The sequence below is a fragment of the Ranitomeya variabilis genome, chromosome 1, assembly GCF_051348905.1.
Source record: "Ranitomeya variabilis isolate aRanVar5 chromosome 1, aRanVar5.hap1, whole genome shotgun sequence".
Taxonomy (NCBI): domain Eukaryota; kingdom Metazoa; phylum Chordata; class Amphibia; order Anura; family Dendrobatidae; genus Ranitomeya; species Ranitomeya variabilis.
This window is the reverse complement of record NC_135232.1, coordinates 60378025-60450113: the sequence shown is the minus strand read 5'-3', so window position 1 is coordinate 60450113 and position 72089 is coordinate 60378025. Positions and strand designations below refer to the sequence as shown.

The 72089-nt window shown below is 41.5% G+C and overlaps 1 long non-coding RNA gene across 1 annotated transcript; it reads left to right on the top strand.

Moving 5' to 3' along the window:
* The first annotated feature begins 19415 nt into the window (after positions 1–19415).
* Positions 19416–52366, top strand: LOC143793709 (uncharacterized). Its single transcript, XR_013220212.1, has 3 exons — positions 19416–19543; positions 24366–24522; positions 52235–52366. It is a non-coding gene; the product is annotated as an uncharacterized LOC143793709 (long non-coding RNA).
* Positions 52367–72089: the final 19723 nt, after the last annotated feature.

Sequence of the window (72089 nt, the reverse complement as noted above, 5' to 3'; positions counted from 1 at the left end):
AAAAGATCATTTTTTGTGAAAATTAATATTATTTTTTTTTTTACGGCTCTACATTATAAACTTCTGTGAAGCACTTGGAGGTTCAAAGTGCTCACCACACATCTAGATTAGTTCCCTAGAGTGTCTACTTTCCAAAATGGTGTCACTTTTGGGGGTTTCCACTGTTTAGGCACGTCAGGGGCTCTCCAAACACGACATGGGTTCCTATCTCAATTCCAGCCAATTTTGCATTGAAAAGTCAAATGGCGCTCCTTCCCTTCCGAGCTCTTCCATGTGCCCAATCAATGGTTTACCCCAACATGTGGGGTATCGGCGTACTCAGGACAAATTGTATAACGACTTTTGTGGTCCAGTTTCTCCTGTTACCCTTGGTAAAATAAAACAAATTGGATCTGAATTAAAAATTTTGTGAAAAAAAAGTTAAATGTTAAATTTTTTTTAAACATTCCAAAAATTCCTGTGAAGCACCTGAAGGGTTAATAAACTTTTTGAATGTGGTTTTGAGTACCTTGAGGGGTGCAGTTTTTAGAATGGTGTCACTTTTGGGCATTTTCTGTCATATAGACCCCTCAAAGTCACTTCAAGTGTGAGGTGGTCCATAAAAAAAATGGTTTTGCAAATTTTGTTGCAAAAATGAGAAATCGCTTTTCAAATTTTAACCCTTATAACTCCCTAACAAAAAAAAGTATGTTTCCAAAATTGTGCTGATGTAAAGCAGACATGTGGGAAATGTTGTTTATTAACTATATTATGTGATATAACTCTCTAATTTAAGGGCATAAAAACGAAAAATTTGAAAATTGCGAAATTTTCATAATTTTCGACAAATTTCTGTTTTTTTCACAAATAAATGCAAGTCATATCGAAGAAGTTTTACCACTATCATAAAGTACAATATGTCACGAGAAACTAATCTCAGAATCACCAGGATCCGTTGAAGCGTTTCAGAGTTATGACCTCATAAAGTGAATTGTAAAAATTGGCCGTGTCAGTTAGGTGAAAACAGGCTTCGGGGTGAAGGGGTTAAAGGGAAAAATTCTGAGAAACATTTTTCTTTCATAATTACATGTATATAACGCTAAATAAAAATAATCATAGAAAAAAATTATACCTCCTCTTTAGCATATGTTCACACGGAGCTTTTTGGCTTTACATTTTCCTTTAACATTTGTGAGGACTGTCATTCCTACATTTCAGAGGTCCCTCTCTCATGCCAAATAGCAAGATAGTGGAATACATATTCCCCATCCCTTTACAATGCCATTTCAAACATGTCCATTTGAATTTTGGGATTGGCCCACCACCTCCTCCATGTCCACCGCCATGTTATTATGTGGCCCTCGCTTTTAATTCTCAAACTGCCACTAGGTGCTGTGAAACATGCGTTTTCTAAGGTCCAGTTCATTCATGCCACAAGATTCCAATGGAACCACTGTCATAGCGGGTGAAGCCGCTGTAAGGTGAATATAATACAAGCATTGGGTAAGCTGTATGGTCCATGTCAGTAAATTGGATTCTACCAGACACCAAAAGCATTAGAATTAAATTCAGAATACAGTGTATGCAAGTAAGGGCCTGAGTGGTAAGTCTGTCAGGCCTTAAACCCATGTCAGGAACATGTACACGCCTCATTTGACTCATTTGGAAGCAGCCTCCACAAGAGAAAGAGACAGGAGTGCCATTGACCAATCTGCACAAGCCTACACACTTTTTCTGGCAATTACATAACCAGACAATGTATTTTTTGCATGGTATAGAGCAACAATGGAATAATTATAGTCCCAGAGAGTGTCAAGGTCTCTGGAGTGTATTTCTCAGGTGACAGGCAGTGCTACTGAGCTCAGGTAAAGGCCTTAGCATGGCAATGACCATGTTCAATATGTGTAAGGCTGCAGTCTGAATAGATTTGTGGAGCGTATTAACCCAATGTCTTAGACGTGCTAAAAATATACAGAAACTGGCCAATACTCCACCACCATTTTTTCTAAGGACTCAAATTTAAAAAATGTAAGGGAAGCAACAGTTTAATAAAGACACACAAGTCTCATTTAGGAGTCTGGAAAAGTAAGCAATGATCTTTGTCCAGCGCCGGACAATGTAAATTGCTAATGAATATGTATGCCCTATCTAACTAACAATTTGTGAACAGACATATATGCTGACAAGGAACAACTGAATGCTGTGCTGTGACAATGAAGTGGACATGGTTGCTGACTGTTGTGTGTGCAACTGCAGGTTGTGGACAGGAGGCCTCAATGCCTCCTTCCTGGATAGCAGAGTGGGAATGACGTAACACAGGGGAAGGGTCAGTGGCTTCACTGTCAGACACATATTTTGTACCTAGGCGTTCCGCCCACCTACTGGGGTGCTGCGTACATGAGCAGTATATGGCGTATGCTAACAGAGGTACTATGTCGAATTTCCCTTTATAAAGGGATGTGTGGGTAAGATTGTGGAACTAGCAGCATGTATATAGAACATGTTTCATTACTCATATTATTATTCTGTGTAAGAAACCAGAAGAATTGTGTATGGAGCATATTAATGCATTTATGTTCCAAAATGTCCAAGTGCAAATTGAGATTCTGGTTTGGCTTTTATCTTAAGTCATGTGGCAAGGCTCGTTAAAGGGTCAACATTGACTGTTAAGATTGCTACTTCCAATAGGTGGCACTAGCATTCTAGTCCTCTTTCTCTCTGAAGAGACAATTTGCATATTTCCCAGAGGAGCATTGTGGCCTCACCTCAACATCTTACCATGTCACTCTCCGCAAGGAGAAACAATACTTCTTGGATCCTGGTGTTATCATTCATATTCTCTGAAAAAAGACCAAGAAAGCAAAAATTCTGCCGGGATATGTTAACTTTTGAGCACAACTGTATATGTGTCCCATCTCCCCTCCTATATTGTCCTGTAATAACTTTGTTCATGCATACAATTTTCTATATTTTTTATTACCTTTGGACTATCCACCGTGTTAGGACTGGCAGAACGCACCAAATATTAATTAGAGGCGATATAAGATGCGTTCATTGCGCAGAAAAGACACCTGCTGCTCGGTAATGATGGACTATATGGTGGTATTAAGAGAAGACACACATGGGTTAGCTTCACCCGGTATGAAGGAAGCAAACCCTGTTGCATCACAAGGCCGCTATACTGCACAGAGAGTGCAAGCAAGGAGTCACAGCACTCTGTCCCAAGACTCAGGGTAAGAGTTCCTCTAGACCTCTTGTGCTCGACACCGCTACAGTGGTGTCAGGGAATAAACTAAAGATTTACCGCACAAGAATGCTTGCAGCACCGCTCTGGCGGACGCCACTAACCACCCTAACTTGGGCCAGGAAAGTGCACTATTTTCGCAGGGTGCCGTACTGGCGGTTGTTTCTAATAGATGCTTTCTCTTGTGTTAAATGTGCGGGATCGTACTGTCAGGTGCTAGGTAGCTCCACCATTCGCGAGCAGTCAGCAACTCTAGGAAGGGGAATGATTCGGAGCTTTCATACATTGACAGGCATACATCCACACACACATATTAACAGGTTTACACTAGCGCATAGCCGAGCAGCCATGCAAACCCTTTATAGTAGTAGCCCTCTGGGACCTTCCTGATGGTCCAATAGGAGTCGCAACAGGACCTGAGCATGTGACTCCTGACCTCCAATGGAAGGTCGTCCCGGGGGCATGCTCAGTATGGGAAAAGCAGGACTTAGTCCCTGAAACACCTGCTCGGTGCTGATCAGTGCTGGCTACAAAAGCAGAGCCTGGAAAGGCAGCAGGAACCAAGCGCACAGTATCAGATTCAGTGAGACGCTGGGACCGATGTCTCTGCTGAGCAAGCTCCACTGCGGCTGGGGAAGAATGGGAGGCCGCAGCGGACATGGTTTGAGATTCCCTCTGTGCAACGGCAGGAACTCAACACCTTACGCACCTTCATTTGTTCTGTTTATGCGATTTTTGTGGAGGTAGAATGAACAAAAACCAGCAATTTTTAACAATTTTTTTGTTATGCTTATTACAGTTTGGTAAAATTGATAAGGCAGCTTTATTCTTTAGGTCAGTACGATTACAGCGATACCAAATTATTATTTTTTTTACTGTTTGACACTTTTACACAATTAAAACTTTTATAGAAAAAATAATTATTTTTGCATCGTTTTATTCTGAGAGCTGTAACTTTTTTATTTTTCCAAGATGGAGCTGTATTGCAGCTTGTTTTTAGCGTGACAAGATGACGTTTTCAGCTATACCATTTTTATTTATCACGTTTTATACCATTTTATTCCAGCGGTGTGATGATGAAGCATAGTTTGCTACATTTTTATTTTTACGGTGTTCACTGAAGGAGTTAACTTCTGTGACTTTTATAGATTGAGTTGTTCCGGACGTGGCAATACCAAATACATGTACTTTTTTTGTTTATTTAATTTGTTTGTATATAAAGATATCTATTTATTAGTGTAAATTTGTTTTAATATTGTTTTGTAATGTTTGTTTTTACATATTTTTACTTTTTTTAACCTTTTTCTTAGTCTATTTATAGAACTTTCAGTTTTTTAATTTGATTGCCGGTACAATGAAGTCAGAAGCTTTCCGTAGCTTGGTGACTCAGGGGTCGTTATAACAATCACAGCATTTAGGGGGTTAACAGCCAGGGATGGCACTGACACCATTCCTGGATGTCCAGTGCAGAAGCCCAGCCACTGGCAGCGCTGAGCCTGATCGAGCAGGAAGTGCTGATATTTCAGTATCTTCTACACAATCACGCTGTGATTGGTCAGTCACATTGACTGATTGATCCCAGCGATCTGGTTGCAGGGACCAATCGCATGGCTCCCTGTACCTCTTCCCATGCCCTCCAGCTGTCAGTGACAGCTGTCAGCACTTAACCGTGACTGCATGTTTACACGCACTCACAGTTCAAAGTCTTGATGGGCATAGCATGTTATGGTGTGGGAACGACACCAGCTCATGACGTGCTATGTCCATCATTGGACATAAAGAGGTTAATGTCCCTTATTGTGCTTTGGGTCTTTTCAGATCACAGAGCATAATAATATTTAGAATATAAAAAAAATGTGTTATACACGGTGAGCGGTGAGGTGACCATAATGATTTTAAAAATTTTTCTAAGCTTTTTATGGACAATTATGGTTATAAAAAATGGCAGCCAGTGGCCATCAATTTGATGAATCTGCATGGAAGTGAATTGCAAAAGTTAGCATTTTGGCAAATACAGAATTTTGTAAAATTAGAGTAACATTCAGTTCCACTCAAATTTATTTGCACATCTCTAATTAAAGTGATAAGAAGGACTGAACCTGGGACAGAGGGATGTGTGAGTGGTGAGATGATTATTCATTTTCCTGTGAAATCTGCTTGATTTTGGTGAAATCTAGTTGCACATGATCCTTTAAAATCGCATTTTGTTGTTCATGGGTTTTATACAATTCTTAAGCATACAGCAAGTGAAGTACACTTAGGCTAGGTTCACATTGCATTAGTGGGTGATCGCTAACGGACAGCGTTGCACGGCGAAAATGTCGCAATTAACGCCGTGCAACGGGTTCGTTAGCGCACCCATTGACAGCAATGTAAATTTCGCCTGTAGCGCATCGCTAGCGCGTGCCTTTTTCGGCTCGCGTTAGCGATGTGCCGTTCTTTTGTAGAGCGCCTCGGACGCTGCTTGCAGCGTCTGCGGCGCACCCGAGGTCCATTCCCCGCTCTCGCAGATCGGGGATCTGCGAGAGCGGGGACGTTAGCGCGACCCCTAAACGCAGCCCCTACAAAAACATTGCGTTAGCGCAATCCGTTAGCGCTAAACGGATTGCCCTAACGCAATGTGAACCTAGCCTTATGGCATCATGAGGTGTTCGCACGTTGATTTTTTTATATGCTGACATTTCTTTTAACATCAATATTCCCATTTTCTATCTACCTGATGCCACTTCCTTTGTTGTTTGTTATTGGGTTCAGGTAACTCAAGTCCCTCACTTTCAGCCTACACACTGCCAGCACATCCTCCTTTCTCTGTCCACACAAACCAGTATGTCCTCCTTTTTTTTCACATATCACGAGCACATCCTCTGTTCTACATCCACAATTCTTACCAGCACATCTTCCTTTCTCTGTCTGCATCTCACCTGCAAGTCCTCCTCGCTGTCCACACCAACCAGCATGTCCTCCTTGCTCTGTCCACACTTCATCAGTATGTCCTTCTTTCTCTGTCCACTCTTCACCAGCATGCCCTCCTTTCTCTGTCCATAACTCACCAGTACGTCCTCCTTTCTATGTCCACACTTCACCAGAACATCCTCCTTTCTCTGTCAGCACCTCATGAACACATCATTCTTTCTTTGTCCAAATCTCACCAACATATACTTGTCTCTCTGTCCATACTAAACTAGCATGTCCTCCTTTCTCTTTTCACATCTCGAAAAAATGATGAGATACACGTCAATCTGTAATAGTTGGTGCACAGAAAAGGATAACACTCCTTGAATCATAAAATATCAAAACATTCTTGCACTCAAAAGGAAGTATATGCAATTATTTTATTAAACATAGGAAGTCCCAACATCTTGTAACGTTTCGGTCTTTGACACTGTGGCACTTTCTATAGGGTGTTTTTGCCCATTCTCTGGCGGGAGGCACATTTCTTATATACTAACTGGGATCTTCTCAATCCCATCACTGGTTTCCTTATATCACTCCATTACAGGTCTGAGGAAGGTCTGAGACAAAGATCGAAATGTTACAAGATATTGGGACTTCCTATGTTTAATAAAATAATTGCTTATACTTCCTTTTGAGTGCCAGAATTGTTTGATATCTTTTCACACCTGACCAGCATGTCCTCTACTCTCTGTCCACACCAAACCAGTGTGTACTCCTTTCTCTGTCCACACCTCACCAGCATGTCATGATTTCTCTGTACACATTTAATCAGCATGTCCTCCTTTCTATGTTCACTCTTCAAGAACACATCCTCCTTTCTCTTCCCACATCTCACCAACACAACCTCCTCTCTCTGCCAAAACTAAACCAGCATGTCTGCCTTCTCTGTCCAAAACTCACCAGCATGTACTTTCTCTGTTCACACCTCACCTGCGTTTTCTCCTTTCTCTGTTCACACTTCACCAACATGTCCTCCTATCTATGTTCACACCTCACCAACATGTCCTGCCTTCTCTGTTTTAACCTCACCAACACATCCTCATTTCTATGTTTACATCAAAACAGTTCATCCTCCTCTTGCTGTCTCCTGGCCCCAATTGACAGTTGAATTACTTACTCCAATCAGATCACATATTTTACTAACCTGGAGGATGCAATTACAAAAATGCAGACAAGTGTACAAGCCATATTGGCTGAAAACTGATATAATAATAGGGGTACATGGAGGACAAAAGAAACAAGAACTTCATAAACATACTGTAAACACTCCATTCAACCATATTTTTTCCACCTAGACACACATCTCATTTGTCGGAATTACTTTGAACTTTTTCACACAATAACAGTGATGGTCGAAATATAAGATAATATTTTTGTATCAATACTTATATTTAATGTGTGCACAATAGCTAGGGGATCAGCAAGCAACTTTAAAAACAGGATGTCAATAAAGCCTCCACCTGGGAATGGAGCATTATGTATTTCTGCTCTCTTTCCTCTCTCTCAGCATGTCTGTGAATAGGAAACATAAATAAGCAACTAGGAGTCTGGTGCATGTACTGCAGATATTATGTACTTCTGGCTTGATTGGGAAGGAAACAAACTGTGTCTGAAAAACTGCTGTGCCACTTGTGGCTGCTCAGCTGGGAATGTGTGTCTTAGCCAAGCTGCAGAATACAAATGAAAGTACAAAAGCAGAAATTACTATAACGATGGCTGTAATACCGATCTTTATCTGTTACCCTTAGCTTTGCAAACCCTTCATTTCCAGGTCTCTCGTGTCTGTTATCAAATGCACATACTTTGTTTTTTGCAAAAAAATAAAAAGTAGAGTTGTTTTATCATATCTTGAAAGGAAATGTATAAAGGACAGTCTGATTACTGTAATTTCTTATGAAATTGTATAAAAGTTTCTAACTTAAATATGTTAGCAAAGATTCACTAATCTAAACAGTGCAGCCTTGGTCCCAAGTTGTAGAAACCCTACCTTTGGCCTTGTGTTGTGTAAAGGAAAGAGTTTCTTGTGTGAACAAGTCACTGTTGCTTTGAATGAAGGGATTAGCTTACTTACAGCTCATACATAAATTAAAGTGGGCTGGCTTAGCTATTGAAATGAGCAGTCAGGCATCCCCCATTACTCACAGCTCCGATGACTTGTAACCACAGGAAGTACCCATTTGTCAAGTACAGAGGCGGTTGTGAAACTGACGAGATTTGGGATTAATGGTGAAGCAGCAAAGTTAAGGAATTTTTGGCAAGACTGAATTATATATAATTACATACTATAAATATAGTGCCTTGAAAAAAGTATTCACACCCTGTGAACCATTTGTCATACTGCTTCCATTTTTGGATGATGGATTGAACAATGATTTGCGAGATACAGTATTCAGAGCTTGGGCTATTTTTTGTTATAACTTAACCATGCTTTAGTGTTCTCCACAACTTTATCCTTGACCTCTCTGGTGTGTTCCTGGGATTTCATGCTGCTGTTTGATCCCTAATGTTCGCAAACAAACCTCTGAGACCTTCACAGAACAGCTGTAGTTATACTGAGAGTAAATTACACACAGCTGGACTCTATTTACTAATTATGGGACTTCTGGAGGCAATTGGTCACTCAGGATTTTATTTAGGCATATCAGAGTACAGTGGGTTGAGTGCAAGTGCGCATTACAATATTCAGACTTATATTTTAAAAATAATTACAAAACTATGTAACATTTCCTTTACACTTCAAAACTACCTGCTAATTTGTGCTGGTATTACCTAAAATCCCAATAAAATACATTTCTGGTTAACGTAACAAGACAAAATGTTGAAAAGTTCACATATTCTCAATATTTTTTCAAGGCACATGTACAGGTATCTACACATTTTAAGAAAGTACATGGACACATTACGGTAATTGAATTTAAATAATGCAAATACAAATCATCAATATCCTTCCCATTGTCAATTACAGAACTCTTCATATGATGTCGTTGCTATAAAAAAGTTGATACTCTGCCTTCCTGGCACTACTTATATTATGTAAAAAAGTAAATAATGAGCACTGAGCCAATCAGAATCAAATTACAGCAGCAGACCTATCTTCCAGGGAAATTGTGAATAGTATTTAGTGCTAAATAACTCAGGATCAGTAAGGGAGGTACTAGAAGTTTCATTATAACATGTTACTAGGGGCTGTGAAAAATCATATATGGCAGAATATGTGAAAGCATATGATAAACCAGCTGCTAATTCCTGCTTGTTAAAGAAAACACAAAGAGGAACCCCCCTATGAACATTCATCAGTAGGTGAAATACAAAATACAATTGAGTGCAGCCTAGAGACAATAAAAAAAAAAATATTCATATTAAAGGGAACCTGTCATGTTCCAAAACGTTATTAAAATGTAGATATGGGGGTACATTTGTCAGTTAATAACGCTCTAAAGCTGAGTGACCGCCATACTGAAAGCCCAGGTACTGGGAGAAACTGAACTTTATTCTTCCCTGCAGCCCACGGCTTTCAGTTATAGAAGTGAAGCCAGTGCAGCTTCCATCACTGTTCAGTACATAATGAGCTGTGGCTTGTGCCAGCACTGACTGACAGACATCTCCGCAATGTATCAGTGCGCTGACAGCCTATTTGACTGAAAGCTGGAGGCCGCGATGAGGAATAAAGTCAGTTTAGCGTATATTTATGAAATGAGATCAAGTTGGCTGAAAGTACATTGACCATTTAATGCAAGATATAAGCAATGATAATTTGCATAATTTACTGTACGAGAAAAGCTAAATATAAGTTTAATCACGAAGGCAGAAAAGGCAGAAAATATCTTGATCATGCTGCTTACCAAAAAGTTTTACCAGTCAACTCTTAAAAACTTGAGTGAAATTTTGATTTCAGTGCGGTACAACAAAACCCAATGTTCTAGTTAGGACACACTCTGTCTTACGCACAGTTGTTTATAGGACGAATTACATCGTTATCTCTAAACTAATAAGGTGGATGCAAATTTAGTCTTCCCATGAGTCCCTGCAATTAGTGTATTACTTCTAAACAATGGTGGAATTCATAATTGCAGCAATGAAAGCGAACATTGTTATTCATAATAATACAAAATTAAACTAATAAAATATCATCAAGTGGCAAATGAGAACACAAGTGGAAACATGCATTTTTTTTCTTTGTATTATAAGCGATTTTAGAATTAGAGGGCAATAAGTTTCATCCAATTAATAGCGTGCTTAGTTCTTGGTGTTAAAAAATAAAACTTTTCTTGTTAATGGATGCTGAGTTCTAATAGACTTTATTTAGATGATCACCAGAATCCTAATTCAGAAGCTTATTAAAATAACAATAAGTCTCTTTTCTTAATAATAAAACATGCAAAGAAAGTCGAAGTCCATAAAATGGTGCTGTTTCCCATATGTATGCTCATATAAATGGGTATCCCAGATCTATATTATTCTCCTTTCCAAAATGTTACGCATGACTCCATACATTTGCTAGTTGCTAATGCGTCTGTTTGCCTTTAATTTTCTCGACTTTTCCTTTCATCTTGAGCAGTGGCATTAGAGTCAGATGGGCCCCGAATGCAAAATTTGGACATGGATTTACATCTGCATCTGCATTTTGGTCAGATGTGTGGCCCTTGTAGAATTTTAGATCCTATAAAGATATAAGTGTTTGCCCCCCATGTAATAATGTCCCCCATCTTTTTCCTTCCTTTAACAATGTCCCCATCCTGTAATAATATCCCCATCATGGCCCCTTCCTGTAATAATGCACCCCATCCTGATTTCCTTCCAGTAATAATGACCCCCATCCTGGAACCCCTCCTTTTATAACATCCCTCATTCTGCCGCTTTTTTCCATCAAATTAAAAAAAAAAGAAGTACAAAGTTTTTCTTACACATCTTTGTTCTTCTTCCATAGCCCTCACAGAAGCCGGCAGCTGATTCCGGCGTGCCAACACAGGCAGTGCATGATATGAACGCCATGCTTGGCCTGTGACAGCCACTCTGGCATCAACTGCTTGCATCTGATTGACTTGAGGTGTAAATTGCAGCGTAAGGACAGTGGGTCTCTGCGTCGCAATACACTAAAGGTAAAAGTGTGCCCTAGAATGCACCTGGATTAGGCACTGGCATCGGAGGGCCCCCTACCACACTGGCCCAGTCATAAACGCACCCTCTGCAATGGTGATCATTATGCCCATGTTCATGACTTTGTTAGATAACGTGTAATGTGTATAGGGTATTTTTATCTAGGAAATAATTTTGAGATCATCCACTTCAGCTTCCTTCCATGCTTTTCTCATAATTGCCAACTTTCAAGTTTTGTTTGGCACTTGCAAATATTGGCTAGAGCTACTTTTCTTTTTAAACGCATGTACTCTATTTCGTGCCTGTTCCCCAACTTCCACTCACAGTTCCTGGTAGGTAGGTTCCACATTTAGTTAGGTTTGATGGGACACAAGAATTTATCCGAATCCACGAGGTCTCCCCTTATTCCTAGAGCTTTAGCATTTCTTGGTATAGTTGACTAATATGGCTTCTCTGAGCAAGTAAGTTATGCAGCTACCTAAAATATATGTAGTGTATTTTTTTTATTTCTACAGTCATGGCCAAAAATGCTGGCATCCTTGAAATTGTTCCAGAAAATGAAGAACTTCTACCAGAAAATTGTTGCCATTTTACATGTTTATTTCCTTTGTGTGTGTTGGAAAAAAAATAAAACGTACTGAGAAAAAAGGTAGATTGGACATAATTTCACCCAAATTAGCTGCACACCCTTTGCAATAGATACAGTGGGTGAAATAAATATTTGATCTCTTGCTGATTTTACCCACTGACATAGACATGAACAGTCTATAATTTTACAGGCAGGTTAATTTTAACATTGAGAGATATCTATCAATATCAATAATAAAATCCAGAAAATCACATTGTATAAATTATAGAAATGTATTTGCATTTTGCAGTGCCAAATAAGGGTGCATTATACTGTACTGGCTGCCTAATTGGGGTGTATTATACTATGCCTGCTGCTTATGGGGTGCATTATACTGTTCTGGATGCCTAATGGGAGTGCAATATACTGTGCTGGCTGCCTAACGGGGTGCATTATACTATCCTGGCTGCCTAATGGAGGTGCATTATACTGTGCTGGCTGCCTAATGGGGGTGCATTATATTGTACTGGCTGCCTAATGGGGGTGCATTATACTATACTGGCTGCCTAATGGAGGTGGATTATACTGTACTGGCTGCCTAATGGGAGTGCAATATACTGTGCTGGCTGCCTAATGGGGGTGCATTATACTATCCTGGATGCCTAATGGAGGTGGATTATACTGTACTGGCTGCCTAATGGGAGTGCAATATACTGTGCTGGCTGCCTAATGGGGGTGCATTATACTATCCTGGCTGCCTGGCTGGACTGAGCACTCTGCCTCTTAGCCACAGGTGTTTTAATCGCAACAGGTCCATTACCCCTCCACAGAGAGAGAAAATGTTAGTCTAAGAAGAGGTTTCACAGGTACCCATTCAGATGGAGACGTTTATTCTCAGCGAGGAAAGGAAAGCGTAGGACCTGGTATATGAGAGATGATCTAAAGTGGCTACCAGGTACTCATAAAATTGACCACCTTTATGCACTAAACGCTCTCATTTTTCATATTTCTAGTGCAGTAATGCAGTTCAGTTTTCATGTTTCATGTTTGCATGTTTCAGCACTGCAGTGTGCTGCCTTATTTACTTGACTGTATATGAGTTGGTGACTCTAGGTTCAGCACCTGTTCACACTTAGTCTATGTTTGGATGTGATGGTCAGTTTTTTTAAATGTATTCTTTAGCCTTCTGACTGAGCACTCCGCCTCTTAGCCACAGGTGTTTTAATCACAACAGGTCCATTACCCCTCCACAGAGAGAGAATGTTAGTCTAAGAAGAGGTTTCACAGGTACCCATTCAGATGGAGACGTTTATTCTCAGCGAGGAAAGGAAATCAAAGGACCTGGTATATGAGAGATGACCTAAAGTGGCTACCAGGTACACATAAAATTGGCCATTTTTATGCGCTAAACGCTCTCATTTTTCATATTTCTATTTTCTAGTGCAGTAATGCAGTTCAGTTTTCAGTTTTCATGTTTCATGTTTGCATGTTTCAGTGCTGCAGTGTGCTGCCTTATTTACTTGAATAGTTGGAGTGTGGCGTCATGAGTAACCCGAGGTCCAAGAAAGACCTGTTTCAGGGTGCTCAGAAAGTGAGAGGCACTCTGAACTACCCTTACCATTACGCTCCCATTGCGATGTAGCCCACTCCAACACTCTATCCATCAACAGAGACACCACAAATCCCACCTTGGCCGATTCAGATGGGAAACATGAGGCCAGTAGCTCCAGCTGAATCGAGCACTGCTTCACGAATCTCCTGCAAGCCTTGCTGTCCCCTGAGAACTTATCGGGTAGTGGAAAATGTGGAAAAGGCAGAACAGGAGTCGCAGCAGAAACCCTAGTGGCGGTTTTGCTGGCCGCTTGTGCCGCAACTGTGGATATATCTGCAGTTGAAGTTGAACATGTTAGGATTTTGTTGCGGTCGGTGCAGCTTCAAAACAACGCATGCGGAGGCATCCGCATACATCCACAATGTTAAAGATAGAATATGCAGAATGCATGTAGACGTAGGCGGAGCTGAAGGAAGAGGCGCGGCAGTGGGCAGGGTTTCATAGAGGAAAAAGGCTGCCGTCCGCAGCCCTGCCGGACACTAGTGTGAAGCTAGCCTTAGCGTCACAGCAGCCAAACATAAAAAACAGATATAAATCTGGTATTGCTGTAATGGCACCGACCAGAAGAATAAAGCGCCTAATCACTTATACCGCACGAGGAACAGCGTAAAAAATAAATAAAACCAGTTCTTCACCTGCTGTTGATTTGTTCATTCAGCAAAATATTGCAGCAAGGTTCTGAGTATATTTATCCTGTGATCTACGCTGATTGCTAATATTAGGATTTCAATGTAAATCTCTGGAAAACGTGCTTCAGACGGAACCATTGGTGGAAGATTCCTTATAATGAGGCAGATTGAAGCACTATGGACACTGTCTGGCCTATGATCCGGCTGTGTCAGTCTTTATAGGCATGCATAAAAGATCAGTCAGCCAGTTTTGGGCACTTCTGAAAAGAATGACACCCCTGAATAGATAATAGACAAAGTCCAAAGTAACTTTGCTGCCTCATTGTTGTGAATGATCCCTTGGAGGATCAATCTGAATCACATCACTCAAAGATTTAGATGAAAACTTCAAAGTTAGTGCTCAGCATAGTGCGCTAGATAAATGTGATCCCAAACTTTATGTACAATGTTCCTAATAAAAGCTTCAACTCAATCCACAAAAAAACAAGCCGTCACTCAGGTCTGTCATCTGTTAATGGAAATATAGTGGACTTCCACTTAAGGCTACGTTCACATTTGCGCTGTTGGGCGCAGCGTTGCCGACAGATACCGACGCATGCGTCATGCGCCCCTATCTTTAACATGGGGGGCGCATGGACATGCGCCGGTATGCGTTGTAATGCATTTTACGATGCATGCATCATATTGACGCACAAGACAGGGCGCAGAGGACGCTACTTGTAGCGTTTTCCCTGCGCCGAAACTCCTGATCTTTACTATCTTATGACAACGCATGCATCGCAAAATGCTGCGTTGTGTACATGCGTTGTTGGTTGCGTCGCTGACGCTGCGCCCAACAACGCAAATGTGAACGTAGCCTAACTGGTAGTACAAAGGCTCTAGAAAAGCGAAATGGCTCCTCATCCTCAAAAAGAAATTCAGCAAATTCTGTGCTCCCAAATCCAAATGTCCCCTCCTTTTTGAGCCCCAGTGTGCCCAAGCCACATATTGATTCCACATGTTTAGCATTTCTGTAGAGAACAGAGCCCTCCTAATTTACGGGTGCGTGTCTCCAAAAGCATGAGCTGGGCACCACAACGTATTGGTCACTATAACATACTGTTCACTGCAGCATACAGGTCACTACATCGGCAGTTTGTAATTTTCACTCAGTAACATCCACTGCTGCTTGTTTCTAGAAAATACCCATGGATTCAACACCTTCATTACACCTGTAAATAAATTCCCAAAGGAGTATAATTTCCAAAATGAGGTCATTTGAGGGAGGGATCCTGCTCTTCTATCACTTAGAAACTCTGTATATGAAGTCTGCAAACTATTCTAGGAAAATCTGAGTATCAGGAGGCAAATAGTGCTCAACAAATTGTGTGGTGCGATCTCTCCTGTTACCCTCCTGAAAATGCTAAAAAACATTTTTGTGGGGAAAATGTGATTTTTTTTATTTTCACAGCTCAACATTATAAACTTTTGTCAAGCACCTTGGGGTTAAATGTGCTCACCATTCATCTGTATAATTACGGTGAGGGATCCAGTTTCCAAGTGATGTCACTTGTGGGGGATTTTCACTGTTTAGGCACATTAGGGGCTCTCCAAACATGACATGGTGTTCACTGATTGTTCCAGCAAATTTTGCATTCAAAAAATCAAATGGCGATCCTTCCCTTCTAAACTCTGCTCAAACAGTAGTTTTCCTTCACATATGGGGTATTGGCTTGCTCAGGAGAAATTGCACTACAAATTTTGGGGTCCATTTTTTTCTTTTACTCTTGCAGAAAGAAAATTGCGGTCTAAATTTATATGTTCATTTTTTTCACATTCCAAAAATTCCTTTGATGCACCTGAAGGGTTAATAAACTTCTTCAATGTAGTTTCCAGTACCTTGAGGAGTGCTGTGTTTAGAATGGTGTCATTTTGGGGTATTTTTTGTCATATACTGTAGACCCCCCAAAGTCACTTGAAATGTAATGTGGTCCCTAAAAAATGGTTTTGTAAATTTTGTTGGAAAAATGAGAGATTGCTGGTCAACTTTAACCCTTATAACTTTTCAAAAATTGTGGTGATGTACATTAGATGTGTGGTAAATGTGGGAAATAATTAAAAGTTTGAAAATTGCTACATTTTCCAAATTATTGCCAAGTTTCCATTTTTTCCACAACTAAAAGCAAGTCATGTCAAATAAATTTTCCCACTATCATAAAGTACAATATGTCACAAAGAAACATTCTTAGAATCAGGGGGATCCACTGAAGCGTTCTAAAGTTATTACCTCAAATTGACAGTGGTTAGAATTGTAAAAATTGTCCTGGTCATTAACATTCAAACCACCTTGGGGGTAAAGAGGATAATGGGAACCTGTAAACAGGAAAAACACTGTTAACCTACAAATATGCGGTTAATCTGCAGTATAACAGTGTTATGATGCTGTTCGGCGGATGCACGCATCTGAATGTAGAGGGGAGAAAATGTTCCCTTTAAAGGCTTAACTCACAATAAGGGGGTCCATGTGGATAAACTGAAAATTACACACTTCCATGTAAGTCCAAAAACACAAGAGTCTACTTACTTAAGAAGATGGTGACATTTTGCTACTTTTCTTGGGCAAAGCCAAGAAAAAAGAAAAGCATCCAAGCTACAACCTGTGACAACAAATGGCCCTATTTACTTCTATTTATCCTATCAGGATCTCAGCATTCACCTCCCATGTCTTCCTATGCTCATGGATGTTTAATGGATATTCATTACATTAAAATTGCATTGTGCATCAGCTGAGCTAATACCCACAACTAATGCAAAATATTCTGCTGTACAGATAATCAGAACATTGGTCTAATGTGTGTTTCGGCGTTTGGAATACATTACCCAATGATAAAGGCGAAAACAATAGAGACTTTCTTGCGAGAACAGATGACCTTGTTTGATTCCCTTTAAAACACGCCATTTGCGCATCTAAATAGATGGTATAATGGAAAATGTAAAAACCACACAAAGCTGTTTATTCAGAAATGTATTATTTTTTTCCATTATCGTTTATACTTCATAATGAATGCATTTGCTTGTTTTAGCTGATATTTACAGAACAAATAGTTTTAATAGACATCATTCTATATCACTGCAATGCAAATCTATAACGCAAGAATTATAAACGTCAAAGTGAATTCCCTTCCCTGAACACCATGATTATTTTTAAAGAAATTGATCCTAATTAACTTCATTCTGTATTCTTTGATAATTCAGAGCTTTATGTTTTCTGATACATACCTCTGCATAGCCTTCATAGTTGCATGATAAAATTTGGACTGTCTGCAGTCACCATTAGGGGGAGCTGAGGAGTTTTTCATTCCTTTTCCCAGACTGTTTCATTTTTTTACTATTGGCCTAAAAGCTAACAGGCAGGTAATTGCTACCTACCAGCCTATTCTATCCACCACTGAACAGATACCATTGTACTTTTATGGTTTTTGCTGATGTCACTTCCTCTGAGCATGGTGTCATGCTGATGTACAGCTGGCAGTTCAGCAGCAAAGAGTTGGCTATCAATCAGCATGACATAATCATACAAGCCCCATTGATAGGGCAGCCTGGAAGAGGAGGAGCTGTTCTGTTGACGTTAAGCAGGAGCAGTCCGAGCCAACGCTTGGTAGAACTGGCAGGAAGTTGCAAACTACCTGCCTTTTAGTTCTTAGGCCCATTGTAAAAATAAAATAAACCTTTTAAATATTAAATCAGTAGGCTTTTAGAAGCTGGGATGTAATGAGAGCCAGGCAACTAATCACAGAGGTGTAATGGTGAAGCACCTTCGTCCCAATGTTAAATCTTTATCTTGGTCCCAAGACTACAAAAGTAGCAACCTTACAATTAATTGACAATTAGCATACTACATGCTGTGATGCAGCATACCATAATTTGTTATTCAACAAAGCTCAAGCCATTATATATGCTGCATTCATGCTGGATCATGATACGTACAAAAGATGATCCCGGGGACGTGGTGAGGGTCATTGGGACTTTTGATTCACGACATGAGGATGTAAGACAGATATTCACAAAACACTGGGACGTCCTTAAATTTGATCCTGATTTGAAGGAATTGATTGGCGACCGCCCGAATATTACATTCAGGAAGGGCAGGTCAATTAGGGACATGCTTGTACACAGCCAGTATCAGAGACCTAAGACTGGGAGCACATGGCTGGACAGGAGACCTTGCGGCTTTTTCAAATGCAGCGACTGTAGCCTCTGCAAGTGGATGAAACCTGGCAAAAGATTCCAGAACTCTGCTACAGGGAAGACCTTCTATCACAGAGAGTTTTTGAACTGTAAGACGACGGGTGTGGTGTATGTGGCCTCCTGCCCGTGCCCTAGAGACTATGTGGGCAAGACAAAGAGGGAGTTTAGGAGAAGAGTGGGGGAGCATATGGGAGATATCAGAAATAATCGTGATACTCCACTAGCAAAACATATGCGCTCCCACCATAGTGATGATATTACGGGAGTCAGATTCACCATTATGGAGGTAGTCGGTGTAAACCCCAGGGGGGGCAACCTAGATAGATCGATTCTACGTCATGAATGTGAATGGATCTTCAGGATGGAGTCCCGGGAACCTCTTGGGCTGAATGAACAGGTTTCATATGCTTGTTTTCTGTAAATGTCTGTGATGGTCTGGGAGGTCCCCCGTATGCCTGAACGTTAAAGAAATATGACAGGGTCTCCGGCAACTGAACCATGCAAACTGATGTATTAATTTCTTAGTTTTCAGAAATTATATATATTTATATATTTTATCATATATTTTACCGTAGATATTGTTTGTTCCTCTTTATTTCCTCCCTGCTACATGCCAATTGTAGAGATGGAGCGGACTTGAGAGTGCCTCGACTATGCAGAATGTACGCCCAGTATTTTGTGGATGTTGTAGAGTGTGACATTCATAACACCCCCACCCCTATAAGGGACATAATATAATATATAAGCGCATCCTGGGCTTTGCTTATGTCCCAGCAACTCTAAAAAGGGAGACAGTGCACACAATGAAATAATAATAAAAATAGTGGGTGGATGCACTAGGATGTTGGATATGATACTCCCACCCTGAGAAGTGATATATGATATAGGCGCATTGAAGCACTCTTTGACCCAATTCTGCCATAATCGTTCTGAAGGTATCTAATAGTATGTGTAAGAATATTAATAAGTAGGCATTTACTTGTGGTTGCTATGCAACCCGCCATAGCCACACACTCACAGTGAGCGCCCCTGTGTGACGCAGACAGGAAGTAGTCTCCGGTTGAACCGGAAGCGTTCGCACGCTTGTGGTGAGCCTGTATGGAACGGACGGGCGGCTTTGCGCTCCAGCCCGCGCATGCGCCTGTAAGGTATCTGTATTAGATGACGTGAATACAAAGCAGGAAGCAGGGGGGAGTGGTTTGGATACGGCGGAACAAGCAGGAGAAATAAAAGTAGGTGATTATCGGCGGGCACTTAGCCATTGTTGTTTGGGACACAAAGATATCAGTGCATCAAGCCTCCTGATGAGCCTAGGCAGGCGAAACGCGTTGAGGCGCTAACATTGAAAGGACAGACGGTGTGGGAAGTCTGGCGCGATGCAGATGAGTATCAATGGTTTCCTTTGGTACTTTTGTTATGGTGGCTGCTAAGCACCAATAGCGTGTGTAGTAATAGCAGGTTGTGTGTGTATTGATGTCAGATGGTGACCTATAAGTATTAACAGGTCATGTACGGATATCAGAATTGAAGTGGTATAGGTGGAGTAGGACTGTGCTGACACACACACCGTACGATCAGTTATTAGTGGATCTGATTTACACACACTTGATGCCCAGTTCTTAGAGTATCGGTTTGGTATTTTTTGGTAACCCTGGCCTGATTGGTAGGGGTGTATCTGTTATACAGCCACCATAAATAGGTACCTACATCTGCTCAGACTTCCCTATTTTTACACCGGTCTGATCCTCGTGTGTTCAATATGTTTTTAAACGTATATGGGTGCTAGCTTTCCCTAGAACAGGTTGGGTCTGTCTAGATATAGTGGTCCTTTAGCCTACGGGTAGAGGGACTCACCAGTTACTGCAGGGTACATCAGGGCCCCTAGGGTCAGTCATCGAGGAGCGGGGGCGCCAATACGTCCCCCCTAGGGTGCCAACCTCCGCTGGCAGGCAGTCATTATCTAGGTATTGGCACATGGATTGCTAGCTATATTTCCCATAGTTTTTAACTGGGTGGAACACTTTTTCTGCTTTTGTTTTTTTGTGGTTTGGTCACGTTTTTGGTGGCATTGTTTGCCCTTTTTAATAATAAAGATTGTTTTGGGTTGTACTACATGATTTTTGCTACTTAAAAAACCCTTTAATCCATTATAGACGACTTATATTTGGATCATGATATCATATCACATTAAAGGGATTTCCAGAAGTTTGTAATTGATAGCTTATCATTAGTGTTGAGCGATACCGTCCGATACTTGAAAGTATCGGTATCGGAAAGTATCGGCCGATACCGGCAAAATATCGGATCCAATCCGATACCGATACCCGATACCAATACAAGTCAATGGGACTCATGTATCGGACGGTATTCCTGATGGTTCCCAGGGTCTGAAGGAGAGGAAACTCTCCTTCAGGCCCTGGGAACCATATAAATGTGTAAAAGAAAGAATTAAAATAAAAAATATCGCTATACTCACCTCTCCGACGCAGCCGGGACTTCAGCGAGGGAACCGGCAGCGTTGTTTGTTTAAAATTCGCGCTATTACTTGGTTACGTGAATTCCCGGCTTGTGATTGGTCAGGTCGGCCATGTTGCCGGGACGCGGACCAATCACAGCAAGCCGTGACGAAATTACGTCACGGCTTGCTGTGATTGGTCCGCGTCCCGGCAATATGGCCGCCCTGACCAATCACAAGCCGTGACGTCACGGGAGGCTGGACACGCGCTCATTTTAAAATGGGCGCGTGTCCAGCCTCCCGTGACGTCACGGCTTGTGATTGGTTGCGCCGCGGTCAACCAATCACAAGCCGGGAGGCTGGACGCGCTCATTTTAAAATGGGCACGTGTCCAGCCTCCCGTGACGTCACGGCTTGTGATTGGTTGCGCCGCGGTCAACCAATCACAAGCCGGGAGGCTGGACGCGCTCATTTTAAAATGGGCGCGTGTCCAGCCTCCCGTGACGTCACGGCTTGTGATTGGTCAGGGCGGCCATATTGCCGGGACGCGGACCAATCACAGCAAGCCGTGACGTAATTTCGTCACGGCTTGCTGTGATTGGTCCGCGTCCCGGCAACGTGGCCGACCTGACCAATCACAAGACGGGAATTCACGTAACCAAGTAATAGCGCGAATTTTAAACAAACAACGCTGCCGGTTCCCTCGCTGAAGTCCCGGCTGCGTCGGAGAGGTGAGTATAGCGATATTTTTTATTTTAATTCTCTCTTTTACACATTTTAACATTAATGTTGTTGCGATACCCGATACCCGATACCACAAGAGTATCGGAATCCCGGTATCGGAATTCCGATACAGCAAGTATCGGCCGATACCCGATACTTGCAGCATCGGAATGCTCAACACTACTTATCATCAATTTAAGATCGAAGGAGTTCAACATCTGACACCTTCACTAAAGACAAGCGAACCATCTGAAATGAAATTGAAGCAAATTATTTTGACTTCATCCGGCAAATTCTTTTCAGTCTAAATTGAAATTGCACCTTTTGCTGTGAGAGAAATGATTAAGCAATAAAAAAAAGGTATACTTACATTTTCTTACCTAAATTCCCTGGTCCTTTAAGCCTGTTTTCTGCTCTTCCATTGCTCCATACCAATATGAGGCCTGAAATGCATCACTCCCCCTTCTCACGTGACTTTACCAGGCCAATTACAGGATTTGCATGGCTTCAGAGATGGAATTGTGCAATGGAAGACCAAAGGACCAAGTCGGAGGACCACAAAGCAAAGTTGGTAGACTTGCTAGTAGAAAAGGTAAAGGTAAAAAAATATTTTTATTTTAACTTTTCCCAGCCCTAAAAGGAATCCAGAAAAATTTTGATCGGCTGGATTCTCTTTTTGCCCACTTTTTGCAAATTGAACACAATTAGGCTTCTGATAAATCCAAATGTTTTGGGAAATTCACAGATAATTTAATTTGCTAAGAATCATTTTTTTTAATTATTTAATCCTAACTAATCAACTGTTTGCATTTCCCCTGTGGCTGCATGCACAAAGTTTACAGAACTAGGATAACACAGCTCTATACACTGTGTAGTAGTATTAATCGAGTACTGCAGCTCATCTACTGAAGTGAAATCCTAAGGCTAGGTTCATATTGCATTAGTGCCATCCATTTAATGGATCCGTTAAACGAATGCACTAACGCTGATGCCCAAAATTGCTTTTTTGGTACAATCGCTCTAACGCATGGTACCATTGCGTTGGCATGCGTTAGCAATAGAGGTCTATGCACAGCGAACACGTCCGTTCGATGTGCGTTAGACCGAACGTACCAAAAATGCGGTAAACAGCATTGGAGGGTGCATCACAAAGTAACGCATCATCGCTAATGCATGCCGGTTTTAACAAGCGTTAGGATGCATTACGATAATGTAAGTTTATGGGCACGTTACCGGATCCGTTACATGCGTTAGTGCTGCTATGTAACGGATCTGTTAAACGGATCGCCCTAAAGCAATGTGAACTTACCCTAAGATCAGCTACATCACAGTGTAGGCACCTGTGTTGTTCCAGAAATAAATATTCCTCACATCTGGCTGTTGTGGGAGCTTCAAACAATTGGTTAGGGGGGTTGCCTGGTCTTGATCACCACCTATCTGATGTTGATAACCTATTATGAGCATAGGCCATCAATATATGAAAGAGCTAATAGTTGGATCTTAAAAGAGGGTGAGCAGCAAGGTCTTTAACCCAGGCTAGGAAGCCTAATTAATGGAATTGAATATTACTCCGGGGAACAGCAGGATGAGGTCCTTAGTCCAGGCCATGATGCCTAGTTAAAGAGAAGATCGATTGTGGGATCTGAAGGCTAAGGGACCCAGTTACAAAAAATAGTCAATCGATTGAGCTTAAGGTGAGAAAGCCTTTTTAAAGAGACAGCCAATCATGTGAGCTGAAGGCCTAGTTAAAGAGATTGTGGTTCCGATGAGCTGAATGCCAGGAGGCCTAGTTAAATGCACTTCAATTGTGTGATGTGAAAGCCAGGAGGCCTAGATAATCGTACAAAAGGAACTTGAGCTTTGCTATTTTTCGCTTACAAATTCTGAGGTATAAACTCACCAAATACTCAACATGTGCACTTGGGCTTAAGGTCAGGACTTTGACTTGGCCATTTTAAACCTTCAACTTTTTCATTAACCATACTTTTATAGAATGACCTGTGCAGTTTCTGTTGTTGTCTTGACACATTTTCCATTAGAATTTACTGAGAAAAAATCAGGTAATATTGTTTCATTAATGATGGCAAGCCATCCTAGCCCAGATGCAGCAAAAGAGATCTAATCTACAATACTACGAATACAGTGTATCACAGAAGGTTTTAGATTTTTATGCTTTAATGCAATTTTTTTTCTTTCTCCAGAATTAACACTTGTGATTTAAGCCAAAAATCTCTATTTTGGTCTCATACATCCACAAAACATTGTTCTGATAGATTTCTGGGTTCAATATTTATCAAACTGCAGATGGAAAGCTATGTTATTTTTGGAGGCAGAGCACTGAGTCTCTGCCATGCATATTATTGTTGTTCATTGTCCGCATGGAGGTGAACTCATGAACATTAACATTAGCTAAGGTGATAGAGGCCTTTAGTTGCTTACAGGTTACCTTGGAATCCTTTGTGGCCTCACAGATTATTACTTCTCTTTCTCATGGAGCTATGCTTGGTCGACCATGTCTGGTGATTATAATATTGGTCTTGAATTTCTTTGATTTGTACACAATCTGTCGGAATGTTGATAAATGGAGTCCAAATTCTTTAGAAAATGTTTTTGACCTTTTCCAATCTGATAAACATCAAAAATTCTTCTGAGGTCCTCAGAAATATCATTTGTTTGTGCATTATACACTTCTACAAGTATATAGTGAAAAACAAACTTTGACAGATCACTCTTTTTATTAAATCAGGTAAATCACTAAAAGCTGAGTATCATCCATTGATTAAAAACACAAGACTCTAATTTCACTTTCAAATTATCTGCTAATCCTAAAAAACGACTTTTCAAATTTTGTGTTGTTTGTTTGTTGTTTCTTCTAGAAATAGAATGGGAACATGGAAAAGGCAAAGTAGATTTTAACCTAGGGTGTTAATTTACAGAAGTACTTAAAGGACTTGAAAAAAATGTGAAATATGCTGAGCACGTGTAAGAGTGTGTTCAGGGCAAACATGCTCTTTTTCCCTCACTACTAAACAGGTACACTATTTGTGTATTTTAAGTGCATAAAATGTTATGAGCACTGATGTGAACAATTTAGTTGTAATGAGTAAGACATAATATGTACAATTTTATAGAATTTAATATGTGGATGATTCATGTGTACTTTGTTAAAGATGTAATGAGTTATTGTATTGAGTATAGGGACAGTATAAGGATAGAAAGTTAGAACATAACTATAGGAATATGACAAAGCAATAGATAAATAGATATACAGTGTGTCCGTAAAGTCATGGTGCACTTTTGACCAGTCACAGGATCTATTTATAGCTTACATTTTGGTGTCCTTTCTCTGACCCAATCATATCAGACCTGTTAATGAGGAGAGATAACAAGAACCAATCAAACAACACAAACTCATTTAAGCTGTTGCTGAGCCCCCAGACAGATTAACCCCTGAAAAACTGAACTCTGATTAATACACTGACAGGTCTGCGACATCATGCAACCACAAACTTATGCCAGCTGTGTGGTTTTCCATGCCAGTCGAGATGTGGACAGTGCAAGATTTTTGCAGAAGATTGTGTTTAGCGATGAGGCGACCTTCCATATCTGTTACATAGTTGCATAGTTATTAAGGTTGAAGGAAGACTTTAAGTCCATCTAGTTCAACCCATAGCCTAACCTAACATGCCCTAACATATTGATCCAGGGGAAGGCAAAAAAAACCCATGTGGTAAGAGTAAGCTCCACCATGGGGAAAAAAATTCCTTCCCGACCCCACATACGGCAATCAGACTAGTTCCCTGGATCAACGCCCTATCAAGGAATCTAATATATATACCCTGTAACATTATACTTTTCCAGAAAGGTATCCAGTCCCCTCTTAAATTTAAGTAATGACTCACTCATTACAACATCATACGGCAGAGAGTTCCATAGTCTCACTGCTCTTACAGTAAAGAATCCGCGTCTGTTATTATGCTTAAACCTTCTTTCCTCCAGACGTAGAGGATGCCCCCTTGTCCCTGTCACCGGTCTATGATTAAAAAGATCATCAGAAAGGTCTTTGTACTGTTCCCTCATATATTTATACATTAACATAAGATCACCCCTTAGCCTTAGTTTTTCCAAACTAAATAGCCCCAAGTGTAATAACCTATCTTGGTATTGTAGACCCCCCAGTCCTCTAATAACCTTCGTTGCTCTTCTCTGCACCCGCTCCAGTTCAGCTATGTCTTTCTTATACACCGGACACCAGAACTGTGCACAGTATTCTAAGTATGGTCGAACTAGTGACTTGTATAGAGGTAAAAATATGTTCTCCTCATGAGCATCTATGCCTCTTTTAATGCATCCCATTATTTTATTTGCCTTTGTAGCAGCTGCCTGACACTGGCCACTGAATATGAGTTTGTCATCCACCCATACACCCAGGTCTTTTTCATTGACGGATTTGCCCAGAGTTTTAGAATTAAGCACATAGTTATACATCTTATTACTTCTACCCAAGTACATGACCTTACATTTATCCCCATTAAAGCTCATTTGCCATTTATCAGCCCAAACTTCTAGTTTACATAAATCATCCTGTAATATAAAATTGTCCTCCCCTGTATTGATTACCCTGCAGAGTTTAGTGTCATCTGCAAATATTGAAATTCTACTCGGCCCCTACAAGGTCATTAATAAATGTGTTAAAAAGAAGAGGGCCTAATACTGACCCCTGTGGTACCCCACTGCTAACCGCGACCCAGTCCGAGTGTGCTCCATTAATAACCACCCTTTGTTTCCTATCCCTGAGCCAGCTCTCAATCCACTTACACATATTTTTCCCTATCCCCATTATTCTCATTTTATGTAATAACCTTTTGTGTGGCACCATATCAAAAGCTTTTGAAAAGTCCATATACACTACATCCACTGGGCTCCCTTGGTCCAGTCCGGAACTTACCTCTTCATAGAAGCTGATCAAATTAGTTTGACATGAACGGTCCCTAGTAAACCCGTGCTGATACTGGGTCATGAGGTTATTCCTCTTCAGATACTCCAGTATAGTATCCTTTAGAAAACCCTCTAGGATTTTACCCACAGTAGAGGTTAAGCTTACTGGCCTATAATTACCGAGTTCAGTTTTTGTCCCCTTTTTGAATATTGGCACCACATTTGCTATAAACCCAGTCCTGTGGTACAGACCCTGTTATTATGGAGTCTTTAAAGATTAAAAATAATGGTCTATCAATGACTGTACTTGGTTCCTGCAGTACTCGGGGGTGTATCCCATCCGGGCCCGGAGATTTGTCAATTTTTGTGATTTTTAGACGCCGCTGTACTTCCTGCTGGGTTAAGCAGGTAACATTTAATTGGGAATTTTTATCACTAGTCATATTGTCTGCCATGGGATTTTCTTTTGTAAATACTGATGAAAAAAAGTCATTTAGCATATTGGCTTTTTCCTCATCCTCATCCATTATTTCACCCAGACTATTTTTAAGGGGGCCAACACTATCATTTTTTAGTTTCTTACTATTTATGTAGTTAAAGAATATTTTGGGGTTATTTTTGCTCTCTCTGACAATGAGTCTCTCAGTCTCAATCTTTGCTGCCTTGATTTGCTTTTTACAGAATTTATTTAATTTTCTGTATTTATTTAATGCATCCTCACTACCTACTTCCTTTAATTCTCTAAATGCTTTCTTTTTGTCCCTTATTGCGCCCCTTACAGCTCTATTTAGCCATATTGGTTTCCTCCTATTTCTAGTATGTTTATTCCCATACCGTATATACTGTGCACAGGTCCTATCCAGGATGGTAATAAATGTCTCCCATTTTCTTTGTGTATTTTTATGTCTCAGGATATCGTCCCAGTTAATTGCACAAAGATCCTCTCTCATTCGTTGGAAATTTGCCCTCCTGAAGTTTAGTGTCCTTGTCACCCCTCTACTACACATCTGATTAAAGGATAAATGAAAACTTATTATTTTGTGATCACTATTTCCCAAGTGACCCCCAACCCTTATATTTGATATGCGGTCTGGCCTGTTTGTAAATATTAGGTCTAGCAGTGCCCCCCTTCTTGTTGGGTCCTGAACCAGTTGTGAAAGGTAATTGTCTCTCATAGTTGTCAAAAACCGATTACCTTTGCTGGAACTGCAGGTTTCTGTTCCCCAATCTATTTCAGGGTAGTTGAAGTCCCCCATAATAATGACTTCTCCTTGAGTCGCAGCTTCATCTATTTGCTTTACAAGGATATTCTCCATTGCTTCCATTATTTTTGGAGATTTATAACAAACCCCTATCAGTAATTTATTATTTTTCCCCCTCCCCTTATCTCCACCCACAGGGACTCTACATTTTCATTAAATTCACCTATATTATCACGCAGGATGGGTTTTAAGAACGATTTTACATATAGACACACCCCACCCCCTCGCTTATCTGTACGGTCATTTCTGAATAGGATATAACCCTGCAAGTTAACAGCCCAGTCATGGCTCTCATCCAGCCATGTCTCAGATATCCCTACCATGTCATAATTATGTTCCAACAACATTAGTTCTAATTCGTCTATTTTGTTGGCGAGGCTTCTGGCATTAGTATACATGCACTGGATGTTCCTCTCTGTACCTCTATTCTTTCTTAAATTACTAACTGTTCTAACCCCACCCCCCATGCCACCGCCACCCCCAACTTCCTTATTTGTGCCCAGGTCTCTATCTGCACTATCTTCCCCTCCTATAAATTGAATACCCTCCCCCCAATCCCTAGTTTAAACACTCCTCCAACCTTCTAGCCATTTTCTCCCACAGCACAGCTGCACCTTCCCCATTGAGGTGCAGCCCATCCCTAGCGTAGAGCCTGTAGCCAACTGAGAAGTCGGCCCAGTTCTGCAGTAACCCAAACCCCTCCTTCCTACACCAATTCTTGAGCCACTTATTAACCCCTTCATGACCTTGCCGTTTTTTGCAATTCTGACCAGTGTCCCTTTATGAGGTAATAACTCAGGAACGCTTCAACGGATCCTAGCGATTCTGAGATTGTTTTTTCGTGACATATTGGGCTTCATGTTAGTGGTAAATTTAGGTCGATAATTTCTGAGTTTATTTGTGAAAAAAACGGAAATTTGGCAAAAATTTTGAAAATTTCGCAATTTTCACATTTTGAATTTTTATTCTGTTAAACCAGAGAGTTATGTGACACAAAATAGTTAATAAATAACATTTCCCACATGTCTACTTTACATCAGCACAATTTTGGAAACAAATTTTTTTTTTGCTAGGAAGTTATAAGGGTTAAAATTTGACCAGTGATTTCTCATTTTTACAACAAAATTTACAAAACCATTTTTTTTAGGGATCACCTCACATTTGAAGTCAGTTTGAGGGTTCTATATGGCTGAAAATACCCAAAAGTGACACCATTCTAAAAACTGCACCCCTCAAGGTGCTCAAAACCACATTCAAGAAGTTTATTAACCCTTCAGGTGTTTCACAGCAGCAGAAGCAACATGGAAGTAAAAAATGAACATTTAACTTTTTAGTCACAAAAATGATATTTTAGCAAAAAAATTTTTATTTTCCCAAGGGTAAAAGGAGAAACTGGACCACGGACGTTGTTGTCCAATTTGTCCTGAGTACGCTGATACCTCATATGTGGGGGTAAACCACTATTTGGGCGCACAGCAGGGCTCGGAAGGGAAGGAGCGCCATTTGACTTTTTCAATGAAAAATTGGCTCCAATCTTTAGCGGACACCATGTCGCGTTTGGAGAGCCCCCGTGTGCCTAAACATTGGAGCTCCCCCACAAGTGACCCCATTTTGGAAACTAGACCCCCCAAGGAACTTATCTAGAAGCATAGTGAGCACTTTAAACCCCCAGGTGCTTCACAAATTGATCCGTAAAAATGAAAAAGTACTTTTTTTTCACGAAAAAATTATTTTAGCCTCAATTTTTTCATTTTCACATGGGCAACAGGATAAAATGGATCCAAAATTTTGTTGGGCAATTTCTCCTGAGTACACCAATACCTCACATGTGGGGGTAAACCACTGTTTGGGCACATGGTAAGGCTCGGAAGGGGAGGCGTGCCATTTGACTTTTTGAATGGAAAATTAGCTCCAATCGTTAGCGGACACCATGTCGCGTTTGGAGAGCCCCTGTGTGCCTAAACATTGGAGCTCCCCTACAAGTGACCCCATTTTGGAAACTAGACCCCCCAAGGAACTTATCTAGATGCATAGTAAACACTTATAACCCCCAGGTGCTTCACAGAAGTTTATAACGCAGAGCCGTGAAAATAAAAAAATAATTTTTCTTTCCTCAAAAATGATTTTTAGCCCAGAATTTTTTATTTTCCCAAGGGTAATAGGAGAAATTGGACCCCAAATGTTGTTGTCCAGTTTGTCCTGAGTACGATGATACCCCATATGTGGGGGTAAACCACTGTTTGGGCGCACGGCAGGGCTCGGAAGGGAAGGCACGCCATTTGGCTTTTTGAATGGAAAATTAGCTCCAATCATTAGCGGACACCATGTCGCGTTTGGAGAGCCCCTGTGTGCCTAAACATTGGAGCTCCCGCACAAGTGGCCCCATTTTGGAAACTAGACCTCCCAAGGAACTAATCTAGATGTGTGGTGAGCACTTTGAACCCCCAAGTGCTTCACAGAAGTTTATAACGCAGAGCCATGAAAATAAAAAATAATTTTTCTTTTCTCAAAAATGATTCTTTAGCCCACAATTTTTTATTTTCCCAAGGGTAATAGGAGAAATTGGACCCCAAAAGTTGTTTTCCAGTTTCTCCTGAGTACGATGATACCCCATATGTGGGGGTAAACCACTGTTTTGGCACACGTCGGGGTTCGGAAGGGAAGTAGTGACGTTTTGAAATGCAGACTTTGATGGAATGCTCTGCGGGCATCAGGTTGCATTTGCAGAGGCCCTGATGTGCCTAAACAGTAGGAACTCCCCACAAGTGACTCCATTTTGGAAACTAGACCCCCAAGGGAACTTATCTAGATGTGTGGTGAGCACTTTGAACCCCCAAGTGCTTCACAGAAGTTTATAACGCAGAGCCGTGAAAATAATAAATGTGTTTCCTTTCCTCAAAAATATTTTTTTAGCCCAGAATTTTTTATTTTTGCAAGAGTAACAGGAGAAATTGGACCCCAAAAGTTGTTGTCCAGTTTCTCCTGAGTACGCTGATACCCCATATGTGGGGGTAAACCACTGTTTGGGTACATGCCGGGGCTCGGAAGGGAAGTAGTGACGTTTTGGAATGCAGACTTTGATGGAATGGTCTGCGGGCATCATGTTACGTTTGCAGAGCCCCTGATATGCCTAAACAGTAGAAACCCCCACAAGTGACCCCATTTTGGAAACTAGACCCCCCAAGGAACTTATCTAGATGTGTGGTGAGCACGTTCAACCCCCAAGTGCTTCACAGAAGTTTACAACGCAGAGCCGTGAAAATAAAAAATCATTTTTCTTTCCTCAAAAAAGATGTTTTAGCAAGCAATTTTTTATTTTCACAAGGGTAACAGGAGAATTTGGACCCCAATATTTGTTGCCCAGTTTGTTGTGAGTACGCTGATACCCCATATGTGGGGGTAAACCACTGTTTGGGCACACGTCAGGGCTCGGAAGGGAAGTAGTGACATTTGAAATGCAGACTTTGATGGAATGGTCTGCGGGCGTCACATTGCATTTGCAGAGCCCCTGATGTGCCTAAACAGTAGAAACACCCCACAAGTGACCCCATTTTGGAAACTAGACCCCCGAAGGAACTTATCTAGATGTGTGGTGAGCACTTTCAACCCCCAAGTGCTTCACAGAAGTTTATAACGCAGAGCCGTGAAAATAAAAAATAATTGTTCTTTCCTCACAAATTATGTTTTAGCAAGTAATTTTTTATTTTTGCAAGAGTAACAGGAGAAATTGGACCCCAACAGTTGTTGCCCAGTTTGTCCTGAGTACGCTGGTACCCCAAATGTGGGGGTAAACCACTGTTTGGGCGCACGTCGGGGCTTGGAAGGGCGGGAGCACCATTTGACTTTTTGAACGCAAGATTGGCTGGAATCAATGGTGGCGCCATGTTGCGTTTGGAGACCCCTGATGTGCCTAAAACAGTGGAAACCCCTCAATTCTAACTTCAACACTTACCCCAACACACCCCTAATCCTAATCCCAACTGTAGCCATAACCCTAATCACAACCCTAACCCCAACACACCCCTAACCACAACCCTAACCGCAACACAACCGTAACCCTAATTCCAACCCTAATCCTAACCCTAATCCCAACCGTAACCCTAATGCCAACCCTAACCACAACTGTAACCCCAACACACCCCTAACCCTATCCGTAACCCTAACCACAAGCCTATTCTTAACCCTATTTCCAACCCTAGCCCTAATTCCAACCCTAACCCTAAGGGTATGTGCCCACGTTGCGGATTCGTGTGAGATTTTTCTGCACGATTTTTGAAAAATCTGCAGGTAAAAGGCACTGCGTTTTGCCTGCGGATTTACAGCAGATTTCCAGTGTTTTTTTTGTGCGGATTTCACCTGCGGATTCCTATTGAGGAACAGGTGTAAACCGCTGCGGAATCCGCACAAAGAATTGACATGCTGCGGAAAATACAATGCAGCGTTTCTGCACGGAATTTTCCGCACCATGGGCACAGCGGATTTGGTTTTCCTTAGGTGTACATGGTACTGTAAACCTGATGGAAAACTGCTTCGAATTCGCAGCGGCCAATCCGCTGCGGATCCGCGGCCAATCCGCTGCCAATCCGCTGCGGATCCGCGGCCAATCCGCTGCCAATCCGCTGCAGATCCGCGGCCGATCCGCTGCGGATCCGCGGCCGATCCGCTGCGGATCCGCTGCGATCCGCGGCCGATCCGCTGCGGATCCGCGGCCGATCCGCTCTGTGTGCACATGCCATAACCCTACCCCTAACCCTAACCCTACCCCTAACCCTACCCCTAGTTCTAACCCTAACCCTAGTGGTAAAAGAAAAAAAAATATTTTCTTTATTTTATTATTGTCCCTACCTATGGGGGTGATAAAGGGGGGGGTTTATTTATTATTTTTTTATTTTGATCGCTGTGGTAGAACCTACCACAGCGATCAAAATGTACCTGTAACGAATCTGCCAGCCTGCAGATTCGGCGGGCGTACTGAGCATGCGCCCGCCATTTTCCAAGATGGCGGCGCCCAGCGAGGAGACGGCCGGACACCGGGAGGATCGGTAAGTATGAGGGGGTGGTGGGGGGGTGGATCGGAGCACAGGGGGGGGGATCGGAGGACGGGGGGAGCGGACAGGAGCACGGGGGAGCGGGCAGGAGGACGGGGGAGCGAACAGGAGGACGGAGAGGACCGGGCCACATAACGGACGACTGGGGAGGAGATCGGGGGCCGTGGGGGGGGGCCAGTACATGATTTCCAGCCATGGCAGATGCTATTGCAGCATCGGCCATGGCTGGATTGCAATATTTCACCATTTTCATAGGTGAAATATTGCAAATTGCTCTGATTGGCTGTTGCACTTTCAACAGCCAATCAGAGCGATCGTAGCCACGTGGGGGCAAAGCCACCCCCCCTAGGCTGAAGTACAACTCCCCCTCTCCCTGCAGATCGGGTAAAATAGGAATTAACCCTTTCACCCGATCTGCAGGGATGCGATCATTCCATGACGCCGCATAGGCGTCATGGGTCGGGAAGGGGTTAACCTCCCTAATCTCCCGTTGCCTCTCTGTCGTGGCACGTGGTACAGGCAGTATTTCGGAAAATGCCACGTTGGAGGTCCTTGCTTTCAGCTTGCAGCCTAATTCCCTGAAATCACCTTTAAGGACTTTCCACCTACCTCTAACTTTGTAATTTGTGCCAATGTGCACAATGACCGCTGGGTCCTCACCAGCCCCTCCCATTAATCTGTCCACCCGATCAGCGATGTGTCGGACTCGAGCGCCAGGTAGGCAGCACACCGTTCGACGATCCCTGTCTTTGTGACAGATTGCCCTATCTGTTCCCCTAATAATTGAGTCCCCCACTGCCAGCACCTGTCTGGCCTGCCCTGCTCTCTTATTTCCCTCCTTACTTGAGCAGTCACTCCTCCGGCTTTCAGAGGACATGCCTGGCTGCAGCAGTGCTACCCCTGTACTGGCACCCCCCTCATCTGCCAACTCAGCAAACTTAATGGGGTGAGCCAGATCAGGACTAGCCTCCCTGGCACTCTTCCCTCTACCCCGCTTCCTAACTGTCACCCAGCTTGCTACTTCACTGTCCTGCAGCTCCATCCTACCATCCCCCTCCTCATCTATCCAATTGAGCATTTGCTCTGTGAGCAGAAGACTCCTCTCCATATTGTCTATGGATCTCAGTGTTGCCACCTGCACATTTAGATCCAGAATCTGGGATTCCAATGCACAATGTGCTCACATCTCGCACAGCAGTATGCACCCTCGACCGGCTGATCAAGGACTGCATACATGTGGCAAGATGTGCACTGGATGGCATTAACAATAGTGGAGCACATTTCCTAATGGGGATTGCACCACACAGAAACGTTAAATAAAAAATAAATACATTTATTAATTAAAAACAGACAGCAATTCCTCCCTTGGAAACTCCCTGATTCCAAAGTCACTGAATCACAAGTCACACTTACCGCCGTCCACACTTATGCTCAGGCCACACTCAGCTCGCTCACACTCGCTATGCTTAAGATTTATAGATTATTTTTTTTCTCTCTATTTCCCTTCAACAACAAGCCACCTTGCTGTTCAATGCTCTACCAAAAAGGACTTGAGTCCCAAACAGCTGCCCCTTATAACCCCTTAATTATGAGCCCCCCCCCTAAGTTAACCCCTTGTGAATATAGCTACTCCCAATTGAGCAACTCATACCAATTCACACAGGTATTTGTTAAAGGCTTTCCAAATACCTCTTCACTGAATCACAAGTCACACTTTCCGCCGTCCACACTTACGCTCAGGCCACACTCAGCTCGCTCACACTCGCTATGCTGAAGATTTATAGATTTTTTTTTTCTCTCTATTTCCCTTCAACAACAAGCCACCTTGCTGTTCAATGCTCTGTGGACATGTTCATCGCCATAATGTCCGAATATGGGCTGCTGAACATCCTCATGCCTACGTTGAGTGCAAACGTAACACCCCTAAAGTGAACGTGTGGTGTGGCCTGATGCATGATAAGGTGATAGGCCCATGACAGCATACACATATCTTGACATATTGGTATTGTATGCAGTGCCACAATTTTCAGAAGGTGTCATCTTTCAACAGGACGGCGCTCCTCCACACTACACCACCTTTGTTTGTGTGTTTCTGGATAGAACATTCCCCAGAAGGTGGCTAGGCAGGGGTTCTGTCAAGCAATGGCCATCACGATCCCCAGAATTTGATGCCTTTAGACTTTTACTTTTGGGGTTATGTGAAGCAACATTTCTATATTGACCGTATCAACAACAATAATCACTTACAACAGATAATCACAGATGTAATTCACTCTGTTACATCAGACATCCTTACCCATGTGTGACAAGAACTTCAGTATCGTTTGGATGCGTGTAGGGCATCAAATGGAGCCCACATCAAACTGCACTGAATAGGTATGAAACTGGGAGAGTTTTTCTTTTATTTGGAGCAGATTTCACATTTCTATAATTTTTTGTTGTTTTCCAGTGACTGGTCAAGAGTGCACCATGACTTTACGGACACACTGTAGATAGGAATGGGAAAGTGCAGTAGAAGGCACAATAGGAACTGGAAATAATTATTCATAGCATAGGAACAGTTAAAATACTTCAGGAACAACCCTTGTTTGGGAGGGGCAAGGATAGTCATATGGGAAAACACTTAGTCAGACAGAGATGAGATGAAAGATTGAATAGAATAACTGAATTTTTTAATATTTTAAATAAGACATTGAAAAACTGGAGCAAGTTCAGAGAAGAGCTACCAGGATGGTGAGCGGACTGCAAAGTATGTCCTACGTGGAACGATTAAAGGATCTTGAAATGTTTAGCTTGCAAAAATGAAGGTTAAAAGGTGACTTAATAGCTGTTCACAAATATCTGAAGGGATGTTACAGTGTAGAGGGATCATGATTATTCTCATTTACACATGGAAACACGAGAAGCAATGGAATGAACCTGATAGGGAGAAGATACATATTACATATTAGAAAAAAGTTTTTGACAGGTACGGTGATCAATGAGTGCAACAGGCTGCCATGAGAGGTGGTGAGTTCTCCTTCAATGGAAGTCTTCAAACAGAGGCTAGACAGACATCTGTCTGAGATGGTTTAGTGAATCCTGCATTGAGCAGAGCGTTGGGCAATGTATCCCTTGAGGTCCCTTCCAACTCTAACATTCTATGATTCTATGATTCTGGAGTCCGAGCCCAATGGGATGAAGAGCGCGGAAAAGTATGATCTTTTGGAGCAGCATGTGGATGGCCACTATTAACTTTAGCGAGAAGGAGAAGTCAGAAAGGCAACTGCATCAGAAAGGCTGCTTCAAACCCATGAAATTTGCAGAGCTGGACAGAGAATCTCAGGGGTCCGGGGTGCCAGACTAGAAAGGGATAACTCAAGCTGAAAAATACATTACTGTAACATTGCATTGTGCTGTATCTAAGATGGAAATTGGACTGTTCAATAAAGTTCTCTTGTTTGAAAAAGATCAAGTGTCTCCGGTCAATGTATAGCGGTTCCTGAAGTTGAAGAACTGGAGACAGCATAGTCCTGCAACTAAAACATGAGTATTATGCACCACACACATAGCACAGGAGAATCAAGACTCTATTTATTTGTGGGGTGGTGCCAGGGTGTGCAAACACAGAAGCCTCTAACCCAAGACTACCGCCCTGTCCACCTTACACATGAATTATAAACATTATAGATTAAAATAAAGACAAGTGCCAGATAAATGAACAGCTGAATATTTGATATATGTCATTCAAGAAAAACTGACCTTGCTGAAATCCTAGCTTTCCAAAGTGAAAGAGCTTGATGTAGCCTGATTTACTATTACCATATTGTGTGGAGGGTATCCATTAGAGATTAGTGGATCAATCCACGGAGGATAAAGTTTGAGTCAAATTTCTTGAAATTGTGGTTTCACATGAATTTTAAAACTTTGAGATTCAATTTTCTGTTTGCAAAAAAAACAAAAAACAAATACAGTTGCTCTGCACTATTTCCCACATTGCTGAAAGATCAGAGATCAGGCTAATGTAATTTTGCATTTGCGTTGCTTTTCGGGAACTCCCCATAATATCCTGCAGCTATGACATCCTACAGATTATCAAATCTTGTAGAGTGGTGGTCAGTATCTTGGCCATCTCATATCAGCAATTCTCGTTATCCTTCATCAGAGTCAATGGATAAGTCTTTATCTCTTGTAAAGTATAAGTTCTGTGAGGCAGTGACCGGTGTCATATGTGAGGATCGCTATATGTCCCCCAGGACGTGCTCAGAAGTGTATTAGATCTGCTGGAGTACCTTGTGCTCACAGCAAGTTGCCTGTGAGTTACAAGGCAGAATAAAAGTGAGTGTGAATTTGGTCAAGTTATTTGACCAAGGAATTGTTCAGGAAAACCAGGTACGGGCTTTTATTTTTTAAATGGACTTCAGGAAGGTAGTGGGGCTGGTCCGCATCCTCCAGCCCAGATCTTATAAGTGGCCCATGGCCACAGAGTCTGGGGGAAAGAAAAAACCCTGCAAGAGGGTTTTGGGTGTGTCAGTTTTGGGCTTGCGAGCAGACAGAGCAGTTGGTCTGCAGAGCACTTCTGTGTGAAGCAACAAAGGGCCAAGTGGAGCCAAAAGGTCTGGCACCCCTGTGTACACAGCAGTGTGGTCACTCATGGCAATCGGTCCCAGACTGTCTTTTTGTTTTCCAGTCCGCGATCAGGAGGATACAGCATGCTGTGCACTCTGCGAGTTTTTTCTGGACAATAAACACATTTTCTTTTGAACATGCTTGGGTCACTGCCTCACCACTGCACAGAGTGGACACTGCTGCACTACAGCACCTATGATCAGCAGGTTCCTCTCTATAAGTTCTTTTGGTTAGTGGGGTAGTCTGTCTCCCTCACCTTTAAAGTGTAACCTCTTGTGGTCAGTGAAGTTTTCCCTCTCCCTTTCCTCTCCCCATATGCATTTTCCAAGCAATTGCAAGTTTCAGGTATTAATATTTGCACAAATTTATTCTCTGCAAACCAAATTTTTGGGAGCATTCAGAAAACTTGAATTCAAATTTCAAAAGATTTGCTGATATTAAGTGTCCATGTCAAACCAAAAAAAAGTAATATAATTCATATTAATATAGTCATTTTGGACATTATCCATCTGACCCTGGACCATGTTTCATATTGTAAAAATCAGTTTTTCGGTAACGCAAAATCTTGTTGTTTAGCATTCTTTTACACTCCTAGCCGTTCTATGAGCTGAGCCACTGCAAAAGATTCATTGGTAATGTGCATCTTTTTCCACTCTGTTAACTTAGCATTAGATTTGCAGCCAAACAAAAGGAAAAAAATGACACATGACCCAATATTAAGAGTCAGGGGGTCTTTCGAGAGTCACAGAAAACTGTGGTGAGCAGACTACATTGTGCCAAGCGATATGTCATGCCCTCTGGCTAGAGAAACAATATTGTACTTATAATCAGCGAATCAGCTCCACGTCCTGTGGTGAGGACAGATTAAGCAGTAGGAAGGCACTAGCACAAGGGAAGATTCTTCACTCTGAATAATTCCACAGATGTTGCCAGGTGCTGAGTTTCCAACTTGAAAATATTTTAGTCCCCAAAACTCAATGGAAAAAACAGAATCTTGTCTACATATTATTGTTTGATACAGAAGCAGACTTTTGTCACTATTCTGAAGGACTGTAGATCAAAAACATATGCAAATTTGTCCCTGTAATAATTTTGCTTCAATGTAATATGTTAACCTCTTAAAGGGGTATTCACCAATAGGACCTGCATCTGTTTCAAGAATGGGGTCCCTATCATGCTTCTTTCATTGGAATGTTTTTCAGAATTTCCGTACAAAAGAAAGGGAACTTGGGGGGCCTGTATCTACTATCCAGTTATTCCACATTCTGCAGATGTGCAGTAAATGACTGAGATGGGGATACCCAGGTTCAATCCTTGACCGTATTGATGAGCAAAATTCCATTTCACCAGCTTCACTGAATTTACCCTAATAATTTTATTTTTATATCTAATGGAATATCCCTTATTATGCTCTGTGCTCTCTCCAGAATCCCAAACATAATATATGTAAGATGTAAAAAGCAAATAATTAGTATTCACCTCACCATTCACCTTGGCGACCGCTCCATGGCTCACTTCCATCCAGTCAGTCTTCTTTCTTTCATAAAATGCCGCATCTCTGTCCTCTTCACATTAGGTCAGGACCTATCCAGTCATTCCCATTGAGGAATCACCAGCAGTTCCCATATCCACTCCAAAAGTTTTACTGGGGATTGCCTGTCTACTGTGGTTCTCCCCTTTTGTCTTCGTAGTCTGATAACCCACCAACAACAGAATCTATCGGCTACAGCACCTCATTTCCAGCTCCATTAGTCGCCATATGCAGGGGATGACATATTGTTGCAGTATATGTGGTCGCGTAGGGACCTAAGAGATAGAGGGGTCATTTTCACCTCAAAAGCTGGTGGAATTGTGCATTATGATGAACTACTGGGCTGCAAAGGGCTCAGATATTGGTCTTACACAGGGGCAATTTTCTGTTTGCGCCCGTCAGTGGCCATACATATTTCTTAAGCTGGTCCTATCCATCCTTTGGATACTGCTCAGTTAAAAGCAGTTTTACTGATTTCTGCATTACAGTTGTTTCCTGAAAACATTTGTGTTTCTAACCTGTTAAAAAGAATTCTAGTGATATGCCTAAAGGTCAAAAGAATGTCTTGTTTACACCAGTTTAGTTTAGCGCCATAAAACTCTCTGAAGAAGGAATCAGATTCCGAAATGCGTTGGAAAAGTGGTGTGGTGTGCTTTCCGTAGCCGGTCACGTGATCCATCACGTGTCAGTGACATCACGCAAGGTCCTGCAGCCAGGTTGCGCCTTGCCGGCTCTATCTGAGGACAGAGCCTGTATTGCCTGTGCATGGCAGATTTTTCTCTTTGCTGGGGAGGTACGCCTGTCACCGGCCGGGACGGCGCCCCCCACACTTTAGTTTTTCTAGTTGCCCAGCACCTTTTTATTCATCCCTTCTTGTGACACTCATTTGAACTGTGACGTGAGATCAAACCGACACCCTTTGGAGGACCTTCTAGGATTCAGGAGACATCACCCATATACAGCACTAGAGATGGAGGTAATACTTTTTCTGCACCTATGGCAGGATTTTTTTAAGTTCTATACAGTGTTATGTCCCTATTATATACACTACTCAAAAAAATAAAGGGAACACTAAAATCCCACAACCTAGATATCACTGAATGAAATATTCCAGTTGTAAATCTTTATTCATTATATAGTGGAATGTGTTGAGAACAATAAAACCTAAAAATCAGGATAAATCACAACTAAGATCCCACGGAGGTCTGGAGTTGGAATGATGCTGAAAATCAAAGTGGAAAATGAAGTTACAGGCTGATCCAACTTCAGTGGAAATGCCTCAAGACAAGGAAATGGTGCTCAGTGGTGTTTGTGGCCTCCACGTGCCTGTATAACCTCCATACAATGCCTAGGCATGCTCCTGATAAGGCAGCGGATCTCCTCCCAGACCTGGACTAAAGCATCTGCCAACTCCTGGACAGTCTGTGGTGCAATGTGACATTGGTGGATGGTGCGAGACATGATGTCCCAGATGTGTTCAATCAGATTCAGATCTGGGGAATGGGCAGGCCAGTACATAGCTTCAATGCCTTCATCTTGCAGGAACTGCTGACACACTCTAGCCACAAGACGTCTGGCATTGTCCTGCATTAGAAGGAACCCAGGGCCAACCGCACCAGCATATGGCTTCACAAGGGGTCTGAGGATCTTAGCTCTGTACCTATTGGCAATCAGGCAACCTCTGGCGAGCACATGGAGGGCTGTGTGGCCCTCCAAAGAAATGCCACCCTACACCACTACTGACCCACTGCCAAACCGGTCATGCTGAAGGATGTTGCAGGCAGATCACTCTCCATGGCATCTCCAGACTCTGAAACGTCTGTTCCATGTGCTCAGTGTGAACCTGCTTTAATCTGTGAAGAGCACAGGGTGCCAGTGGTGAATTTGCCAATCCTGGTGTTCTGTGGCAAATGCCAAGCATTCTGCACGGTGCTGGGCTGTAAGCACACTCCTTATCTTAGACCATCCTCATGGAGTCGGCTTCTAACCATTTGTGCAGATAAATGCACATTTGGTGCCTGCTGGAGGTCCTTTTCTGGCAGTGCTCCTCCTGTTCCTCCTTGCACAAACGCTGAGCTAGTGGTCCTGCTGCTGGTTTGTTGCCCTACTACGGCCCCCTCCACGTCTCCTGGTGTACTTACCTGTCTCCTGGTAGTGCCTCCAGCCTCTAAACACTTCCCTGACAGACACAGCAAACCTTCTTGCCACAGCTCGCATTGATGTGCCATCCTGGATAAGCTGCACTACCTGAGCTACTTGTGTGGGTTGTAGAGTCTGTCTCATGCTACCACGAGTGTGAAAGCACAACCAACATTAAAAAGTGACCAAAACATCAGCCAGAAAGCATTGGTACTGAGACGTGGTCCGTGGTCCCCACCTGCAGAACCACTCCTTTATTGAGTGTGTCTTGATAATTGCCTATAATTTCCATCTGTTGTCTATCCCATTTGCAAAACAGCATGTGAAATTGATTGTCAAACAGTGTTGCTTCCTAAGTGGACAGTTTGATTTCAAAGAAGTTTGATTTACTTGAAGTTATATTCTGTTGTTTAAGTGTTCCCTTTATTTTTTTGAGCAGCGTATACGTATATACATATATATACAGTGGGGCAAAAAAGTATTTAGTCAGTCAGCAATAGTGCAAGTTCCACCACTTAAAAAGATGAGAGGCGTCTGTAATTTACATCATAGGTAGACCTCAACTATGGGAGACAAACTGAGAAAAAAAAATCCAGAAAATCACATTGTCTGTTTTTTTAACATTTTATTTGCACATTATGGTGGAAAATAAGTATTTGGTCAGAAACAAACAATGAAGATTTCTGGCTCTCACAGACCTGTAACTTCTTCTTTAAGAGTCTCCTCTGTCCTCCCCTCATTACCTGTAGTAATGGCTCCTGTTTAAACTTGTTATCAGTATAAAAGACACCTGTGCACACCCTCAAACAGTCTGACTCCAAACTCCACTATGGTGAAGACCAAAGAGCTGTCAAAGGACACCAGAAACAAAATTGTAACCCTGCACCAGGCTGGGAAGACTGAATCTGCAATAGCCAACCAGCTTGGAGTGAAGAAATCAACAGTGGGAGCAATAATTAGAAAATGGAAGACATTCAAGACCACTGATAATCTCCCTCGATCTGGGGCTCCACGCAAAATCCCACCTCGTGGGGTCAGAATGATCACAAGAACGGTAAGAAAAAATCCCAGAACCACGCGGGGGGACCTAGTGAATGAATTGCAGAGAGCTGGGACCAATGTAACAAGGCCTACCATAAGTAACACACTACGCCACCATGGACTCAGATCCTGCAGTGCCAGACGTGTCCCACTGCTTAAGCCAGTACATGTCCGGGCCCGTCTGAAGTTTGCTAGAGAGCATTTGGATGATCCAGAGGAGTTTTGGGAGAATGTCCTATGGTCTGATGAAACCAAACTGGAACTGTTTGGTAGAAACACAACTTGTCGTGTTTGGAGGAAAAAGAATACTGAGTTGCATCCATCAAACACCATACCTACTGTAAAGCATGGTGGTGGAAACATCATGCTTTGGGGCTGTTTCTCTGCAAAGGGGCCAGGACGACTGATCCGGGTACATGAAAGAATGAATGGGGCCATGTATCGTGAGATTTTGAGTGCAAACCTCCTTCCATCAGCAAGGGCATTGAAGATGAAGCGTGGCTGGGTCTTTCAACATGACAATGATCCAAAGCACACCGCCAGGGCAACGAAGGAGTGGCTTCGTAAGAAGCATTTCAAGGTCCTGGAGTGGCCTAGCCAGTCTCCAGATCTCAACCCTATAGAAAACCTTTGGAGGGAGTTGAAAGTCCGTGTTGCCAAGCGAAAAGCCAAAAACATCACTGCTCTAGAGGAGATCTGCATGGAGGAATGGGCCAACATACCAACAACAGTGTGTGGCAACCTTGTGAAGACTTACAGAAAACGTTTGACCTCTGTCATTGCCAACAAAGGATATATTACAAAGTATTGAGATGAAATTTTGTTTCTGACCAAATACTTATTTTCCACCATAATATGCAAATAAAATGATAAAAAAACAGACAATGTGATTTTCTGTATTTTTTTTTCTCAGTTTGTCTCCCATAGTTGAGGTCTACCTATGATGTAAATTACAGACGCCTCTCATCTTTTTAAGTGGTGGAACTTGCACTATTGCTGACTGACTAAATACTTTTTTGCCCCACTGTATATATATATATATATATACACATTTATCATATAGGCCTAAGGAAGGCGCCAATGTGATGCTGAAATGCATAGCCTTGTAACCTTATGTTGCTGTTAATAATAATAATAATAATAATAATCTTTATATATATAGCGCCAACATATTCCGCAGCGCTTTACAGTTTAACAGTTTCAAACACAACAGTCATAGGTAACAATGTTAACAATACAGCAATAAAGCAAAATAAGACGACCCTGCTCGTGAGAGCTTACAATCTACAATGAGGTGGGGAGATACAAAGTACAGGTGTGTATTTACAATGATGTATTTACAATAATGGTCCAGCCAAAAAAACAGTTAACAATACTCGGGACTGTTTCGCAACTTCAACGTTTTTTTCCATTTTTAATTTTTCCTTATTAACTAGATATCTGTAAAGCCCTGCCTAATCTGTTTGCATGGGAATAGCAGTAGTTCAGATTCTAAGAAAAAAGCCTTAACCAGAGCTGCACCTGGTACTAGCACATCTCTTCATGGTGAGTTTGTGTTTGGATGATTGCTAAGACTAAGTAAAGGTGCAAATAAGCATATTTTCGATCCGATTGAGATCTGACAAAACATTGGATCTCACCAGGGTCAATGTTAGTCTTTGGAGCCATGCACATCTCCAGTTTGCTCCTCAGACGGTGCTGCATGCTCATGTTTGAGCTGATTTCTGGATCGAGCTCAACCATGCAAGTCAATAAGTGCATTAAAATTATAGGACCACACTCGGACATCAGAGTACGGTCTGATTTCCATGCACTGACAGAATGGAGAAAATGGAAAAAAATAATTCACAATTCTTTCCTCATTCGAGAAGATCAGATCACGCTGCCATCGCACTTTGACCAAACTCTGGTCAGAGTGTCGTTTGCATATTTGACCCGATTCTCTTGGATGAGAATTGCAACTGCCCTTAACAAGTGATTCTGCACTAAGGAGTTTCCTGTGTTTTTTTCCTTTTCTACCTTTGATACTTTTGCATAAATAAGTAAGAGGAAGAGTTAGAATCTAGAGATGAAAACTCACCACTAATCCAATGTTGATGATGAACAATCATAAGAATAGCCTATAGGCCATCATTATTAGATGTCCAGATAACCATCTCAATGACTTTTATGTTTCATATAAGTGTTGACATCACAATAAATATGAGGCTCACAAAAAAACATTATGAAAGGAGAATTGAGAACAGAAGATCTCAATAAGGTCTTATCCAGTTAAAATAGATAAAATAATAAAAAGTTTTGCTAACCTGATAATGTCGTGTTCACATAACACTTATGTGAGCATGTAATATCTCCTGTAACAGGTCCATGGGTCCAGAGACCATGTAGCAATTTATGGAAAGAAAAAACTAAGATAACGTGCATACTTTTTATAGACAATAAAAAAATTATGTCATAGACAATTTGTCTATTTTTAATTTATTTTGAGGATCCTACATATTTTTCGTTACTTTTCATTGAAGTTAACATTCAGATTGCTGATGTCCAGAAGAATAATCAAGTTTCAAGAACATCCTCTTGTATGTCTGATGAGATGATTTTGACACTTTTATTGATAGGCATACTGTTTTTTTTAGCCATAATGCCCTTCTGAAATTGTGCATTATAAAATATATATTTTTTATTCTTTGTTTTATCTTATAGTATAACCAGTGAGTATATTCATACGTAGGAAGTAAATTATATAGCATCTGTTCTGGACTATAGGTGGACTTTGTGGTGTTTTGGAAATAAGTAAAAATAGAGTTGAGAATGTACCACGGAAGAATTTCATAAAGGGCTGTCAACACCTTTATAGAGTAATCACTTTTACTGCTAAAATATGCACTGTTAAATTCATATAATTTAGATAATTTGTAAATTTTATGGATTAAGGTAAAGAGACGGAAGATTTACCCCTTTCTGCCTTTTACTTTACAAAAATAGTGTGACAAAAAAAAAAAAAACAGATTAAAAGTGAGAAGTTTGTTTATAGGAAACATAACTAATAAGTAGCAGCTCATGAAAGCTGCATTGTACATTTTAGGAGTTTTACGTAAGACATAGTTAAGTAAGCCAAGAGCAAGTCTCACAAGATGCTCCCATGTGAGTATAATCTGTAGCAGTGCTGGACAAACAGTGACCAATGGGTCACATCATGCCTCCGCCTCCGCCGTCCATGTGCCACAACCCACTGTTACTGCTATCGGCATCCTTGGGATGCAGACATTGGAGAATACATTGGTGGAGGAGTGGGCCAGTGGATCCTTTTTCATCCAATCAGCATCAACTAGCAGACACGATGACAAGAGTCAGAGTAGCGGAGACAGGAGCAGAGCGCCAAGGGACTTGGAGTGAATTCTGTGTTGCTTTTTTTAATATGTTTATGGGATATGATGCATGTATATAGGAGGCTTTTTGGGGACTCATACTGCATGTAGAGGAGCTATTTGGGTGATCATACTGTGCATAAAGAGGCTATGTGGGGGCTCATAATATATAAAGGAGGCAATGTGAGGGCTTAAACTGTATATAGCAGGCAATGTGTTGACTCATACTGTATATGTAGAAAGAGGATATGTGGGGGCTCATACTGTATATAGGAGGCTATGTGGGGGCTCATACTGTATAAAGGAGGCAATGTGAGGGCTCAAACTGTATACGTAGAAAGAGGCTATGTGGGGGCTCATACTGTATATAGGAGGCTATGTGGGGGCTCATACTGTATATAGGAGGCTATGTGGGGGCTCATACTGTATATAGGAGGTTATGTGGGGGCTCATACTGTATATAGGAGGCTATGTGGGGGCTCATACTGTATATAGGAGGCTATGTGGGGGCTCATACTGTATAGAAAGAGGATATGTGGGGCTCATACTGTATTCATGGGGTTATATGAGGGCACATATTGTATATAGAAAGGCTATGTGGGGCTCATAGTGTATAAAGGGGCTACATGAGGGGTTATATTACATACAAGTAGCTATGTGACAGCTCAAATTGTATACAGAGAGGCTATTTGGGATTATTTCAGTGTTCACACTGTACACAGGGTGCTATATGGGTGCTCACACTGTATCCATGGGGCTATGTGGGGCTCAAACTGTATATAGAGGAGCTATGTTGGTGCTCATACTATACAGGTCCTTCTCAAAAAATTAGCATATAGTGTTAAATTTCATTATTTACCATAATGTAATGATTACAATTAAACTTTCATATATTATAGATTCATTATCCACCAACTGAAATTTGTCAGGTCTTTTATTGTTTTAATACTGATGATTTTGGCCTACAACTCCTGATAACCCAAAAAACCTGTCTCAATAAATTAGCATATCAAGAAAAGGTCCTCTAAACGACCTATTACCCTAATCTTCTGAATCAACTAATTAACTCTAAACACATGCAAAAGATACCTGAGGCTTTTAAAAACTCCCTGCCTGGTTCATTACTCAAAACCCCCATCATGGGTAAGACTAGCGACCTGACAGATGTCAAGAAGGCCATCATTGACACCCTCAAGCAAGAGGGTAAGACCCAGAAAGAAATTTCTCAACAAATAGGCTGTTCCCAGAGTGCTGTATCAAGGCACCTCAATGGTAAGTCTGTTGGAAGGAAACAATGTGGCAGAAAACGCTGTACAATGAGAAGAGGTGACCGGACCCTGAGGAAGATTGTGGAGAAGGACCGATTCCAGACCTTGGGGAACCTGAGGAAGCAGTGGACTGAGTCTGGTGTGGAAACATCCAAAGCCACCGTGCACAGGCGTGTGCAGGAAATGGGCTACAGGTGCCGCATTCCCCAGGTAAAGCCACTTTTGAACCATAAACAGCGGCAGAAGCGCCTGACCTGGGCTACAGAGAAGCAGCACTGGACTGTTGCTAAGTGGTCCCAAGTACTTTTTTCTGATGAAAGCAAATTTTGCATGTCATTCGGAAATCAAGGTGCCAGAGTCTGGAGGAAGACTGGGGAGAAGGAAATGCCAAAATGCCTGAAGTCCAGTGTCAAGTACCCACAGTCAGTGATGGTGTGGGGTGCCATGTCAGCTGCTGGTGTTGGTCCACTGTGTTTCATCAAGGGCAGGGTCAATGCAGCTAGCTATCAGGAGATTTTGGAGCACTTCATGCTTCCATCGGCTGAAATGCTTTATGGAGATGAAGATTTCATTTTTCAGCACGACCTGGCACCTGCTCACAGTGCCAAAACCACTGGTAAATGGTTTACTGACCATGGTATTACTGTGCTCAATTGGCCTGCCAACTCTCCTGACCTGAACCCCATAGAGAATCTGTGGGATATTGTGAAGAGAAAGTTGAGAGACGCAAGACCCAACACTCTGGATGAGCTTAAGGCCGCTATTGAAGCATCCTGGGCCTCCATAACATCTCAGCAGTGTCACAGGCTGATTGCCTCCATGCCACGCCGCATTGAAGCAGTCATTTCTGCCAAAGGATTCCCGACCAAGTATTGAGTGCATAACTGAACATTATTATTTGATGGTTTTTTTGTTTGTTATTAAAAAACACTTTTATTTGATTGGCCGGGTGAAATATGCTAATTTATTGAGACAGGTTTTTTGGGTTATCAGGAGTTGTATGCCAAAATCATCAGTATTAAAACAATAAAAGACCTGACAAATTTCAGTTGGTGGATAATGAATCTATAATATATGAAAGTTTAATTGTAATCATTACATTATGGTAAATAATGAAATTTAACACTATATGCTAATTTTTTGAGAAGGACCTGTATGTAGGGCTATGTGTTTTTTTTTCGGTAAATAGGGGGCTGTGTGCGAGCTCTTACAGCATGTAAGGGGCTGTTTGTGGGGTCATACAGTATATTGTAGGATGTCAGCATACTCAATTCTGCTCAATATTAAGTGATACAATTAATTTTAAATAATTGTAATTAATATGTTTATATTAACATTGAGCAGATTTAATTTCAGGGTATTGGTTCAGCCCTCCACAACAGTCACCGTCTCTCATGTGGCCCCTCAGGAAAATGAATTGCCCACTCCTGCTCTGTATTGAGGAAATAAGACTCAATCATTACCATACAATTCTTTTACCCATTATGTATGGTTAGTAGGCCATTTCTCTAGCAACAGAGTTGTGATCCCCAGGCTAAGACTTTCCTCTACCAAGTGCTGGTATCAAAGTTTTAGCAAAGGCAAATTGGAATTAGGCAAACTTTTCTAGACAGATTTTACCACTTGAATAGAACAATGCTGCAATAACCCATATTGCTGCTCTGAAATATATTGAGCAGGCAGCTACCTGTGAATAAATATACGGTATACATGGTAGATTCTGCAAAATTTGTATAGGTTCTGCAGCCATTATTAACAGCTAAGGGAATATGTGAGCAAGCAGGTTTTACTATGTAATCTGAGAGCAACACAATGTAGTAGTAGAGAGCCTGATTTTAGCAATGTATCACTTACTGGCTGCTTGGAGTAGTTTTGATAGACTCCTTGTTTTCTCTGCTGTAGATCAAATAGTGCTCTGAATATTGATATGTAACCCCACCCACACCATTGATTGACAGCTTTCTGTGTGCAATGTGATTTGTCAGCAAGCTGTCAATCAGTTATAGGGGCGAGAGTACACAGATTAGCCTGACTGGTCTTAAGCCATGTGCACACGTTCAGTATTTTTCGCTTTTTTTTCGCGTTTTTTCGCTATAAAAACGTGATAAAAACGCGAAAAAAACGCTAACATATGCCTCCCATTATTTTCAGTGTATTCCGCATTTTTTGTGCAAATGTAGCCTTTTTTCCCGCGAAAAAATCGCATCGCGGAAAAAAAAGCAACATGTTCATTAAAATGCGGACTTGCAGGGGATTCCGCACACCTAGGAGTGCATTGATCTGCTTACTTCCCGCACGGGGCTGTGCACACCATCCGGGAAGTAAGCAGATTATGTGCGGTTGGTACCCAGGGTGGAGGAGAGGAGACTCTCCTCCACGGACTGGGCACCATATAATTGGTCAAAAAAAAAGAATTAAAATAAAAAATAGTCATATACTCACCTTCGATGTCTTCCCGCCTCTCCTCTGCATGCTGCCGCTTCGGTTTCTATAGCTGGTGTGCGGTGAAGGACCTGCGATGACGTCGCGGTCTTGTGATTGGTCGAGACCGGTCATGTGACCGCTCACGTGACCGCGACGTCATGGAAGGTCCTGAACCACACCGGCATCTATAGGAACGGACGCCTGCAGGTGAGTATAACCATTTTTTTTATTTTTTTTATTATTTTTAAACATTCTATCTTTTACTATAGATGCTGCATAGGCAGCATCTATAGTAAAAAGATGGTCACACTTGTCAAACGCTATGTTTGACAAGTGTGACCAACCTGTCAGTCAGTTTTCCAAGCGATGCTACAGATCGCTTGGAAAACTTTAGCATTCTGCAAGCTAATTACGCTTGCAGAATGCTAAAAAAACGCGAAAAAAAAACGGAAAAATAACGCAAAAAAAAAAGGGGATTTCTTGCAGAAAATTTCCGGTTTTCTTCAGGAAATTTCTGCAAGAAATCCGGACGTGTGCACATACCCTTAAAGTGAGACCTAGTTCTCTAATTATATAAATAAGAGAAATAATCTCTTGCTGATAAAACACTGATTGTATTGAAACTAAGTCACATCACTGGAATCAATCTTTCTTTCCCTATATTATGCTGCTCACATTTTAAATTGCAAAACCTGCTGACCGATTAACTTCAATTACCCATACTGAGATGAGGCTTTCATATTAAAAGAGGAAATAATCCTTTAAGATTTCTTGTGCCAAGCTGATAGTAACAAGACAACAAAGAAAATTAATCCTACAAACCACACTTCCATGTAACATCAGAGAAATAAAATACTATACAAATAGACAAACACATCAAATTGTGTACGGTATTGTTCAACGCCTCCCTAAATAAGTAAAAGTCCGGTGATGTAATACAATAGAAACGATTAGTGTCCGCTGTTGCCGTAAAAAATATTCCTGTGTTTGCATAGATTAGTCACCTCGGCAATCAGTATGTGAAGCCTCGGGCATGTAAGGTTATCATATAGGCGCCCCGGCCAGTGGTGTCAAAAAGAGCTTAATGCAATTAACAGAGCATTGCACTCGTACATCCCAAGTTGTTAGGGTTGGCGGAACGCACAGAGTATATATATATTGAGTAGTAGGTGCGTTTGCAACCCGGGGTCCACCGTGCAGGAAAGAACCCGCTGCTAGTAAAAGACAGTACTATATGGCGGTATAAGCGAACTCTGTTACTTCACAGATTCGCTTGAGAAAGAGAACGCTGTGCCCTGTTAACCTCACAGGGGAACAGCTACATAATAGAGCCGACAGTGGTCATGCAGTCAGCATAGCACACACAAAACTCCTCACCGGAGGTGCCGGTATTCTAGGGGCTTATTTCAGCCAAACCCTGACCACATGCAAGCATGACCACACTGGCGCTGAGCTCATAACTTAGGTTACTACTAGAGCATGGCCGTGCGGCCATGCACACCTTTTATAGCTGCATCAACTTCAGGACCTTCCTAGAAAACCAATGGGAGCTGCTGCAGTACCTGAGCATGTGACCCCCGACCTCCAATGAGAGGTCTTACCCTGGGCATGCTCAGAAGAGGAAAAAAAGGACTTAGTCCCAGAGACGTCTGCTCGCTGCTGACCAGTACTGACTACAATGGCTGAGCCTGGAAAGGCAGCTGTAATCATCCGCACCGTATCAGGCAGAACCAGACAATGGGACCAACGTCTCCACTGAGCAGGCTCCACTGTGGCTGGAGAAGAATGGGAGACCACAGCGGAGATGGTTCGAGATTCCCCCTGTGCAGAGGTGGGAACTCGGCCCCTAACACCAAGTAATGTCACCCACTACAAACAGAAGTGAGATAGAGCTGAAGATCAAAAAGGAAAACAAATTATTCAATGCGTATTAAATGATTCGTCCTTCTTCAACAGGAATGATCAATTTACACTATTTAAAGCAATACAACAAATAATGTATTAGATATTAGTGAATCAAGCCACAAAACCATGGTCCAGCAGCCTCATCAGTAGTCCATGGCCACTGGATGGGAGCCCTGTGAACCACATCTTAGCTGCCTGCAACCCCGACACCCCTTCTGATTAATAGGCCCTATGCAACGTCATATGCTCCTTACACAACAATGATGACATTACATTGGGTCCAGAAATCAGAAATCTGGTGTGGATTCTGAAGAGTAGGATATGGGTAATGTAACCAGTCCTTTCCGGCAGCCCAGACTACTAACATGGAAATGTCTTTCAAATTTATTTGCTCATGTCTAGAATCATAGAATGGTAAAGTTGGAAGGGACCTCCTGGGTTATCTGGTCCAACCCCCTGCTCAATCCAGGATTCACTAAATCATCCCAGACAGATATCTGTCCAGCATCTGTTTGAAGACTTCCATGGAAGGAGAACTCACCACCTCTCCTTTCAGCTGGTTCCACTCATTGATCACCATCACTGTCAAAAAGTTTTTTCTAATATCTAATCTGTATCTTCTCCCTTTCAGTTTCATCCCATTGTTTCTAGTCTTTCCTTGTGCAAATGAGAATTACGATGATCCGTCTACAATATGTCAGCCATTTTGAAGATAAATAAAGTGGATGGAACTGATCTTTGCTTTAGTAATGAATGGCCAACCACTGTCTCCTCGAATCTACAGAAGATGTAAATATTCCCTGACATAAATGCTAGCAAATATACTAGATCTAGACGCATGTATAGCCACTGACTCAATGTAAACAAAGATAGGTATTGATCATCTGAATTAGTACAGATCTCGGATATTAGACACTTAAATGGTTGTCCCCACTGCACATCTGGTAGGATAAAATTATACAATTTTCTCAATTTTACAGCAAAAAAATAGGTTATATTGAACATGCATTGTCATTGATGAACCAGAGGATGTCTAAACAATGTTGCCTTTTGTTAACACTAGAAAATAATACACAGTCAAATGTGTGACTTACGGAAATGCAGACCTTTTAACGCAAATTATCTTGTCCTAAAGGGGTTAAAGTAAATCTAAAAAAAAGAATGACCTAGCTAAAAATAATCCTTTGCCTGAAATTTACTTATTTTTTTGCAGACCAATGCAACATTTCCTCTGGAGAAGGAGAAGAAAATAACCATGATTACTTCTGGAAATTAAGCATGCCATTAGCGTTCAGAAAGAGAAGATACTGAGTTGTCTAAGTCAACGGGGCTTTGAAAAATAAACAATTAATGTAGAATAATTATGTTTTCCTTTTGTCTTTAGTTCAGAAGTAAATATTTTATTAAAAACTCTGCAATGCATATCAACTCCATTACGTCTTCTCGTATTAAAAGTGATTGAAAAAAATTACTTTGCAAAATATTGGCAGATAAATTCTGGAGTGACAAGACTATTAAATTCATAATGGAACGGTCACAGCTTTTCAAATGTTGCAACTAATTAAAAAATACATTACTCCGAAGAGAGGAAAAATGTCAAAATAACACTACCTGAACTGACAAAAAATGCTGTAGAATAAAGGAAGGTGCAGGTAATTAAACTCCCCGCAGAATAATATTTACCATGGTGTCCCTTTGATTAAATTTCAGAAAGAGAGGTACAAGTCTGGATTTTATGCAAACTTATTTCTAGTGACTTTGACAATCAGAATTATTAATGCCTGGGAAAAATAATAATACTACTACTAAACTAACAGCAATATTATAGAAATAACCTTCTCCCTTATGTAAGGTACTGTTCATACTACGCTTGAGTTTGACTCCAATGAAATCTTCAATGTGCCCAATTTGTCCTAATATGAATTAATATATGCCAAAAATGTGTCTTTTTTATTACATTTTGCAAAAGTGTATGCGCTTATGCCCTTTTTTTTTAAACAGATTAGGTGCACCTTGTTCTGTAGGAAGATTGATAATGTGTAAACCTAGATAGGTTCATCAGTGTCTTCTCTTCCATCATCTTGATACTATCAAGCCATTAGGCTGCTGGTCTTCCTCTTCGCCTTGAACCTTCCATTCTTCCAACCATGATGATCTTTCCCAGTGCTTGCTCTTTGTATAAGGTGTCCAAAGTAGGCAAGTCGTAGCTTGATGATCATTGCTTTAACCCCTTCATGCCACAGACCATTTTTTTTTGTTTTTTGCTCCACTGCTTCCTAGAGCCATAACTTTGTATAATTTTCCATCAATATGGCCATGAAAGGGCATGTATTTTTGCAAGGCGAGTTGTACTCTTGAGCGACATCATTGGTTTTATCGTATCGTGTACTGGAAAATGGGGAAAAAATTACAAGTGAGGTGAAATTGCAAAAAAAAGTGCAATTCCACAACAGTTTTTTTTTTACCATGTTCACCAAATCCTAAAACTGACCTGTCATTACGATTCTCCAGGTCATTACGAGTTGGTAGATACCAAAATTGTAGGTTCTTTTTTATTTAAGTGGTGAAAAAAAATCCAAAGTTTGTTAAGAAAAAGTAATAAATTATGTCATTTTCCGAGACCTGCAGCATCTCCATTCTTCAGAATCTGGGGCCGGGTAAGGGCTTACTTTTTGCATACCGAGCTGACATTTTTAATGATACCATTTTGAGATAGATACGATCTTTTGTTCACCCGTTATTGCATTTTAATGCAATGCTGCGGCACCAAAAACATGTAATTAAGTTGCTTTAACTTTATTTTACGCTACACCATTTGCTGATCAGAATAATTTTTTCTATAACTTGATAGTTCGGGCGATTCTGGACTCGGCGATACAAAATGTTTTTTTATTGTTTTATTTGGGGTTCCTCAAGGATCAGTCCTAGGCTCCCTTCTCTTTTCTTTGTATACTGCCCCTATTGGACAAGCAATCAGTAGATTTGGTTTCCAGTACCATCTCTATGCTGATGACACCCAATTATATACCTCTACTCCTGACATCACCCCTGCATTATTACAAAACACCAGTAATTGTCTTACCGCTGTCTCCAACATCGTGCCCTCCCTCTATCTGAAACTGAACCTGTCAAAAGCAGAACTCATTGTGTTTCCTCCCTCTACTAACCTACCTATTCCTGACATTGCCATCTCCGTGTGTGGTTCTACCATTACTCCCCAGCAATATGCCCGCTGTCTTGGAGTCATACTTGATTCAGAGCTTTCATTCACCCACCACATCTGAACACTGGCTCGCTCTTGTCATCTGCATCTCAAAAATATTTCCAGAATTTGATCTTTTCTTAATTTTGACTCTGCAAAAACTCTTACTGTTGCTCTTATTCATTCTTGTCTGGACTATTGTAATTCTCTACTAATTATTCTCCCTCTTACCACACTCTCCTCTCTCCAATCTGTCTTGAATGCTGCAGCCAGGATCATATTCCTCACAACCATTACACTGATACCTCTACCTTGTGCCAGTCAATACACTGGTTACCCATCCACTCCAGAATTCAATATAAACTTATCACTCTCACCCACAAAGTACTCCACAGTTCAGCACCACCCTACATCTCCTCCCTCATCTCAGTCTACCACCCTACCCGTGCTCTCTGTTCTGCTAATGATGTAAAGTTAACATCCTCAATAATCAGAACCTCCCACTCCCATCTCCAAGACTTCTCACGTGCTGCGCCAATTTTTTGGAATGCACTATCCATGATAATTTGATTAATCCCCAATTCTCACAGTTTTCAGCATGCTCTAAAAACACAGTTCTTCAGACTGGCCTACCGCCTCAGCACATTAACTAACTATCCCTGTGTTGCCCATTCAAAATTTTTACCATAAATAAGTTCCTCGTATCATGTTCTCACATGATTTACGCACTTAAGAGCCCTCTGTGTCTCTGTGTCTGTAGTTTTACATATTCTGGCTGATAACCAGTTCATGCAGCATTACATGAACACACTATTTCTTACATTATGGCTGGTCAGAACAATGAAAACAATTGATACCATCCACCTTTCTTGTTTCCCCTATTTCCTCATAGATTTTAAGCTTGAGAGCCGGGCCCTGATTCCTCTTGTATCTGTTGTTTTATGTGATTATTGTTATGCTGTAATGTCTTTTTATATGTACAAGTCCCCTCTAAAATGTAAAGTGCTGAGGAATATGTTGGCGCTATAGAAATAAAATAATAATTATTATTATTTTGAATTGGGTGAATGGAGGTGATTTGAACGTTTAGATTTTTACATTTTTTTAATATTGTTAAAAACATTTTTTTTATTTTTCACTTGATTCAATAGTTTCCATGGGAGACCAGAAGCTGGGATCATCTGATCGCTTGTACCACACACAGGTATGATCAGATCGCCTGTGTGTAGCAGAAATGCTCACTTGCTATGAGCGCCAACCACTGGGCAGGGCTCATAGCAATCCGGCAATGACAACCAAAGCGGTCTGCTGCAGACCTCGGGTTACATAGTTAGATAGTTACATAGTTACATAGTTATTAAGGTTGAAGGAAGACTTTAAGTCCATCTAGTTCAACCCATAGCCTAACCTAACATGCCCTAACATGTTGATCCAGAGGAAGGCAAAAAAAACCTATGTGGCAAAGAGTAAGCTCCACATTGGGGAAAAAAATTCCTTCCCGACTCCGCATACGGCAATCAGACTAGTTCCCTGGATCCCTATCAAGGAGTCTAGTGTATATATGCTATAGAAATAAAATAATTATTATTATTATTTTGAATTGGGTGAATGGAGGTGATTTGAACGTTTAGATTTTTACATTTTTTTAATATTGTTAAAAACATTTTTTTTTATTTTTCACTTGATTCAATAGTTTCCATGGGAGACCAGAAGCTGGGATCATCTGATCGCTTGTACCACACACAGGTATGATCAGATCGCCTGTGTGTAGCAGAAATGCTCACTTGCTATGAGCGCCAACCACTGGGCAGGGCTCATAGCAATCCGGCAATGACAACCAAAGCGGTCTGCTGCAGACCTCGGGTTACATAGTTAGATAGTTACATAGTTACATAGTTATTAAGGTTGAAGGAAGACTTTAAGTCCATCTAGTTCAACCCATAGCCTAACCTAACATGCCCTAACATGTTGATCCAGAGGAAGGCAAAAAAAACCTATGTGGCAAAGAGTAAGCTCCACATTGGGGAAAAAAATTCCTTCCCGACTCCGCATACGGCAATCAGACTAGTTCCCTGGATCCCTATCAAGGAGTCTAGTGTATATACCCTGTAACATTATACTTTTCAAGGTTGTCATGCCATCCCATCGGTGAACCACAGTCATGTGACACAGGCACCGATGGGCAGGAGTAGTGATGCACTACTGACGCAATCAACATTAAATGCCGCTGTCAGATATTGACAGTGGCATTTAACAGATTAACAGCCATGGGTAGATCGCTACTCCACCCACGGTTGTTATGGGGCACATGTCAGCTTTTCAATGCAGCTGACATGTGCCGGGAAAGATGTGGGCTCAATACCGGAGAGACGCGACATGCACAGTACATGTACTGTCGTGAAAGGATTAAGTGACAAGTCTGGCTTGATTTGTTCCAAAATCAATTTGTTTGTTCTTATTGCCACCCATGATATTCAAACATCTTCTCCATCATGACATTTCAAAGGCATTGATTATTTTTTTTGTCTAGTTGCTTTATTGTCCAAGTTTTGCATCCATATGTTACAACAGAAAATACCAGATTATGAACAAGCTGAGTCTTCATCGACAATGGAATCTTCCTCGATTTGAAGACTTTGCCAACTACTTAACTGTTGATTTTCCCATAATTATTCTCCTATTGACTTCCGGAGTCGTCGTTGTATCTTGAGTAGTCATTGAACCAAGTAGGTTAAAGTTACCACAACATGTTATCATGCCTGCTGCAAAGGGAAGCTGTCACAGAAAAAATGCTTTTAACCTGCAGAAATGGGATAAATTTTCAGGTTAATACCGTTCTTAACCTGCTTGGCACTCTCACTTTGAGCCCTAATGCTAGGAGGAAATAATATTTATACCTCCTGGTGGCATTTGGCTACCAGTCTCAAGGGTGGCTCCAGTGCAGATTCAGTCACTGCACTGTGTATAGAGAGTAGTGGTTGTAACTAGTGTTGAGTTGATACTTGCGGGTATCGGAATTCCGATACCGAGATCCGATACTTTTGTGGTATCGGTATCGAAACAACATTAATGTGTAAAAGAAAGAATTAAAATAAAAAATATTGCTATACTCACCTCTCCGAAGCAGCCTGGACCTTACCGAGGGAACCGGCAGCGTTCTTTGCTTAAAATGCGCGCGTTTACTGCCTTCCGTGATGTCACGGCTTGTGATTGGTCGCGTGCCGCCCATGTGACCGCGACGCGACCAATTACAGCAAGCCGTGACGTAATTTTCAGGTCCTGAATGCAGAATTAGGCATTCAGGACCTGAAATTACGTCACGGCTTGCTGTGATTGGTCACGTCGCGGTCACATGGGCGGCACGCAACCAACCACAAGCCGTGACGTAATTTAAAAATGCGCGTGTTTCCTGCCTCCCGTGACGTCACGGCTTGTGATTGGTCGCGTCGCCCATGTGACTGCGATGCGACCAATCACAAGCCGTAACGTAATTTTCAAATCCTGAATGCCTAGAATTAGGCATTCAGGACCTGAAAATTACGTCACGGCTTGCTGTGATTGGTCGCGTCGCGGCCACATGGGCTGCACGCGACCAATCACAAGCCGTGACATCACGGAAGGCAGTAAACGCGCGCATTTTAAGCAAAGAACGCTGCCGGTTCCCTCAGTAAGGTCCAGGCTGCGTCGGAGAGGTGAGTATAGCAATATTTTTTATTTTAATTCTTTCTTTTACACATTAATATGGATCCCAGGGCCTGAAGGAGAGTTTCCTCTCCTTCAGACCCTGGGAACCATCAGGGATACCGTCCGATACTTGTGTCCCATTGACTTGTATTGGTATCGGGTATCGGTATCGGATTAGATCCGATACTTTGGCGGTATCGGCCGATACTTTCCGATACCGATACTTTCAAGTATCGGACGGTATCGCTCAACACTAGTTGTAACCACACTGACTGATAGCATGCCGTAATGCTGATCTGCTGTCAGTCGGTGTGCAGGGTGTGGTTACAGTCACAGCTCTCTATGCACAGAGCAGTAACTGAACCTGTGCCACCGCCACTCCCGTGTCTGAAACTGAATGCTGCCATGGGAAATAAAGTTAATTTCCTCCTGGCAGCGGAGCTCAAAGTGCAAGAGCCGGGCAGGTTAAGAATGCTGTTAACCTGCTAATTAACTTCATATCTGCAGGTTAATTACCTTTTTAAATGTGACCAGTTCCCTTTAAGGAAAATTCTCTTACAAACAAAAAGTCTGCCACCTCCTCATTACCTGGCAAGCAATGGCAACTGTAAAAAAAGGAACATGAGGGTTAAGGGGGAGATTCAAACTGATAGGTCCTCAGTGAAGGGATAATGTAGGTATGCATTAGCTCTATAAAAATGTAAGGAAGGCAGTCTATAAATTTAATTCCGATGTCTGACCTAACCTGAACATTAATTAAACCCCAGACCAGCCTCAAAATAAGTTCAGACCCCTTAATTAGTTGGAATACTAGAAGATACCTCATAAATTAATCAAATCACAGACCATACCCCCTGATTAGAACTCTAGTACTTATTGCACTTAGCTCTTACACAAAGACAGAACATTTTGTGCATTGATATTTGCAATGTTCTTACATAAGCTTTGAGACCTATCTGAGGATGGGGATTGCAATAAAGTTAATTTCCTCCACACAGTGGGGTTCTAAGTATGGGTGCTGGGTAGGTTTAAAATGATATTAACCTGCAGACTAAACCCATATCTGCACATTAATATATTTTTTTCACTTGGCAGGTTCCCTTTAAACAGCAGAAATTTGACATTAAAGGATCAAGAAAATCCAATATTAGCCAGGGTTAAATAAGTGTATTTTCAAGTAAAATAAAAATTACCTTTTTAATCAAAACTAATACTGGTATGTTGTAAGACTACCTCGGACCTAACAATTATTTTGGCATGTGTGACCTGCCTTTTAGTTCTTCCTTCCTTCAATACATGGCTATTCTTCAGTTCCTCAATGCCCAGCTTAGTGGTCAATGCGGGCAGCTACTATGCATGTATTTTAATTCCTTCTCCTGTTTAATAAGATTTGGAGGCTGAGGAAGAGAGACACATAGAACAAAAACTGGCCATAGTAAATTCAAACTCTCTCTCTCCAGACTTAAACCACTAATTTAAATGAACAATTCAAAATTCAGAGGCAAAAGTGTCTACTTAACCCCTTTACTTCCCAAGACTGTTTGCACATTAATGACAAGGCAAATTTTTACCAGGTCACTTTGAGGTAATACATCTAGAAAACTTCAAAGGAATCCCACTGAATCTGAGAAAAGTTTTTTATGACATATTGTACTTCATGATACTGGTATAATTTCTTCAATGTATCTTGCATTTATTTATGACAAAATAGAAATTTTGTTTTTTTATACCCTTAAATAAGCAAAATGTATCACACAAAATAGTTATAAATAACATTTCAAACATGTCTAATTTACATCAGCACAATTTTTGAACTTTTTTTTTGTTAGGAAGTTATAAGGCTTAAAAGTTGACCGGCGATTTCTAATTTTTCCAACAAAATTTACAAAACCATTTTTGTAGGGATCACATCATATTTGAAATGACTTTGAGGGGTCTATTTGACAGAAAATACCAAAAAGTGACACCATTCTAAAAAGAGCACCCCTCAAGGTACTCAAAACCACATTCAGAAAATGTATTAAGCTTTCAGGTGCTTAACAGGAATTTTTGGAATGCGGAACAAAAAAACTAATATTTACCTTTTTGTCACAAAAAATTTCACTTTAGACCCAAATATTTTTTTCTTTGGAAGGGTAACAGTAAAAAATGGTCATCAAAATGCATTGTGCAATTTTGCTTGAGCATACTGATACCCAATATGTGGGGAAAACCACTGTTTGGGCACACGGCAGGGCTCGGAAGTGAAGGAGCACCATTTTGAAAATTAGCTGGAATAATTAGCAGATGACATGATAAAAAACCCACAAGTGACACCATTTTGGAATCTGAACCCCTCAGGGAACTTATTTAGATGTGTTTTGAGCACCTTGCACTCCCAGGTGCTTCACAGACGTTTATAACATTGAGCCGTGAAAATAAAAAAAAATCACATTTTCCCCACACAAATGTTTTTAGGTCCAAAATTGGATTTTCACAAGGGTAACAGGAGAAATTTCAGAATAGAATTTGTTGTGCGGTTTATCCTGAGCATGCCGATACCCTATATGTGGGGGTAAACTACTGTTTAGGCTCACGGAGGGGCTCAGAAAAGAAAAAGGGATGTTTTAGAAAGCAGACTTTATTGGAATGGCCTGTCAGTGTTATGTCTCGTTTGCAGATCCCCACAAGTGACAATATTTTGGAAACTATACACCTCAAGGCAAGATTTATGTCTAATTTCTAACATCTTAGTTTTAATAAGTAGTGCTGGGATATTATTCAAAATATGAACCCACATTTTTTGTTTCCCGTTTTTCAGAATTTTTGCCTTTAAAAATATTTATAACTTTTTTAATGTGGTATAATAAAGGCAATTGCTCATTGTTTTACCTTGTGTAGTCTTGACATTATTGTGTCTTCAATTTGTTAAAAATTGGTTGTCATCATGCATATGAATATTTTTTTGCACTCATTAATTATTGTTTTACACTTCATTAAAATAAATATTATAATACTGCATAATAAACTTACGTGTATGATTTATATTTTAGGTATTAAAATATGTAATTTATGAATATTTTCATTACCGTTTTTTCTATTTCAGAACAGCATGCTTCAAGTAATGAGTAGTTTTTTTTTTTTTTTCTGGGAAATAATGTAGATGATTACAACTATAATTATAAACTTCATGTAATGAGTCATCTTGTTAACAAACTTTCGATACGTGTGGATTGGGAAAATAGGGACTCAAACTCTTTAAGTAATCTTTTTATTAAAGTTAACTTTTTGCTATTGTGACAATAGTAATATTATTTAGAATATAATACAATTTTTTGTTTGTTTCATTTTATATTTGTAATTTTTGTCTGGTCACGATCATTAAAATATTAAAATAATCTAAATTAAATTTAACTCGTCATTTGTCACTAGTGTTGAGCGATACCTTCCGATACTTGGAAGTATCGGTATCGGATAGTATCGGCCGATACCCGAAAAGTATCGGATATCGCCGATACCGATACCCGATACCAATACAAGTCAATGGGACACCAAGTATCGAAAGGTATCCTGGATGGTTCCCAGGGTCTGAAAGAGAGGAAACTCTCCTTCAGGCCCTGGGATCCATATTAATGTGTAAAATAAAGAATAAAAATAAAAAATATTGATATACTCACCTCTCCGACGCAGCCTGGACCTTACCGATGTAACCGGCAGCTTCCGTTCCTAAGAATGAGCGCTTGAAAGACCTTAGATGACGTCGCGGCTTGTGATTGGTCGCGTGAGCGGTCACGTGACCACCACGCGACCAATCACAAGCCGCAACGTCATCTAAGGTCTTTCAAGCGCACATTCTTAGGAACGGAAGCTGCTGGTTACATCGGTAAGGTCCAGGCTGCATCGGAGAAGTGAGTATATCAATATTTTTTATTTTTATTCTTTATTTTACACATTAATATCGATCCCGATACCGATTCCCGATATCACAAAAGTATCGGATCTCCGCAAATATCGGCCGATACCCGATACTTGCGGTATCGGAATGCTCAACACTATTTGTCACTTTTGACTCTTAGTTAACTTAAGCATCTGTCACGATGTCAGTATCGGGAACCTAAGTTCCCTGGGATTTCAAATATGCAGACATACTATGCTTCATCCACTGAAAAAACAGCTACAAAAATGAAAAAAACAGCTGTGATGCTGACAGAATAATATTTTGTAAGCATGATAACATAAATAAAATATTTTCTAACTGAAAAATCTGATTCCAACTGAGATTTATTTTTGGAAATAATAAAAATTCACTGTAGAGTGTCTGGTATAGAGAATTAAAAAATGGTTCTAGTTAACACTTTAACAATTGGGCCCAATTTGGCTTGTTGGACCGCAGGAATTTTTACTTATATATTGTCAAGAGTTGTGCTTACTTTACTATTAATATAGCTGTATATAAAATAGATTTGTTTGGTAGCATAAGTTGCTTTTTACAATTGCACCATTTTAAGTGAGATGATACCTAACAGCGTAGAACATTAGCGAATTTATTAAAATTCAAATTCAGCAGATTCTCTCAAATTTGTCCGGTAAATTTCACTTGCATCACATTAATTCAATGTGCTTTATTAAGCTCTGGAGTGTCTTCAGACTCCAGAATATAGTAAATGTATTTTTTTTAAATTTTTAAATAAAATTATTCTCCTCTCTCCCTGACCCTTGCCTAACTCTCTGCACAGCTACTCATGCAGTTTTCTGGTCCTCCTATTTGTGCCTCCGGTCCTCTTCTTAGTTCCTCTGGTCCTCTTCCATCTTCACAGTGATAATCAGCTCCTTTAGGATAGAGGACACCTTGACATGATAATGTGGGGTGCAAAGCAAGATGTTGTGTGAAGCAAATTCAGCAGAGATGACTGAATCATGCAGAATTTGAATTTGCCTGTTTGTGCAGATTTTCCTGGAAAATTTGACTTGAGGAGAATTTAGTTTCCTTGAGATTATTGCCGCTTATTAAGCTGCGGGGTCTCTCCAGACTTCAGAGCATAATAAGTGTAATATGTGAAAAATAAATCAAATTCTTATGCTCACCTTCAGGCCGGCGTCACACTCAGCGTATGAAAATACTGTCCGTATTTTACGGCCGTAATACGCAGAAATGTTCCAAAAATAGTGATCCATATGTCATCCGTAGGTAGGGTGTGTCAGCGTATTTTGCGCATGGCATCCTCCGCATGTAATCCGTATGGCATCCGTACTGCGATATTTTCTCGCAGGCTTGCAAAACCGACATCTAATGGATTTATGTGCTCAAATGTTCGTTAAAACATATATACAGAATGTATATATATATACAGTATATATATATATATGTCATTGAGACACACATATACTGTATATATATATATATATGCCACGCCATTCAGGCATTAAACTCCACTTTTTTTCAATTATTTTGTGCTGCTTTTCCTTTTATTTATTTCTTTTTGACCATTGGATTGCTGGTCGGAAGAGCTCTGCATGCCTTGTAAGGTAGTAATTTGATGCTGTTCCAATTTTTTCACTTTATATATATATATATATATATATATATATATATATATATATATACTGTATTTATATTTAATTCAGCGCAAGATATGTGAAAAGCCGGTAATTCAATTGCTGGCTTTTTCTTTCTCCTTCCCAAACCCGACATGATGTGAGACATGGTTTACATACAGTAAACCATCTCATATCCCTTTTTTTTTGCATATTCCACACTACTAATGTTAGTAGTGTGTATGTGCAAAATTTGGGTGCTGTAGCTTGTAAAATAAAGGGTTAAATGGCGGAAAAAATTGGCGTGGGCTCCCGCACAATTTTCTCTGCCAGAGTGGTAAAGCCAGTGACTGAGGGCAGATATTAATAGCCTAGAGAGGGACCATGGTTATTGGCCCCCCTGGCTACAAACATCTGCCCCCAGCCACCCCAGAAAAGGCACATCTGGAAGGAGCGCCTATTCTGGCACTTGGCCTCTCTCTTCCCACTCCCGTGTAGCGGTGGGATATGGGGTAATGAAGGGTCAATGTCACCTTGCTATTGAAAGGTGACATTAAGCCAGATTAATAATGGAGAGGCATCAATTATGACACCTATCCATTATTAATCCAATAGTATGAAATGGTTAATAAAACACACACACATTATTTAAAAGTATTTTAATGAAATAAAGACACAGGGTGTTGTAATATTTTATTATACTGGTAATCCACCTGAAGATCCTCGTTCTGTAACAAAGGAAAAATATAAAAACAAAATCATCTCATACCTTCCGTCGCTCAGGTCAAGTCTCACGAAGTAAATCTATCTGAAGGGGTTAAATCATTTTACAGCCAGGAACTCTGCTAAAGCAGTGCTCGTGCCTGTAAAAACCCCGGGGAATGAATAAAAAATCAGGGTGACCTGTAGTTACCTTGAGTTGCGGTGATGCGCCCTCTGCTGGATGTCCTCATATGAACTCGAGCGTGGGAACTTTTCCCTTTTTTTTTACCATGGACCCTCTCTAGGCTATTAATATCTGCCCTCAGTCACTGGCTTTACCACTCTGGCGGAGAAAATTGCGTGGGAGCCCACGCCAATTTTTTCCACCATTTAACCCTTTATTTTACAAGCTACAGCACCCAAATTTTGCACATACACACTACTAACATTAGTAGTGTGGAATATGCAAAAAAAAGGGATATGAGATGATTTACTGTATGTAAACCATGTCTCATATCCTGTCGGGTTTGGGAAGGAGAAATGAAAAGCCGGCAATTGAATTACCGGCTTTTCCCTAACACCGCTGCGTATTTCTCGCAAGTCACACGCATGGTCCATGTGTAATCCGTATTTTTCTCGCCCCCATAGACTTTCATTGGCGATTTTTTTGCGCAATACGGTGACAAACGCAGCATGCTGCGATTTTCTACGGCCATACAAGACTATATTACGGATGCGTAATATACGGCAGATAGGAGCTGGGCCATAGAGATTCATTGGGCCGTGTGCAATGCGTATTTTACGGACGTAGTTTATGCGCTCATACGTCCGTAAAACTCACTAGTGTGACGCCGGCCTTACACTCATATCTCTGCTCCCTACGCAGACTGTCACCATCACTAATCCTGTTCGCGGCGCATTTTCTGATCCCTTGGGCCTGTCATAATAAACTGGTACTTTCAGCTCTTATGAGGCTGGGAGGGTACTGCAAAATGTCAGTACTAGCGGCAGGGATTAGTGTTGAGCGAGTATACTCGTTACTCGAGATTTCTCGAGCATGCTCAGGTGGACTCCAAGTATTTTGTTGTGCTTGGAAATTTAGTTTATGTCGACGCAGCTGCATGATTTGCAGCTGCTAGGCAGCTTGAATTGTTATGACCCCAATGGCGAGGGTCTCAGAGATATCAGCAAGTCTGCGAAGTACAAAAATCCAGCTCATAGGGCAGTGGTAACTGGGTTGACCATATATCTACTCCTAACGCCAACACTAGAAGTAGCCGGGGAACATGCCTACGTTGGTCGCTAGATGTCTCGCGCCAGCCGGAGGACTAACTACCCCTAGAAGAGGAAAACAAAGACCTCTCTTGCCTCCAGAGAATAGACCCCAAAAGTTGGATACAAGCCCCCCACAAATAATAACGGTGAGGTAAGAAGAAATGACAAACACAGAGATGAACTAGGTTTAGCAAAGAGAGGCCCACTCACTAATAGCAGAATGTAGTAAGATAACTTATATGGTCAACAAAAACCCTAACACAAATCCACACTGGAGATTCAAGAACCCCCGAACCGTCTAACGGCCCGGGGGGAGAACTCCAGCCTCCCTAGAGCTTCCAGCAAGGATAGGATACAGATTATGTACAAGCTGGACAAAAATGCAAACAAAAACAATAGCAAAAAGCAAGAAAGCAGACTTAGCTTAATCAAGCAGGAACCAGGATCAGTAGACAAGAGCACTACAGATTAGCTCTGATATCAACGTTGCCAGGCATTGAACTGAAGGTCCAGGGAGCTAATATAGCAACACCCCTGACCTAACGACCCAGGTGAGCATACAAGGGATGATAGACATACCCAGAGTAAAAACACTAGTAGCCACTAGAGGGAGCCAAAAGGTAAATTCACAACAGTACCCCCCCCTTAGTGAGGGGTCACCGAACCCTCACCAAGACCACCAGGGCGATCAGGATGAGCGGCGTGAAAGGCGCGAACTAAATCGGCCGCATGCACATCAGAGGCAACCACACAGGAATTATCCTCCTGACCATAGCCCTTCCACTTGACCAGGTACTGAAGCCTCCGCCTGGAGAGACGAGAATCTAAGATCTTCTCCACCACGTACTCCAACTCGCCCTCAACCAACACCGGAGCAGGAGGCTCAGCAGAAGGAACCACAGGCACAACGTACCGCCGCAACAAGGACCTATGAAATACGTTGTGAATGGCAAACGACACCGGAAGATCCAGGCGAAAGGATACAGGATTAAGGATCTCCAATATCTTGTAAGGACCAATGAATCGAGGCTTAAATTTGGGAGAGGAGACCTTCATAGGAACAAATCGAGAAGACAGCCATACCAAATCCCCAACACGAAGTCGGGGACCCACACCGCGGCGGCGATTGGCAAAACGCTGAGCCTTCTCCTGTGACAACTTCAAGTTGTCCACCACATGATTCCAGATCCGCTGCAACCTATCCACCACAGAATCCACTCCAGGACAGTCAGAAGGCTCCACATGTCCCGAGGAAAAACGAGGATGGAAACCGGAGTTGCAGAAAAATGGCGAAACCAAGGTGGCAGAACTAGCCCGATTATTAAGGGCAAATTCAGCCAATGGCAAGAAGGTCACCCAATCATCCTGATCAGAAGAGACAAAACACCTCAAATACGCCTCCAGAGTCTGATTAGTTCGTTCCGTTTGTCCGTTAGTCTGTGGATGAAAAGCGGACGAAAACGACAAATCAATGCCCATCCTACCACAAAAGGATCGCCAGAACCTGGAAACAAACTGGGATCCTCTGTCTGACACAATATTCTCAGGAATGCCGTGCAAACGAACCACGTTCTGGAAGAACACAGGAACCAGATCAGCAGAGGAAGGCAGCTTAGGCAAAGGAACCAGATGGACCATCTTGGAGAAACGATCACATATCACCCAGATGACAGACATGCCTTTAGACACCGGGAGATCCGAAATGAAATCCATAGAGATGTGTGTCCAAGGTCTCTTCGGGACAGGCAAGGGCAAGAGCAACCCGCTGGCACGAGAACAGCAAGGCTTAGCTCGAGCACAAGTACCGCAGGACTGCACAAATGACCGCACATCCCTTGACAAGGAAGGCCACCAAAAGGACCTGGCCACCAGATCTCTGGTGCCAAAAATTCCCGGGTGCCCTGCCAACACTGAGGAATGAACCTCGGAAATGACTCTGCTGGTCCATTTAGCAGGCACAAACAATCTGTCAGGTGGACAAGAGTCAGGCCTACCAGCCTGAAATCTCTGCAACACACGTCGCAGATCTGGAGAAATCGCTGACAAGATAACTCCTTCCTTAAGAATACCCTCAGGTTCAGCGACTCCAGGAGCATCAGGCACAAAGCTCCTAGACAGAGCATCGGCCTTCACATTCTTAGAACCTGGTAAATACGAGACCACAAAGTCAAAATGGGAGAAAAACAATGACCAGCAGGCCTGTCTAGGATTCAGGCGTTTAGCAGACTCGAGATACATCAAATTTTTGTGATCAGTCAAGACCACCACCCGATGCTTAGCACCCTCGAGCCAATGACGCCACTCCTCAAATGCCCACTTCATGGCCAATAACTCCCGATTGCCCACATCATAATTTCGCTCTGCCGGCGAAAACTTCCTAGAGAAAAAGGCACAAGGTCTCATAGTAGAGCAACCAGGGCCTCTCTGCGACAAAACGGCCCCTGCCCCAATCTCCGAAGCATCCACCTCAACCTGAAAGGGAAGTGAGACGTCAGGCTGGCACAAAACAGGCGCCGAAGTAAACCGGCGTTTCAACTCCTGGAAAGCCTCCACGGCAGCAGGAGCCCAGTTAGCTACATCAGAGCCTTTCTTGGTCATATCCGTCAGCGGTTTAACAACGCTAGAGAAATTTGCGATAAAACGACGGTAGAAGTTAGCAAAACCCAAGAACTTCTGAAGACTCTTAACTGACGAGGGTTGAGTCCAATCATGAATAGCTCGGACCTTGACTGGATCCATCTCCACAGCAGAAGGGGAAAAAATGAACCCCAAAAAGGGAACCTTCTGAACACCAAAGAGACACTTTGAGCCTTTTACAAACAAAGAATTTTCACGCAAAATCTCAAAAACCATCCTGACCTGCTCCACATGCGAGTCCCAATCATCAGAAAAAACCAGAATATCATCCAGATAAACAATCAAAAATTTATCCAGATACTTCCGGAAAATGTCATGCATGAAGGACTGAAAAACTGAAGGTGCATTAGAGAGCCCAAATGGCATCACCAAGTACTCAAAATGACCTTCGGGCGTATTGAATGCGGTTTTCCATTCATCGCCCTGCCTAATGCGCACAAGGTTGTACGCACCACGAAGGTCTATCTTGGTGAACCACTTGGCACCTTTAATCCGGGCAAACAAATCTGACAACAACGGCAAAGGATACTGAAATTTGACAGTGATCTTATTTAAAAGCCGATAGTCAATACAAGGCCTCAAAGATCCGTCCTTTTTGGCCACAAAAAAGAATCCCGCACCAAGAGGGGAAGAAGAAGGACGGATATGCCCCTTCTCAAGAGACTCCTTGATATATGAGCGCATCGCGGTATGTTCAGGTACCGACAGATTAAACAGTCTCCCCTTAGGAAACTTACTGCCAGGGATCAAATCTATTGCACAGTCACATTCCCTATGAGGAGGCAGTGCACTGGACTTAGACTCGCTGAAGACATCCTGATAATCAGACAAATACGCCGGAACTTCCGAAGGCGTAGAAGAAGCAATAGACAAGGGCAGGGAATCTCCATGAATTCCATGGCAGCCCCAACTTGACACTGACATAGCCTTCCAGTCCAAGACTGGATTATGGGTCTGTAACCATGGCAAACCCAAAACAACCAAATCATGCATTTTATGCAGAACAAGAAAACGTATTACCTCCCGATGTTCGGGAGTCATGCACATGGTAACCTGTGTCCAAAACTGCGGTTTATTTTTTTGCCAATGGCGTAGAATCAATACCCCTAAGAGGGATAGGATTTTCCAATGGCTCAAGAACAAATCCGCAGCGCTTGGCAAATGACAGATCCATAAGGCTCAGGGCCGCACCTGAGTCCACAAACGCCATGACAGGATACGATGACAGTGAGCAAATCAAAGTTACAGATAGAATAAATTTAGGTTGCAAATTACCAATGACGACCGGACTAACAACCTTAGTAAGACGTTTAGAGCATGCTGAGATAACATGTGTAGAATCACCACAGTAGTAACACAAGCCATTCTGGCGTCTATGAATTTTCCGCTCATTTCTAGTCAGGATTCTATCACATTGCATTAATTCAGGTGCCTGTTCAGACAACACCATGAGGGAATTTGCGGTTTTGCGCTCCCGCAACCGCCGGTCGATTTGAATAGCCAGGGCCATAGAATCATTCAGACCTGTGGGAATGGGAAAACCCACCATCACATTCTTAATGGCTTCAGAAAGACCATTTCTAAAATTTGCAGCCAATGCACACTCATTCCACTGGGTCAGCACGGACCATTTCCGAAATTTTTGGCAATACACTTCAGCCTCGTCCTGGCCCTGAGACATAGCCAGCAAGGCTTTTTCTGCCTGAATCTCAAGATTGGGTTCCTCATAAAGCAAACCGAGCGCCAGAAAAAACGCATGAATATCAGCCAATGCCGGATCTCCTGGCGCCAGCGAGAAAGCCCAATCCTGAGGGTCGCCCCGTAAAAAAGAAATAACAATTTTCACTTGCTGAGCGGAGTCTCCAGAGGAACAGGGTCTCAGGGACAAAAACTATTTACAATTATTCCTGAAATTTCTAAACTTAAATCGGTCTCCGGAAAACAGTTCAGGAATCGGTATCTTAGGTTCTGACATAGGATTTCTGGTAACATAATCTTGTATGCCCTGCACACGAGCAGCAAGCTGGTCCACACTTGTAATCAAGGTCTGGACATTCATGTCTGCAGCAATCACAAGCCACTCAGAGGTAAAGGGGAAAAGAAAAAAAAATGAGAGAGAGAAAAAAAAACTCAGAACTTTCTTTCTTATAATCCCGCTTCTGCAATGCATTTAACATTTAATACGGGCCTGGCAAACTGTTATGACCCCAATGGCGAGGGTCTCAGAGATATCAGCAAGTCTGCGAAGTACAAAAATCCAGCTCATAGGGCAGTGGTAACTGGGTTGACCATATATCTACTCCTAACGCCAACACTAGAAGTAGCCGGGGAACATGCCTACGTTGGTCGCTAGATGTCTCGCGCCAGCCGGAGGACTAACTACCCCTAGAAGAGGAAAACAAAGACCTCTCTTGCCTCCAGAGAATAGACCCCAAAAGTTGGATACAAGCCCCCCACAAATAATAACGGTGAGGTAAGAGGAAATGACAAACACAGAGATGAACTAGGTTTAGCAAAGAGAGGCCCACTCACTAATAGCAGAATGTAGTAAGATAACTTATATGGTCAACAAAAACCCTAACACAAATCCACACTGGAGATTCAAGAACCCCCGAACCGTCTAACGGCCTGGGGGGAGAACTCCAGCCTCCCTAGAGCTTCCAGCAAGGATAGGATACAGATTATGTACAAGCTGGACAAAAATGCAAACAAAAACAATAGCAAAAAGCAAGAAAGCAGACTTAGCTTAATCAAGCAGGAACCAGGATCAGTAGACAAGAGCACTACAGATTAGCTCTGATATCAACGTTGCCAGGCATTGAACTGAAGGTCCAGGGAGCTAATATAGCAACACCCCTGACCTAACGACCCAGGTGAGCATACAAGGGATGATAGACATACCCAGAGTAAAAACACTAGTAGCCACTAGAGGGAGCCAAAAGGTAAATTCACAACATTGAATACATGTGGGGATTCCCTAACAAACAGGCAACCCCCACACATATTCAAGCTGTCTAGCAGCCACAAATAATGCAGCTGTGTTGACATAAACTAAATCTCCGTCAAAATACTCAGAGACCACCTGAGCATGCTCGGGAAATCTTGAGTAACGAGAATACTCGCTCATCACCAGCAGGGATCAAAAGATGTGAAGAGGACCAGACAAGTGATGATGGGGAGTGAAGGTATAGGAGAGGTGAGTGGTAGGTTGTTTATAAAGATTATTAAATTTTAACCTTTTTTGAGGCCATTTAAGGTTCAGAAAAATGACGTCCCTAGGCAAAAGCGTTTTTTTTTCTAACATTCAAGTATCCCTCAAAGGTATGCGCTCTTCTCTACTATTCAGTGAAGAGAGGACAACTTGAGGGCAAATCATGGGGCTATATGTGACTGGAGAGGACTTTTTAAAATTTTTAACCTATTTGTGATCTTGAAAATTTTATTTTTTATGGAAAATGTGAGGTGAATTTTATTCACCTAGAATTCATTTGCTCAACTCCACTTATTAGTAAATTTTTGATAGCTTTTCTGGGCATTAGGATTTTAAAATAAACCATCTATTGTCATTCACTGTGTGCCATAAGGGCAGCACAATTACTACAATACAAAATATGCAATTTTTTATGTTTTACTATTTTTGCACAATATTTTTGCTATTTCAACAGCTATTTTTTTTCATCTATTCAGCTGAATAAAGAATTGTTTTTCGAAAGAACAATCATACTAATTACTGGTGCTGTTTGATTTAAATTCTTGAATACATTTAATGTCATTTGGGAAAATGGAATAAAAATAATTTCACAGCAATTTTGTGTATTTTTTGTCTCTCACCATACATTTTAAATAGTTTGTTAAGTGTACTATGGGTTGTTCCAATTCGAGTTTTATCATATATTTGTATTTTCTTACATCTTTCACATAGTAATCCTATATTTTGTGGAATTTTTTTTAAAAAAACAGCTAAGGCTGGTTTCACATTTGCGGTTGTGTCCGCAGCATTTGTACCGCATATATCCGCATGTGTTGTGTATTCCTATATTTAACATTAGGGACG